At 43.2% G+C, this 71,650-nt stretch overlaps 1 protein-coding gene across 1 annotated transcript; it reads left to right on the forward strand.

Annotated features, from left to right (window-relative positions):
- The first annotated feature begins 22,039 nt into the window (after positions 1–22,039).
- Positions 22,040–49,862, forward strand: Uaca (uveal autoantigen with coiled-coil domains and ankyrin repeats). The gene is made up of 19 exons (XM_090321666.1): positions 22,040–22,102; positions 24,402–24,535; positions 27,099–27,187; positions 28,755–28,819; positions 29,565–29,622; positions 30,164–30,234; positions 30,336–30,442; positions 31,448–31,629; positions 32,939–32,976; positions 36,257–36,316; positions 37,098–37,205; positions 38,002–38,034; positions 38,538–38,636; positions 40,218–40,254; positions 41,362–41,414; positions 43,226–45,964; positions 47,223–47,375; positions 47,679–47,744; positions 49,668–49,862. Exons 1-19 carry the CDS (start codon positions 22,067–22,069, stop codon positions 49,737–49,739), a joined length of 4,200 nt encoding a protein of 1,399 aa, XP_090177792.1. The 5' UTR covers positions 22,040–22,066; the 3' UTR covers positions 49,740–49,862.
- Positions 49,863–71,650: the final 21,788 nt, after the last annotated feature.

Below are 71,650 nucleotides of genomic sequence, written 5' to 3' on the forward strand. Positions count from 1 at the left end.
AGATTTTTCTGTTGTGATAGGATCTTGTAAGCTTTCCCCTCCCCCCCACCCCCCAGACTGGCCTTAAACTTTCATCCTCTTGATCTCATCCTCCTGAGTTAGGTGTGAGCCACTGATCCTGGAAAAAAGTGTCTGTGTGCGTTCTCTTTCTTTCTCTTCCATTCTCCCAGATCTCCTGACTTGAATTTTATAGCACTCATTTAATTATTGTTGAAATGATGACAGTTTGTTCTAACTTGAGAGAAAAAATTTAAGTGTTTCTATCCTATTTCTTAATATATCTATTTAAGCTTTTTTTTTTCTTCTGCTGCTGCTGATTGTGGGGCTTGAACTCAGGCCTGGATAGAGTCCCTGAGCTTTTTCACTCGAGGCTAGTGTTCTACCACTTTGAGTCAGTCCTAGCTCTACTTCTGGTTTTTTGATGATTTTAATTGGAGATAAGAGTCTCAGGGACTTTTTCCTGTTAAGGCTGGCTTTAAACCCTGATCTTCAGATCTCAGCCTCCTAATTAGCTAGGATTACAGGTGTGACCTACTGATGCCCGGTTTATTTAAGCTTATTATCTGAAGATTCATGAGCAATAGGTATGTTAGGTATGTAATGTTTTATGACATAGTTTATGAGATTTTAGCATAATTGTAAATTATTCTGTGCAGCTGTGCAGGAAAAATAAATTAAAATATTTTCAATAGCATCACTTTTATAAATACATCAATGAGTTTAGAGTTCATTCAGTGGAGATGTGTTTATAAACACATATAAGCAAACTAAACTTACATTTACAAACTGTGGGTAGAATACTTTGAGGGTTAACCCTTTACTGGTCAGATCATGAGATAGCTGTATCCATTTATAACTAGGTTATCTTTCTTGTTAATTTATTTTTTAATTACTGAGATAGAGCTTCAGATTTCTAAAGGAGAAATTAAATGACAATAGACTTTATACCAGATCTATGTTAAACATATGGTCAGTTATATATAATTATGTGGGCAAGGAGAGTAGGCTTGTTTGTTTCTACCTAGTTCAGGTTAGAAAATTTTGGTAATGAAATTCAGGTACTACACTTCCAGAACTACAGGTATTATTAGTGGGCATTTTGGAAGGGGGGAATGTCTGCATTAAATCCTATCTGTTACCAGAATTTGTTGTAAAAGTTCCTGGTTGTAAAAGTAACACCTGACCTGCAGTGTTCTATAGGTCTCCTCTGAGCTCCTCTTTATGTGGGGCAGTAACTTTCATAAATGAGTAATGAAATGGTGATGAAAGCATTTTGCTAACATCTAGAAACTCTTCAGAAACATGGCTAAAATAATTTAAGTTGCCTATGCAGCAGTTGGGAAAAGCTTGCCCTTAGTTCCCATCCAGGCCAATAGAGTGAAATGTTTGGAAAGCATCAAGGGATTAGGCACAACTCAGACATGATGTTATTATTATCATCATGACTTTTAGGTAATGTAATTAACATCACAAATTGTTATGTTCATTCTAAAGTCACTATACTTAATTAAATACTGTTTACTTGTTTTCATTAGAGTCCAACCTTTAATTAAAAATGCTTCCTTAATTAAAATTACCTGATTAGAACTTTATTTAGCTAACTTCCTCATGATATCCCCATAATATATTTAGTCTATTTTCTCTGCTCCTTTAGACATTTAAAATCAAGAAGCCCTCTTTTCATACTTGGTGGTTTTGACCCTAACCCAGTGTAAGGTTTCCAGGTCATCCTGGGTATTTGTATTGTAATACAAAAGCAGAGTTGCTTTCTTGGGCCTGTTGATTGATGCATAATGAATCCTCAAAACTCAAGGATGAGTAGCCAAGAGTTTCATGTCTTTCAAGAAGGGTGAAATGATTGTCCTGTCTATTCGTTGTACACTATACACATGTTCAGATCTAGCTGAGGAACTGGACTTTGCTAACATTCACTTTACTAAGTTCGAGAAACATGTATGGAATATATGAGTTAGCCTCAACAATGAATTGATCATTGTGTCCTCTTGGATAACTCCCAGGTTGGGAGAGGAAAAAGTTCCAAGACCAGCCTGGAATCTCGTGATGTGCCAGAATACAGCGGAGCTGTGGAATAGCAAGACTTGAGGCCTATGAGCAAGCCCCCCCCTTGGCCAGTGAAGGATACATTGGGAGGATAACATCTGCCATAACATCTTTAAGTCTATGAGTTCATTGTGATGATTAAGAAATACAAGCAGTTAATCAGCTCTGAAGGATAATAGGGAACTGATGCCGTCTGCCTGTCTGTCTGTCTGTCTGTCTGTCTGTCTGTCTGTCTGTCTGTCTGTCTTTGGTTCCAGTCTTGGGACTTGAACTCAAGGCCTGGGTGCTGAGCTGTTTTTGCTCAAGGCTAGTATTTTCTTGCCTGAAGTACAGTACCATTTCTGGTTAACTGGAGATAAGAGTTTCACGGACTTTCCTACCTCTGCTGGTTCTGAACTTCAGTCCTCAGATCTCAGCCTCCTGAGTTGTGAGGATTACAGAAGTGAGCCCCCCCCCCCCATACACCTAGCAGGACCGATCACTTTCACGGGAATAGTTCAGTGGCTTTCAGTGCACTTACAATGTAGTTTAAATGTCATCTATGCCTGCTTTCAACCCTTTTCTTACTCTAGAAGGACCTCTGTACCCATTAAGCAGCTGATTTCCAACTACCCTTCCCCTCCTAGCAGCCACCAGTCCACAGCCCGGCCTCCTAAGCCACTGCTTAACAGATGCAGGCACAGCACCCCAAGAGAGATAACATTCCTCTCCACAGCCTAGGGAAGAGAAAGGTCAGGGAAGGGCCTGTGGGGTTGTCAGCCCAGCCTGGGAGGATCTGACAAGACTGGCCGGGGGGAATGGGTGGGAAATAGGGAGGAGAGGAAGTTGGCACCTGTAAAAATAAACGTGTTGGACTTTGTTCTGTGGCCCCAGAGGTGGGGACTCTTGTGATCAAATGTGTGTTTCATGGGTCACACAGCAGATGTAAGGGGCAGGCTTGGAGCAGGTGGGTCAGTGACAAAGCAGCTGTATGATAAGCTAGAGCCTGTCAGAACTTGGATTGACAGTGCTCATGGGTTGGAGAGAAGCATTGGAACTGCAGAATGTGACTTACCAAAGTCACCCACACACAAGTGGTCATAGCCCCTGTCTGTCACCAGCCCGGGCGGTTCTCACGAGCCCCTGGTGTGAGGCACTGTGTAATCTCTCATTGGCAATTAGGTTCTTAAGCTTCAGAGAACACACTGTCTACTACACCTTCCTTGCTGTGTGTCAGCTGTGTAGTTTGTTTTGTAAACACCTATTTATGATTAATTTACTATACCTCCATGTTCTGACGATGTTTGAAAGTAATACCATGACACCATGCGAATTTACCATGCTAATAAACGATCCCTGTTAAGCACAGATTTCTTTCAGATTTGTTTTCAGTGTTTTGTGAAAAATGAACACACACATAAAGAGAAATTTGATGATCTAGGATCCACCTGCTCCCTGCTTACATTGACATTTTGCCGTTTTTGCTCCCTGCATGCATGTTTACATAGACAAAACCAGAGCCAGCACATGTGACTTCAGCTGCATTTGGAGGAAAGGTGTAGATCTCGGCTTCATTGCTAAATGCTGCGGCATACACCACTTAAGAAGGGCATCCTTCCATGCAGTAATGCTATTAAAAGGCAAGGAAACTCACAGATGACAAGAAGTGAGAGCTAGGAGAGAGTTTTCCACTTGGCAGGCCCATTTATCTTGCACTGGATCTTTCAAGTTGTAGTACTATTAATGCATTATCTTGATGACTTGCCACATCCGTGGAGTACTCTTGTGGTCTGAGTGATTTTGAATTGATTCATTTACCAAACCACAAATACCGAGACACTTGTTGAGAGAGGAAGTAAGTGTCAGCCACCGAGTGAAGGAGCCTCGGGAAGGGTGGGACAGGTGGGTGAAGTGGAGTGCATGGCTGCAGGCTACCTGTGAGTGCTTGCACTCGGGGCTGGCTCTGTGAGCCCAAGCTTTGGAGCTGCCTCCTATTGTTTTTTTTTTTTCTTCTTCTTTTTCTTTTATTTCTGACATCATGCTCCACCCCTGCTGCCAAGGCTGTCCCTGCTGAAGGTGCTTATAGAACAGTCTAGAGCCTTACAAACAACAGCCTGCCAGGAGACGGTTACCACTTTTGCTCCAGTGACCACACTCAGATGCTCAGTTACCTTTGTTGTTGTTGTTTTTGCTTGTCAGTCCTGGGGACTGAACTCAGGGAGCTGAAAATTACAAACATAGGCTAGGCTGACACTGGATCCAGCATATAGCAGTCTACAAGGGAGCAGGAAAGACAAGAAAAAAGAGGTGAGGGTAAAGTGGTAAGAGCAAGGAATAAATAAAATCTTAAATGTCAGTGGAACTGAATTTTGCCAAAGTTTGTATTCTCACAATTTTTAGAGTCAGCAAATATTTGTCTTTATTGTATTCTAGACACTGTATTATTTAGAAAAAGTAAAACATTTAGTGTATGTCTGAATATGTGTTTATTTTTCTTTGAGTTCTCTTTAAAATAAACCACCTGGACTTAATTATACACTTAATTACACTTAATTATACATGCTGGGTTTTTGGGTTTTTTTTGGTTGTTGTTGTTTGGGGGGGTACAGTCATGGGCCTTAAACTCAGAGCTTGGGCACTGTCCTTGAGCCAAAGTTCTACTTCTGACTTTTTGGTGGTTAAATGGAGATATAAGTCTTACATTCTTTTCCTGCCCGGGCTGGCTTTGAACTGCGATCCTCAGATCTCAGCCTCCTGAGTAGCTAGGATTACAGGCATGAGCCATCAGCTCCCAGCAACAGTGCTGTTTTTGAATAGTTACATAGATCATTGCAATATTCAGAGAGGCTTATACAAATGTGTAATTGGAACACTAATGTGTCCTACATTTTACTTACTAAATATTCTAGTTTGGAATAGTTAATAGCTGTGTATTTTCTTATATTGGTTCTTTTTCTAAAAAATAAGAATAAGTGTTTTTCCTTCATATAAGTTCTGTGTTATTTGGCTTATCCCAGTAATAATAAGAAATTTGATGCTGTGTTAAAAGCATCTATTTTGTGACAGCTTTTTGTCAGTAACTTCAGGTGAGATTTCTATAGTCTATTAGAATTGGGATGGTAAATTGTCTTAAAAATCCTAGTTTTTAGACACTGCTACTAAAGTCCTAGCTTTTAGACACACAGCTATAAGAAAACAGTTATTTTCCTGACTTTAACTCAGTATGTCTTAATTATTTCTCTTGAGCAAGGTACTTTATATTAATGTGTTTCAAGTATTCCTCTTGTAAGATGTGGCTAATACTGCTTGCCCTTCTATCCTGTCAGAAATGTTGAGATTCACAGAGAATGAAAGTGTTTTGGAGGCTGTAGAACAATTCATCCAGACATTTAAGCTGTGGTTAGCTGCCAGTGAAACCATTCTATTCATTTCTGTTAGATTTATCTGAAATTGTTCTGGTCCAGTTCTGAAAACAGAAAACTCTGCTCGTATCACACTCTTTAAGATGAAGAGTTTAGTCTAACTGCTTATGTAGAATGCAAAGATCAAATAGTTCCAGTTGCTTTTCATATATATTGATTTTATGACAAATAAGAACACAAGTTTAGGTTTTGTATGATGTAGTTTTGAATTGGGATGAGATGGTCTTTACAAATTTAGCAGAATGTACATTTCACCTACCAGATTTCCATCACAGTGTAGAGCAGGGAATCAGAACCACAGACACAGAGTGTTTTGTAGGCTGTGGGAAATGTCACGCTCGTGTATCTGTTGAGAGCTGAAGTCTTCTGTGCTCACGATGGAGCAGCATCTCATCCACACTGGCAGGCAGAGTTGGCTGTGTGCTTCTGTTGGCTGGTGCCAGCGGGAGAAAGCCGGCCTCTTTTTCTGGGAACAAGCCAAGGCCACTGTATACACATATTTGTATGTTTTGCTATTGTATAAGTTGTACTTTGAAAATACAAACTTTGGCAGAATTCAGTTCCACGGACAATTGGTCTTAATACTTTTACCTCCATCTCCTTTTTCTTGTCTTTCCAGCTCCCCTGTAGACTGCTGTGTGCTGGATCCAGTGTCACCCTAGCCTATGTTTATATTTTTCAGTCCCCTGGCAGCAGAGATTGATCAATAGTCCGTTTCTCTAAGAGATGAAGTTCCTGAAAGCCATAAATAGTATTTATGATCTACTATACCTACGTATGTGTCTTCTTTCAGCAAATATTTACTTAACACCTACTATATACTAGGTACTTTCCTTTTTCCTTCTTCCTCTCCCAGGTATCTTCCCCTCCCTCTTTCTTTTGGGTGAGGAACGTCTTGAGTGGAAGTCAGTCAGCTGAATACTGTACTTTAAGAAGTGTGCTGACCAGATCCTAGAGTTGTGACCTTAGCTGTCGTTTTTCTGTAATGATCCTTGAGTGGAGTGGGCCTGTATGTTACCTCATTTTCATCTGGTCCCTTTACCCACTCTGATCTTTTAAGTCTAGAACTGGACTGGAGTTTATACTGTGGACATTATTACAAGTTCAGGGGTTCTGTGCTTCTGTCCTTTCTGGACATTAGGGTTTGCAGTAGCCTTATTTCCACTTTTGTGCTTCATTCTCCAAAACTTTTTGTTGACAATTGGGAGGAATAGTTGGTTGCAGAGCTAGAATCTAATTTTTTAGAAACTAGATTAGTATATTAAACGAGGCTAAACTAAGTATTAATGCTTTTTTTCATTCAGCTAACTTTCAAATTTCCGTAATTTCTTCCTTTCTACTTTTTGGGAGGAGGGGTGGTCAGTGGTGAACTCTGGGCCTGGGTGCTGTCCCTGTGCTCAAGGCTAGTGCTCTACTACTGAGCCACAGCGCCACTTCCGGTTTTCTGATTTATAATTGGAGATAGGAGTCTCATGGACTTTTCGTGCCCAAGCTGCCACTGTGATCCTCTGATCTCAGCCTCCTGAGTAGCTAGGATGATAGGCATGAGCCACCTGCATCCGGCTTTCCTTTCCATTTCTAAAATAACTTTATATTTTATTTCATCAATATGTTCAAGCGTTGGATTTTTAGACTTGGATTAGAAAGGACCTTAAAATTAAGTAGTTAGGTGACCTCTAAGCTTTTTGAAGCTCGGTTGTGATCTTGAAGAATGGTGGGTCACGTCCAGAAATGATCCACTGTGGTTTTGAACCCTAACCCCCAGGCTTTTGGATATGATGACAGAACATACCTATGATATATGCAACCACATGTGGCAGGTGTTGCAGATGTAGGAAGATTCCTAATCTTACTGTCACCAACGAGCTGGATGGAGTCTTTACTACTGGACCTAGTTAGAAGATGAAAGTAGGTAAGGAGCAGTTAAAGTATTGACAGTCCTGGACCCTTGGGTGCCGAGGGCTCAAGGGCTAGACTAATAGACACGGAGGCTTCTAACCTCAGGCCTTGTGATCTAGAGGCTTAGGGCTTTAAGACTTAGATGCCAACAGCACAGTACTAAACAGTTAGTGAAATCCTGAGCTCTAAGTATAGATAGTGGCAGCTTGTGTTGCAGCTCTCAAGCCTTGAGTGTTAGAACCATGGGTGTTCAAGGCCTGGAAGTTCCCAGAACTCTTCCAGCAACTAGGGCCTGCTATCTTTCTCCTGCCACCTTTAGTCTGCCTTTTACAGTTTGCAAAGTCTAGACTCCTACCTTTGCAGTCTTCTTTCACCATCTCTACACTCCCCCCCTTCTTCCTCATCTCCTCTGCCACTGTTCCCAGCTGATCTTTGGCTGCTGCAGCTGCTGCCCTCTTGTAGCACCTCTTGTGGTGGTATAGAGGCAGGGTAGATCAGGGAAAATGAAACACAAGAAACAGCAGCCAGGAATTTAGAGACAAAGCACTGTACTAATGAGTAGAAATACATATATACTACTTTCATTGCTTTAGGCCTATACTCCCTCATAAGCTGAAATGTTAGTAAAAAGAAAACATAAAAGGCAACATACTCCTTCTGCCCCTACCGACATGTCAAATAATTAGTGTGCTCTCTGGGAACTGAGCAAGAATACCTTAAAGAAAGACACATCCCAGAAACACAAACACTTGGCAATCTCCTCCTGAAGCATCATGGGTGACCTGTCTGCCAACAGTACCAGTTCAGGCCACCTTACTGGTGATCAGAATCACAAATAGGCACACAAAAAAGTCATTCTGGAGAGGCCTCACCCCTGTCCCAGATCCCTCAAGAATTAGGTAAATCTGGTATGTCCTTAGTAGACTTTCAATTCACTATGAAGCTCTTTAAAATGCAGTCTTCTTCTCAAGCTGGAAGCAGACCTCCCTGTCAGGAGATACGAAGGAACAGAAGAGACTTCACTGGCTTGGACATGGCTGGGGCCTTGTGCAAGGATGCTGGGCCTTAAGTGGCTGAGAGTCTCTTTCATCATTGCTAGAAAGTCTGCAGAAGACATGGCTCCCAGGCCTTCTGATTGGTGGCAGAATGCAGGTTCTACACTTCTCCAGGCAGGAGCCTAAGTTTGGCTGGCACCTTAGTTTTGGCTCTGAGAGATGTGAAAATACAATTAGTCCCACGTGGAGCTTTGACATACACGACTGTCAACTTAATATGGTTCATAAGTCTCTAAGTTTTTAGTGATTTGTTATACAGCAGTGGAAAACTAATATACAAGGTCGTTTTACAGGCATATAAATAAGCTAAAAAGAAACAGAAATATTGTAAGTGCAAAAAATCAAAATGGAAAATACAGTCAAAATCTGAGAATAGTCTGAAAATTGACATGGGAGAAGACCATGGAGAACCATAGTTAGGAAGGTGTGGTAGAATTATAAAACAAGATTTTTCACTTTATGAAGTTATGTTTTTTGGCAGTGTCCTTGGGCTTTCTTAAGGCTAGCACTCTACCACTTGAGCCACAGCACCACTTCTGGCTTTTTCTATGTATGTAGCACTGAGGAATTGAACCCGGGTTTTTGTGCATGCCAGGCAAGCACTCTACCACTAGGCCAAACTCCCGTCCCAAGGTTACTTTTTATAGTTAAAATATGTTTATATAAACATAATACATATTTTTGCGTAAAACCATAAACTTAATTTTATTTAGGAATCTGTTCCCAAGAACTTAGAGATTCATAGACCTAATAGTGTTAAATGTGAAAAACTCTGTGTTCTTTAATTTTGCTTAATTACTGACTATATAAATAATGTGTCAAAAACCTATAGATAATAAAAACTTAATACCCTACGACATTGGCTTGTTCACTGGTTTACTGGTAAAATAGCTTTTCTTGCCGTGTGTGAATTAGGAATGTACCAGCCTGCACATTTTTTGAGGAGACTGTGAAGGGCTGAAGTTGCAGCTGGAATGTAGATTTCTTGTTGCTTACAGATGGTCTCAAAGAAGAAGATGTGGGAGATGTGTGCTTGCTATGTCCTGCTGACCTTAGTGAAAGAACTGGATTGCAAGGGTCCTGCTGAGCGGTACCCAGCAGGGACTTCTATACACACTTGAAATAGAGCAGGAAGTGTCCTCATGGCTGAGATGTAATTTCAGGCCTCCTGTTGAACTGTTTATACCATGGGAAAGGGCGAGTCAGGAAAGAGGAAGGAACCACACTTAAGGTCCATTAGAAACACTTAGGGTGTGGTGGTGTGCTTGTATGTACTCCTAAGAAAACAGTGTCTCATCCAATTCCACTGTCTCATGTGTTCTTGTCTTCAGTCTGTGGGATAAACTTCCTATGGCTGCTTCTGACTGCTGGGAATTACAGAGGACCACGATTAGGGAAGGAATGCTTGTCCAAAGCCAAGATGAAAGCCGCTAGTCATTTTTGCATGAAACTGATTTATTAAAACCGACTTTCCTAACTATGTGTTATATACCATTTGTGTTTGGGGTAATAACATTGATTTAGTAAATGACAATAATAGGACATAATTAAAATGGTAATATTTGCACTGAAAGCATAAACACACTGGTTTATGAATTATAAATTGCTTTTAAGCATGAGGCCCACTTTAACGAAGGACAAGGATCTGAAATGCCTTTTTCCACCTTTAAGATGTCACTACTTTGTCAGCTTGTGGATGCCCCTGTCTCATCAGGTATTCCCTCTTCACTGCACACGAGCGCATGGCCCTGTGGTCCTTGGAAGGACACAGCAAATTCTGGGTACCCATGAGTGTTGAGGCTCAGGGACCATTCTTGAGGCACAGGACTCAGGTGCCAGCTTATCAAATGCAGGTAAGTCCTGCTCTACTGGGCAGTGAGGTGTAAATTGATGGGCTTAGATTTTGGTCCCTAGAGGTTTTTTGAGATCCTCTTTTCTCCTCACTCTAACTCACCCTAGTTTTCCATCTTTTTGGCAGGTATTCACTTTCCTTTTCCCGAAAGGAGAAACTATTTTGTTTTTTGTCCCAAGGCTCCAGACTGAAGGTGTTTAAGTTGGTTCTTATTTCACTTGGCCAGTGCTATCACAGAATTATACATGGAATTTAAATTGTACTTGGTATACAGATATGTGCAGTATTTCTTAGGCTTTTTTTTTTTTTTTTGCGGGGCTGGGGGGATGGTGGTCATGGGGCTTAAACTCAGGGCCTGGGCACTGTCTCCGAACTTTCACACAAGACTTGCACTGTACTACTCTGAGCCATAGCACCACTTCCAGTTTTCAGGTGGTTAATTGGAGAAAAGAATTTAACAGACTTTCCTGCCTGGCTTGGCTTTGAACCAATCCAGGTCTTAGCTTCCTGAGTAGCCAGGATTATAGGCATGAGCTACCAGCACCTGGCTTCCTTAGGCAATGAGAGTGATTTGATTAAAGTATAATGTTTCAGGAGCCCAAGTTTTGTGAAACTAGTTTAGGTGAATAAATCTAAGCCCCTGCTAGCCAGACTGGTTTGCTGGTTATGGGTTATGCCAGTCAATAGCCATCCAGTCACCACCACACATGGAAAGACCAGCCAGCCCCTAGCCAGTTCACCAGTTGATCTCCAGGGAGATTTTTGGAGCCTACCCAACACAGTGGAAATGACCTGTAAACCCCCGAGTAGTCAAATAAAGGGTAGCTATTTCCATTTGGTTTTGCAGCAGTAATTGATGCATTATGACATATGAATGAATGTGGCTGCATTTGTCAACAGCCTATGAGATGAGGTTTTATTGGTTGTCTCTATGGTTTTTAGAGGCAGGATACCCATTAAAATTGAGGGGCGTGGAAAGGGGATGGTGGAGGAGATGGGGATCATGCCTGTAAATTCCTGGGGCCTAGACCATAAGGACGTGGAGTTACATTTGGGCTTTGATCCAAAAGGGCATGCATTGGTATGATTGCCTCCTAATGGTTACATTTAGGGTACACATTTGTGGTGAGACTATTAACTAAATAGAGGCAAAACGATCTGATGTACAGGTTTTATATTGTTTTGTTTTTAAACACATTCTAATACTGTGGAGAAAAAATTGTAGGAGAGACAAGGGTAGAAGAAGAAGAAGCTGCAAGATGAGTTAATGCATTGCCGTAAAACTCCAAGATGTAGAAAACAGAAAACACAGATACTAGGACAGTTCTCCTCACCATTGGGTAACACATTAATTTTGTTCCAGGCTATTTAGAATTTTCATTTGCATATTTGTACATTATGCACAGGAAAAAGGGTAAGATTTTTTTTAAAAAATGGCCTTTAAAAACAATATACTTATCTAGGCACTGGTGGTTCACACTTTTAATCCTACTCAAGAGGCTGAGATCTGAAGATCAGGGTTCAGCATGCCTGGGCAACAAAGTCTATGAAACTCACTGCCAGCTAGCCAGCAATAAGCTAGAAGTAGAGCTGTGGCTGAAACAGTAGAGCCCACTAGCCTTGAGCAAAAGAGCTTAGGGACAACATCCAGGCCCTGAGTTCAAGCCCAGAAAGTGTAAAGAAAACAAGTCTAGAATCTCACATCTCATAACTGTTACCCTGATTATTTCCTTGTATTTTTTCCAAGTGTTTCATTGCTTAATATTGTGACCTGATGACCTTTTCATTGTGCTAAGCACTCTGTTTTGTTCCTAGTTTAGAAGAAAATGAAAATAAAGCCAAGTGAAATGAAAATAATTAAAGAAACTGCTTAGTGTGGATATTTCTTGGTAAGATTTGAATTGGAGAGATTTGGGTTTACTTTGAAAAGAACATCAAAGAATATCTACTAAGCTGATGAAAAAAATCAGTGCCATTTGTAGTTTTTATAGTTTCCTCTTTCTACTTGTAAAAGTCTGAAGTAAGTTTTGTTAGGGGAGATCCAGTATCCTGGGAAGGCCTTTTGTCACCCAGATGAAGTCACCTTAGTCTTGTTTAAGGTGAAACTCAACCTTGATTAGGTTTAGAGGTACACAGTTACAGCGAAAGTTCACTGGTGTATTAAATGTCATCTTATTAATGTATGAGAACTAAATAGCTGCATAGAGGCGGGTGCCTTCATCTGGGCTCTGCAACCAGAATCAGAACAATGGCAAAGAAAAAAAAAAAGTTTGTTCCTATACAGTCCTCCTGGTCTCACTACCCAGGTCTTCTCCATCTTCAAGAATCATATGCATGGCTGGTGCCTGACTTCCTGAAAGCCCTCCTTAATGCCTCTCTGGTCAGTCAGGCTACTCATGGGTTCTTCATTGTGACCCCACTGTGTCTTATTGCTTGAAATGTACTGAGATGGTTCACAGGCTCCCCACCCGCGTGGGGTTTGGAGAACCAGAATAAGGAGAGCCAGGGAGAGCTGTCCTTCCGGTGGGAGCTGAAAGGAAGTGGGCAGCTGCCTCGTTCTCCTACCATCTTTGGCATGTGTTCCCTGGGGCCGTGGAATGGCCTTTTCCTCCTCTCATTACTTATCTTCAGGAACTAGGCGGCCCTATCCAGAGGAGAGAGTGCTGACACCTGCACGTTCTCAGTGGACAGGCTCACACTACCACACAGGGACAGGAGCTATATTTCAGAACAGTTACCGTATCGGGGGAGAAATAACTTGTAGATTTTCCTACACATCCTGATGTAGCTTGTGAGGAAGTACCAATTAGTGCTTTGAAGTCACAGGATTTGTAAAAAAAAAAAAAAATTCTATCAAATGGATATCAAAAACTCTGTCAAATAAGGATATTAAAGTAAGCCTTGTAGGATGCTTTTTCTAGTTGGGGTTTTCTGGATTCCTCTTTTTCTTCCCCCTTACTGGCTTGTGTAATAGTGATAAAAAGTTATTTGAGGCCAAACATTACTGTATATTTGGAAATACAGAGCTTAATATGGAGCTCAATCTATAAAAAAAAGTCACACCCTGAAGCAATTGTAGATATGCCTAGGTTTAAAATACTGTAATCTCTATGTCTTTGATGTTGGCTTTGAGGCAGACATTAACTAGTAAATGTTTGATCCTCATGCCCTACCTGCTTGGTCCCTTTTCTCCAGAGATTTCCTTGAGGAGCAGAACTGCCTAGTGCAATGATAAATATGCAGCTTTCAGACAGACTCTGAATATTGGCTGTAAAGGCAAACCACACTCGCTAAAACTTCTTTAATTTAAATTTGAGGTGAAATTTGCTGTTCTACGATTTGGTTCCTGTGTTCTTAAAAACAGGAAAGGTGTGACATTGATCAAAATGCATTGTACCTATAAACTGACATGTTAAATTGAATCCCCCTGTACAACTGCTTGAGAATAATTTTAAAAGGACTAAATTATTTATGAAAAATGTTCTTTAAGGACAGAGCTTCTTGTATAAGTTTTATATTTTAAGCATATTTTTGTTTGAGCATAATTTTTTGAAGTCAGCCTTTATGAACATTAGTTAACAGAGAAGAAATATAGAGCATAATATTCAAAATGTTATTGAGGTTTACATGACCACTTTTATTGACAGAGTTGGGTTTAGGAAGGATTCTTTAATTTCAGTATTTGTTAATTTCAGTCTGCTGAGTTACTCACTGGATAGTTAAGTTCCTCCTGTAGGCACACAAGTGGCTGATTTCTTGGGCTGGCATGGTTAGCTGAGCATGTCCTGTCGTACAGAACTTATAGGCAGAAAAGCTGGGAAGACAAGATTCGAGTGCTAGCAGCACTTAACTGTAAAGTGACAGCTCAGTGCAATGAGCTGTTCCAAGGAGCTGCACAATTCGGAAAGCCTAAGTCTGGAGGAAGTTTCTCCAAACCAGGGGAATTGAGATGTGACCTGAGCTAGAGGGAAGGAGCATTCAGGAAGGGACACTGTTCCCAGGTGCCCTGGGAGGGAACTTGGTTCTTTTGAACAACTTCTCTATAAAAAGACTTTAGAAGACCAGAGGGAGGTTACATGTACTTCAGAGGTCACTAGTGCCAAGATCGTACAGGATCTGAGAGATCTTGTTAAGGATTTTGAGAGCCATAAAAAGTTATTGCTGCAGTGTGAACAGAATAAGTTTTTGCATTTAAGATGCTGATCTACTTGCGTTTGCTGGTCACGAGATAGTTCTGGATGCTGTCAGTGCTCTGGTAGTGATCTTCAGCTGCCATTCATTTTGCATTGTTTTGATGTCAGTAACTTTTGAACATGGCTGGAATACAGATATATTAGCTAGAGTTGGGATAACAGTTGAGGTAGTTGATACGAGCTGGTTTTACATGGCACTCAAATAAGTAGATAACTGACCAAAGTCAATTAGCAAAGCCAGAAACCCAGTCCAGGTATTTATAATGACAAAATTGTTTTCGGTAATGGGAATTCACTCAAACAATTGTCCATTGTACACTTTCTGGACCAACGAGGCATTCAGATAATTATTCAAAACAAGTTTTTAATAACGACACATGACTACTTGTTGAATCATTTCCATTTTTCAAAGAATTTTGGAGATGAAAAAGTTTCTCATAGTTGCCACCAGAGGGAGGCAGAAAGGTTGATATTTTGTTAGCTCTGAAATCCTCCAAGTTAAGAATATCTAACAGAATTCTAACAATTATATTCAGAAAATTGTTTAACTGAAATGTGGTTAGTGTGCTTTCTTTCTTTTTCGTTTGCTGAAAGCATAAGATGTCTAAGTATTGAGAAGTCTGGGAAGCTAGGTAACAAAATACAAAGTTAATATCATCATTTAATTGTAATTTTTACTTGGTTTTTGTTTCCTCTTTCTTCCATCTCATCTTTGTCCTGTTTTTGAATACATATGAGTATTTTCTTATTTTGTACTCTGACCATTATGTAATAGCACTTATCTGTAATTGTCTGAATGGTCATGATGTATTTAAAACATCTAGTATGCTAATTCATTGTTAGTTTGCCTGGGAAATTATTATTATTTTTTGGCCAGTCCTAGCACTTGAACACAGGGCCTTGGCACTGTCCTTGGACACTTTTGTGTGTGTGTGTGTGTGTGTGTGTGTGTGTGTGCGTGTGTGTGTGTCAGTGTGTCAGTGTCAGCTGTGGGGCTTGAACTTTGGGCTTGGGCACCATCCCTGAGCTCTTCAGCTCAAGGCTACTACCATCCTACCCTGGGCCTGGTCGTTGTCCTTGAGCAACTCAGCTCAAGGCCACTTCTGGTTATCTAGTGGTTAATTGGAGATAAGAGTCTCATGGTCTTTAGTGCCACGGCTGGCTTTGAACCTAGATCCTCAGATGTCAGCCTCCTGAGTACTTAGGATTACAGGTATAAGCTTCACACCCAGATTCCTTGGACACTTTTTGCTCAAGGCTAGCACTCTGCCAGAGCCACAGCAACACTTCTGGTCTTTTCTGTTTATGCGGTACTGAGGAATTGAACCTAGGGCTTTGTGTATGTTAGGCAAGTACTCTACCACTAGGCTACACTCCTGGCCCCTCCCTGGGAAATTTTTTGTCATATTGAAAAGTTGAAAACTTTAGGCCTGACTAAATCCTTAGAATTTTGAATTGCTGCATCGTAGGAAGATTGAATAGAGAGGAATGGTTCTTGTTTTAGCTTCTTGGTTGTTACAATGGTAAGCACGTTTTAGAATACAAAAGAGAAAAAGCTTGAATAATGCATTTAATAGGATGTAGGTTTAGACCTGAATTATGGTATAAACTCTCTCTTACAACTGTCATATTAAAGGTATATTTCTGTGTCCAACTAATGTATTGAGAAATATAAATAATTCTTAGTTTGGTTGCTTTTATATACACGGAAAGCTGAATTGGATTCCATACCTGAGAATCATACCTCTTTATTTAGTAGAAAGAGTCTGAACTCTGCATCATGGTTCTAGGTTTAAATTTAGGGCTTGAAACTACAGCTCTTTGCCGTGGCACTTTCACTAGGTCCTGGCTCTGTTATGTCTGCGGCACCAACACAGTTGAGGACCATTGGCTGTTGGTTGGGCTGCAGGCTCTTTTGCTCTGAGAAGTTACTTACGGTTTGTTGGTTCTCCAAAAGGGCTAGAGCAGAAGCCACAGGGTCTCTTGAGTCCTTAGCAGTCCCAGAAGGTTCCTGCTGCTGCCAGTTGGTGTGTGAAGGAAACTAAGCTATGAGTGAGCAGGGCTGCAAGGATGAGGGTATCAGTGCCACCCCTGGGTGAAGGGATAGCTTTGCTTGAGTGAAAGGAACCATTACTGCCACACTTTGCTACAATGAATATGTTCTTTTTTAAATTTTAATTTTTATTGTCATAAAGATGATGTCTAGTTACAGAGGTTTAATTACAGTTACATAAGTCAGGTAATGAGTACTTTTTTGGGGGGTCGGTTATGGGGCTTGAATTCAGGGCCTGGGTACTGTCTCTGGCTATTTTTTTTTAAACAAAAGATGCTCTTTCCCATACTTTACCCATTCTAAATTTTAAAAAAAATCTTGACTAGTATGGTACTGTTTTCAGTTTAATTCTTGTCAGGTCCTTTGAGTGCTCGCAGACATGTTTTTATTTAGTAAATATGTCTTTGCCTAGAAAAAAAAAGAAAGCAAAGGGAGAAGAATAAAACTATCTAATGGGTGCATTGAGGCCAGGTTATAGCAGAGGCCCTTTTACAAGCATATCTGTGTTACTTTTTTGTGCCTCCTAAAATTAGCCTGTTTTGAAATATCAACCAGATATCACAAAGGTGGCGAGGTGCAGGTAACTCACATCTGCAATCCTAGCTACCCAGGATGGGTAGCTGGAACAAAGTCTGTGAGGCTCTTATTTCCAATTAACAACTAAAAAAGCTGAAGTGGAGCTGTGTGGTTCAGGTGATAGAGGGTTAACCTTGAGCTAAAAAAGCTCAGGGACAGCTCCCAGGCCCTGAGTTCAAGCCCTAGGTCAGGCACACACACACACACAACAACAACAAAATTACCATAGGTATTATAGCTACTCTGGTTATAAGTATGATGGGGAAGGCAATGCAAGACTCTCTGTTTTTGCATTTCTATTAAAAAATGTATTCACTGGGGCCGGGAGTTTGGCCTAATGGTTAAAGTGCTTGCCTAGCATGCATGAAGACCTGGGTTCGATTCCTCGGTACCACATATAGAAAAAAGCCGGAAATGGTGCTGAGGCTCAAGTGGTAGAGCTCTAGCCTTGAGAAAGTCCAAGGACAGTGCTCAGGCCCTGAGCTCAAGCCCAGGACTGGCAAAAAAAAAAAAATGTATTCATGGCATTTTAAGAATTCTCTTATTTCTCAAATAAGGAACAAGGCGTATATTTCTACATTGTCAGTTGTTTAGCATTTTTAAAGGGATATTGAAAAAGTCTTACTTAACTAGCCAGAGAGCTTTGTTCTTTCATGACATGCATTATACATCGTTTTATTTAATCTCTACATGTATATTTGCTTTGGAATTTAGTGTGCCTTCTTTTGAGGAAGGTAAAAGGAGTGATATTAAAAGCAAATGATAGCTGGAGAGCCTTCTTCCAGTCTGTATTTTTGGTGAACTCTTGAGTGCCTAGACGGTTCTAATAAAGGCATGCATACCTGCTCTGGGGAGGGAGACAGTCTGGTATTTAAGTGGCCGCCTGGAATAGAATCAGACTGGGTGGTTGAGGATCTTGGCCAAGCACTGCTTTCAGCTACTTGAGATCCCCAGGATCTTTGAGACCCTATTGTGGGGCAGTATCTTTCTTGTCTTGGCATTTAGAGAAGGCCAGAGAGGCTGGCGAAGCCTGTTATTGTGGTGATCAGAAAAGCGATTGCTAGGCCCTAACTTTCCCTTTCCTGGGCCTGTTCTATGGATTGTGTGGTAAACTGGAGATAAGAGTCTCTCAGACTTTTTTCCCCTGGGCTGGCTTTGGGTCTCAATCCCAAGTTCACCTCCTAGATGATGATGATGATGATGATGATGATGATGATGATGATGATGATGATGATGGTGATGATGATGGTGATGATGTGGATGATGATGTGGATGATGATGTGGATGATGTGTATGGTGTGTGTTGGTCCTGGGGCATGAACTTAGGACCTGGGCTTTGTCCTTGAGCTTTTTTGTTCAAGGTTAGTGCTCTACCACTTGAGCTAGAGTTCTACTTCTGACTTTTTGGTGGTTAATTGGAGATCAGAGTCTCATGGACTTTACTGCCTGGGCTGGCTTAGAACTGTAATCCTCAGATCTCAGCTTCCTGAGTTGTCAGGATTACAGGCACTTAGTGGAGTTGATTATTTTTAAAGCACATATCAGACATCTTGCCATTTGATATAACCATGTTTTCAGGGTGTACTGTATAATATCCTTGATAATACCATTATTGTTATAGTTACAATATCATTATCACACTTGGAACCCCAGTTTATGTAATTATTTACAATCATCAGCCACTTAGTCAGTAATATTTCCTAAATAGTTTGTCTGACCAAGGCCCATAGGTACAGTCCTTGTGATTGGGTGATGGTTTTGAACTGATTTTCAGTCTATAGGTCTAATCTGCCTTTCTTTTCCTGCTGTAATTGAAGAACAGCAATTTCCCCTCTGCTGGGTCTTCCTGGATGTGTCTTGTGATCCGTCCTATGATGAAGTGTGCGTTGTTCTTCTCTCCTTTATTTCTTGTGCAGCGTTCTTGAGCTCTAGACACATTCCTTTTCTGTGCTTGAGAATAGGTTTATGTGGAGACAATTTTCATGATAATGTGTGCATGACAAAAGATACTACGTTTCCTAATATAAAGAAGCCCCTTTTATTTCTGATGTGTGAGGCATGAGAGCATTTTTTTTTTTTTAATTGGAGTCTGAGCAACACTGGGCTTTCAATTCGGGACCTCTCAGTCTTCTACTTGAGCCAGACCTCCAGCTCTTTTTGCTCAGATTGGGCCTCATGATTTTCTCCTAGAGGGGGCCTCAGACTGTAATCCTCCTGTCTGTGCTTCTGGTGTAGATAGTATTACATGCACGACTGTCATGCCCAGCTTGCTGATTGAGAGAGGGTCTCATAAACTTTTTGCCTGGGCTGGCCTCAAATTGAGATGCTCTTGATTTCTGCAATCTCTGCCTCCTTAATCCCTAGCTGGGACTGTAAGTGTGCTCACACCTATGTCATTTTTAAACTTCTACTTGGACTCTTTCATAGGTGATGGTAAGCAGAACTGTGACTGGTAAGCCAGCTGCCCCGGATAACCGCTTACATTGACAGAGTGGGGTTTTCACAATGGCTAGATTCTACCTTTGTACTTTTACTTCTTTTATTGGCTGTGATACAAACAGAAACTTGACTTCAGCTCTTTGGCTATCCCATCTCATAGTTGACATAGGAAAAGCAGAATAAATGCATGGAGTTTATTTCTTTGTTAATTTTAAATAAATTTTCTCTCTTTTAAAAAAAATCTTGGTGCTACTGGGTCATGTCTATAATTCTAGGTACTCAGGAGGTCAAAATCTGGCAATCAGGGTTTAAAGCCAGACTATGCAGGAGAGTCTACAAGACTCCATCTCTACTTAACCAGCAAAAAGCTGCTTGAAGGTGTGACTCAAATGGTAGGGTGCCATTTATGAGCAAAAAAAAAAAATCTGAACTGGAGCACTAGGCTGTGAGTTCAAGCCCAAGTAGAGTGACAATGCGTGCGTACACACACACACACACACACACACACACACACACACACACACACACACACACACATGAAATAGCCTTCTTGTTTAGTCTCCAGGAGCAGGCGTGCTCCTGACCAGCCCCTCTGTCTCCCTCTCTGGAACACCGATCCCTGCAGACTGGTACTGAGCCCTCCCCGTGCACTGCTCTGGTTTTGCACACACGGGCTAGGGACTGCCATGTGGAAGGTGGAAGCAAGCGCTCCCCAGGGACTGAGCCCAGGCCCATCCTGCAATGTGGCCCACTCATCAGCCACCATTTTGTGGGCATCCTCAGGGTTTCATGAGATTTGTGGGGCAGTGGAAGAAGCCAAAGCTTAGCCAACAGGAGGGCGTAGGGTCTAGAAGGATGAGAGGACTCTGAGGAAGGGGCATTTGAGAACAGGAATGAAGTCAGGGCAGTGCCACAGGGACAGAGGACAGGACAGGGCAGGCAGGAGAGCATGGCAGGCCCTTCCATGGCTCTGTCACCCACTGGTTGCCCTCATTTTATTTCCTTGCCCTGGTGGTCCTGTTTCTGGAAAGAACATGCCTGCTTTGTTAGCTGCAGGCCAAGCCTCTTAGTTCCACTAATCTCCTCTGAAGAGGGGTCAACAGAGTGGTGATGGGGTCAGGGCAGCGAACCAACCCACTGTGACTCTCACACTTTAGAAAAGTCATAGTTGAAGCAGCACTTGATGTGTTTTATAATTTATCAAACGGGCCAGATGTTTTACATGTAAATATCAGGAAGCAAAGTTCTCATTGAAGCTCCTGTAACAGAACCTGGAATAAGCCGCCAGCAGGCCCCTTGGCAGAGCAGTGCCCTCCTTCCTAGAAATGCTTTTCCTGACCATGTCTCTTTGAAGGAAAGACAAACTGTTCTCATGCTATTGTGGTTAAGTAGCATATGGCAAAAACCAAAGAAAATAAAAGCACCCTGAGCTTGGGGTGCCCTGTGTTGGTTGATGCATGTGTAGTGATGGGACAGGAATGTTGGCCGCCCCTCTGCCCAGTCCTCAGACTTCAATTCGTCGTCCAGTTCATGGTTAATATGTGTCTGCCTCTTGTGGTACCTGATTAGTAGGTCTTTTTTTTTTTCTTTTGCACTGAATCCTGATAATTTGACTTTTACTGGTAAAATATTTATTTGTTATAGCAGACAGGGTGCTAAACTTGGAAACTGAGAGTACAAGTTAAATTTGAAATTTGTGGAGCGCATTCACGTTGCCTTCTCTGTAGTGCCTTGGCAGTGCCTGGCTCTTCTCATCTGCCGTGCCAGGAGACAGCCTGGCGCAGGCGTAAGCTGAAACCTGCTTGTGTGTGCAGAGGAGGCTCGTAGGACACTGAAACAGACAATTTGGAAGTGTGCGTGACCGCATGCATTTCCTTAAATGACAGCATGACACATTCACTTTAAATAGAGCTTTATATTCTGCGTGTCAGGGCTATTATAACTTTGTGATAGATGGTTATAAGACTGAAAGCGGGTTTAAAAATTGTTTGTCTCTGAGCGGCGTTGTTATATCACGCAAGCTGTTTTGATATAATGAGCATGCTGTACAATCCATTTGAGTCACTTCCCCAGGAGAGGAGGGGGTGTGCATTACTCAGAGGAGAAGCACGTCCTCTCAGTGGCCCTCAGCTGTCAAGTCCTATGGAATCTAAAGAGGCGGGCCTGCACTGTTTACTGGCCAGTAGGCTGTGGCCAGCTTTATCTGCAGGCAGCAGAGCATGCCCCAGGTTTTCCAGGGGAGGGGATCTCTGCAAAGGGCCACTTTGAGAAGCAGCGTTTAAAGAAGAAGGAACAGGAGGAGCCATACTACCTGACGTGAGCTGCTCTTGATCAAGGGCTGTGCAGTGAGGAAGATCACTGTCAAGTGTGATGAAGGCGGAGAAGGATCCCGGGGAGGAAGAAAACAGAGCTAGAGATCCCAGCTAAGAGCTAAGTGGAGCGGCTGGTCAGGAGCTTGTCCTCCCGCTTGCTTTGTGAGCGGCAGGGATTTGTAACTTAATGCCGAGTGCTTCCCACATAGCTCAGCCGTGTCTAGGATGAACTGCTGGGGGTCCTGTGCCCCTAAGAACAGAGTAGGTATTGCCGGGCCATTGCCACAGGGCTTCCGCAACACTCTGCTTTGCTAATTTTGGCATCTTTGCAGTATTGTATTCTTTCCTGGTTTGGCTGTGCAATTAATGATAGAAAACAAACGTCTTGGTTTTCCAGGTTTAAAAAAAACCCAGGATAGAATTTTAGTCACTGGGCAGTATTTCTGTTAACTGACACTGAACCAGACCTGAAAATGGTGTTTACTGAAGTAGAGGCCATCACAGTCTAATAGACTGAATCACACTTAATTAACTTTTATAAAGGCCTTCCTTGAGGCTTTTACCTCCTGTTAGTGATTTAAATAGTTTCTTTCTTCACCAGCAAGATTACATGGAAAGAAAGACTGTTTTAATTAGTCGTAAGGATAAACTCATCAGTGTAGAGTAAGTGTGTGCCTGTGACTCAGTGGGCTAGGCATTTGGGGCTACACCCACTCCCACTCCTCAAACCCAGCACAGAGCAGTTTGTTCCAAAGCTAAACAAAGGTGACTCCTGAATGGAGCTTAGATACGGGGCCTGCAGAGCAATGTTCTCTGTGCTTGGTGTGAAGTAAGGATGAAGAGGGGCTGACTAAGAAATCTGAGACCACCCAGATTGAAAGTCCAGTTCTGGGGCAGAGTCCACTGAGGTGCTACATTATAGGAGAAAGTTAAAAGTTCTGATTTCCAGATTTCCCTATTTTCTGTTTGAAGTATTTAATGAGATACATTGCTTATGAGTGAGAAAATTAGTGATCTTATTTTGTTTTGGGGAGAAGATGTAGATATAATCTTGTTGATCAAACACCGAGAGGATTTTCAAGTGATTCATCAGAGGTTTGTTATATCTGCAGTCCTAGGATTTGCTTTGTAAGTTATGTGAAAAATACATAGACCTTTTTTTAAAACCTAGAAATAGTATTGGATTTAGCTCAGAATTTAGCAGTGAGTTGATATGATATTTAAAAAAGATAGAATGTTACATGTTTTAAAAACATGTATTTTATTTCTGGTTTCTAACATTTCTGTCTACTGAGACAGACTTTGGCTTCAGACTGCCTTAAATATATGCAAACAACCCTAAAGATAACCTTGATATCATTAGTATAGGTAGGTAGGTAGGTAGATAGATAGATAGATAGATAGATAGATAGATAGATAGATATGTCCTAGTAAACAAAAACCAAAACCTACCTTTTATGTTCCTTTTAAAGAATTGTCACTGAGTTTTGTTACAAAATGGCTTGGTGAGAATTTTAGGTGCTCCAGAAACTGAGATCTGAGGATCCAGAGTTCAAAGCCAGCTTAGGCAGGCAAACCTAAGAGACCCTTATTTCCAGAAGTCAGCAAAAGTTGCTGTTGGAAGTGTTGCTCAAGTGATAGAGTTCCAGCTGTGAGCAGAAAAACCCAGGGAGAGTGTGAGGTTCTAAATTCAAGCCCCAGTACCAGCGCAAAAATAGAAGTCTGGGGAGTATGGTACTGGAGTTTGAACCCAAGGCCTTTAACGTGTTTGGCTGGCAGGTGCTCTGCCACATGAGCCATGCGCTCGGCCTTTTAATTGCTTCATTTATTTTTTGGATCTGTCCAGCCTTTTGAGTGATCCTCCTATCTGTGCCTCCCCTGTAGCTGGGATTGCAGGTATGAGCCATGGCACCTGCAAATCTTTTTTCAATTTTTTTTTTGAATAATAGTATGTTGAATGTAAAGAAGAAGAAAATGAGTCCTCTTTAATTCTTTTATTTTAGTATGTTAATAAGTAAATACATTAGAGGATTCTTAATATTTGTCTGCATAGTTTATCAAGATATTATAATAATTGTTCCACTGAGTATGTATATGATTGGCCTCCATGGATTTATTCTAATAGTGCCTCTTAAATATTTAGGGGAAGAGTATGTGTACTTAAAATGCAGACAGAGGGGCACTGCATCTAGGGGTCCTAAGAGATGTATACTCAGAATGCAATCTGAGTACATGAGGGTAGAGACTGGCAATGTTCATTGATTGGGAACCATAGAAACCAGGCCTGGGCGTGGCCACTGAGATCATTGAATGTCCTAGAGCCTTGGCTTTTCTCTGTGTCTGGGGTTGTTCGTGCCTGGCACAGAGAGGGGATCCAGTCATTATAAACTGCATTATTAACTATAATGCAGGCCACGTGTAGATGTCCAGTGTTTAGGAAAGGTTTGGAGCTGTTGTGCTGGCAAGGCTAGCTAGCGGGCTGCAGTTGAAGAATGAAATGTTCTGCGGCACAATGCGTGTCTAACATTGCACCCCATGCTGCTTCTTTCCCTTTCTGCAGCAAGCAACAGATTGGAATAAATATGACGACCGGCTGATGAAAGCTGCGGAGAGGGGGGATGTGGAGAAAGTGTCCTCGATCCTTGCTAAAAAAGGAATCAATCCTGGCAAAGTAGATGTGGAAGGCCGGTCTGCGTAAGTATTTCCTACATGCCGTGAGTCCCAAGGCAGTTTGGGTATGTCAGGTTTATGAATGGTGCTTATTTACCTCCTTATTTTAAAAGTTTTTGTCTGAACTCACAGTAGTACAATTTTAAACAAACTAGTAATTGTTGATTTTTGAGATTTCCTAAGCTGGGCTCAGTTCATTAAGCCTGTTCTTCTGGTTATTTGAGAAGCAGAGATATGAGGGTGGATCACACAATTTGAGGCCAGCCTGAGTAGAAAGACATGTATCAGACCCTATCTTATCTCACCTGTAGAGGCCAGGGTTTAGAGCCTGATCCCAGCTAGCAGGAGGAAGCACAATGGCTGGACATGGTGGCACCTGCCTGTCATCCCCGTGATACCTCTCTAGCTAGCCCAGGCCTAGTGAGATACTGCCTAGAAAATACCCATTTTAAAAAAGTACCAGACATGTGGTCAAGTGGTAGAGTTACCTACATGCTAAGTGCAAGCCCCCGTGTTTGTACCACTACAAACAAACTGTTCCCAACCTTGAGAGAGGACACCAGAACACTGTCCCCATGGTGAACAGCATTTTCCTTACCGTATTGATCTCCACAAAAGAAGCAAGATGTTTCCAGACATCAAAGAGCTTGTTCTAACCTCATGAGAGGTGAACCCAAGCCTCTTCACAAATCCCCCTGGCTGCCAACTTGGGATTCCCTTGGAGACTTAGTGTGCCTTTGTGTCCCCAAGGAGGACATCTCAGTTGTTTGTGGCTTCTGAACCCCATGCTTCTTCCCCCCCTTGTCCCAGTCCCCATCACCTCCCTCTCTTTGGGTCAGGAAGCAGAGGGTTAAAGGGCAGATCTAGATTCTGTTAAGATGCTCCAGTGGAAGTCTTAGCTGGGCACCCTTCCAAGGTTAGAGGTGAAAAGTTCCATTTCCTGAAATTCCTCAGCCTTTGCTTGTATGAATCTATTCAGAATATTATAACTGGAAGCCAGGCACTAAATATAGAAATGAGTCCTAGGACATGAACAATGTTTAATGTAGGTCAATGAGAGTACTGTAAAGAGAGCAAAACATGACTACAAATGAAGTCATTTTTAAGAGTGATAAAGTCTGAAAAGTATTAAGTAGTTTTCTGTTTTATCAAGTAGTACTTTGACAGGTACAAAGTACCTCCTCTTGGTTTTCCCTGTATTCACAGTACAAATAGTAAAGCATTGACATCTAGAAGTGACCTTGTTCCTTCAGTTTCTTCTTTCCAAAACTCTTTAAGCTGTTAAAACATGAAGGGACTGATCCTTAGGAAGAAACTCTAGTGTGCTCATTCATGCGTTTGATATCTTGAATGAAGGTTGCTTCATGATTGGTGTTTTGCTTCATATTTTGGTGGTTTTCAGTCTAAGCTTCAGTTAAGTGACATTATATATAACAATTTAGAGTTAATACAAATATAAAACTTGGGTGTTATCTGGAGTAGTGTTAGTCTTTGAGGTTTTTTTTTTTTTTCACCAGAGGACAGAGAACAGCTCCTAGAGATTCGCGGGACAAAGCATTTCTCTTTTAGATTTGCACACACAAACTAGATTCTTACTTTATTAAAAGCATTTCGTCCTTAGGACAAGCTACAAACGTATCTTCTGTATTAGCTATAATGACAGAAAATGTATTTCTGTTTTGTCTTTTTTTTTTTTGTAACAAGTGCTTCTTCAGAGTGGCTTTAGAAAGAAAATATTTTAAGCCTAGCCTTTGTGACGACAAGGATCTGTTTCCTCAGTTTACCTCTCTGCTAGTGCAGCCCTTGCGCTCCCCACCCCAGGCGGCTTATGCACTGATGTGGAGCTGCAGGCTCCACTGCCCATTTCCTTGGGGCTGTGAAAGTTCTGCTTATCCTCCTAGCTGCCAACTGAGGAGGTTGCAGATGTTTCTGGGGAGGTTTCGGCTTTGGATTTGAATCTTTTCTCTGTGGGCCTCTGTCTTTACTTGCATCCTGGCTTAGTCACGGTTTACTTGTATGTTCTTGCAGTCTTTCTGCTTATTCCCTGAGGAAGCTGTTTTCTTTTCATTATGGTAGTCAAAATCCATGTCTTTGGTTTTTAAATGCTTTCTTTTAGTCATACTAGAACTCAAGACCTCACACATTTCTTGGCTCACTCACTTTGTTACTCTACCACATGAGCAATGCCTCCAGTCCTGATTTTGCTGGTTATTTTGGAGATGGAAGACTCATGCTTTTCTGCTCAGGTTGGCTTCAAACCTCAATCCTCTAGATCTCAGCCTCCCTGATTAACAAGGATTAGAGGCATAGGCCACCAGTACCTGGCCCATGTCCTGTTTTTTAAAAGAGAAATCTTTGCAAGAATTGATTTCTTAAGTACAGAAATAGGATTTCTGTGAGGTGGCTTCTTATATTTCCTTTGCAACTCATTGGACACACTTTCTGGAGCATATTTGCAGCTTCCAGCACACTGGGACAAATGAGGAATTGTAGATGTGCTGTGATCTCTGAGCTCTTGTACTGACACCCAGCACTCAGGTGGGTTCTAGTAGTGGCCTGGAGTATTGATTGTTTTCTTTGTGGTCAGCTTCCACGTGGTGGCCTCCAAGGGGAACCTTGAGTGTTTGAACGCCATCCTCATTCATGGAGTGGACCTCACAGCCAGCGACCCTGCAGGTATGCTAACCAAACTGAATAACAGCTGGCAGCAAAACAGGAAGATGTTCCAAACCTCATCTGGCCATCATTCTGTGGGGGAGGTATCAGGGATTGAACTCAGAGCCTTGCAGGTACTAGGCCAGCATCCATCCAGACACTGCTAACTTTCTAAGCTAGACCTAGATGGTATAACAGGAGAAGGCCTAAATTTTCTGTTTCCAAAGAGTTGAGACAGAGTTCACTTCCAAAGTATCACTGTGGGGACAGGTCTGGAATAGGAAACAGGAGAAAACATTACCGAGCACTTAGAAACTTGTAATCTAGTGCTGGTCTTAGTAGTCTTGTCAGTCCTAAAGTCTCAGTTTGAAGAACTTGTGGTCCTTTTGGTTTGTTTTGAGTGCTGTTCTGAGTTCTCTCTCCTGATGGCCCTCAAAATACTGTGAATGATCAGAATAGTGGGGTGTTTGTGTCACATTGTGTAAGCCTCCCACACCTATCATGTAGGAACTTCTCTTATCCTCACTTTAGCTCAGGGAGGCAAGAGTGCTGAGCCTGAGTCCCCCACATTAGGCTTGCAGACCAATCTCAGTCAGGCTGTATTCTGTTTATAGCATTTTACCTCAGTAGAAACTCCTTCAGTGTTTTTGTTCAGGTATATCTCAAAAAATTCATTTACTTACCCCTAGTGGTACTTAAGTGTATCCTTTGAAGTTTTACAGCATCGCCTTGTGTATCAAAGGTAGGAAGGAGTACTTGAACCCAGCTCTTACTTTCTCTCAGTAGCAGAGCAAAACCTGCTTACTCCTCAGGTCAGCCCTTCTCAGTTTTCTGGGACTGTACCTGTACTGTGACCAGTAGCCATGCTTTGTAATTCAGCTTTACACAGAGTTGTCCTAGAGTAGAGACTTTTCTCCAATCCCAATACTTCCCTACCTGGGGAACGGCAGCCACAGGCCCTAGAAGCCATGACAGACAGACATGAATACCTCTAGGTTGCCCTTAGCCTACTTGCTTGTACTGTTAGTTTTGTAAAGATCCAGGTAGTCTTTGAAAGCAAAAAAGGAACCCTACCTCCACTTTCTATATTGTTACATCTGGACAAGTACATATATTACTGCTAACCCACAGTGACCTTCTCAAGTCCAGCATAGAGAGAGATCTTCTGCATATGAAGATCCATCACGTCTCAAATAACAGACCACACTCAATTTATTGTTCCCCTTTGAATAAAGGAAGAAACAAATATTTCCCTTCACCCCCCCCCCCCCCCGCCCTTGCCAGGATTTTGCTATCAGCTTTGTCAGTGCACTGGAGACATGATAGTGCCTAGGGCAATGGTACTACTCTTGGGAGACTTATACCATTATTTTATTTCCATGTTTTCAATATCTCTTATTAAAATAGCAGGCTAAGTGACAAATCTTAGACACTGAAAGCTTGGTTGCAAAGTAAGCTTCCTATGATTTAAAAAACTTTAAAAATTGTTATTATAAAGGTGACATACAGAGAGGTCATATGTGCTTTTTAAAATTGTTTCTAAGAAAATTCATAGATTCCCATACATGTCCCATGATTTCTTTTCTAGGGAGAAATGCTCTTCACCTGGCTGCTAAGTATGGACATGCACTGTGCCTACAGAAACTTCTACAGGTAGCATATTTGTACTGCAAATACATATGTACATAAATAAAATGTGTTCTGTCATTTTGGAATTTGAGATCAAAGCAAATAGTGGGGCAACTCTGACTGTTGGGTTACATGGTTTTTTCCATCATTCATGAAGGAATGTGAATGATAGAGAACAAAAATTCCAGGAAAGTATATAACTCAGCATATTAAAAATAAATAACAAAGACTTGACCTTCTTGTTGACCTTAGCTGGAGATCGGAATTTTTTGTTGTCTAGAGAATGGCATGAGATAAAGTAATGCAACTTGTGATGTATCTGTTTCTGTACAAATATAGATAATAACCATGATGCAGCACTAACATCAGTAGTGAAGCTTAGAACTGACAAATCATAGCATCCTATGAACTATTTGGCTGAGTTACCCTTTTGTAGGTCCACTCAGCCACATAGAGGAACTGACTCGTGTCTTTGTTCAGCAGCTCCTTTTAACTCCTGCTGAAAACAAAAATCCCAAACAATAATGTACTTTCAATACTCCATGCTATTGTCACAGCCATATGTTTCCTGTTTGGTGAAATGCTGTTAGATTTACAGTTAGATGACATTATTATATTTGTTTCGTGTCAAAATATTTAGTAGGTTGTTGAAAGTCTTTACTTTCTTTGATAAGTGGAATATTCGCAGATTAAATAACAGCTGTTGATCTGAGTGTGGATACTGGATTTTAAAGTAAACTCCCAGATCACCAGGTTTCTGTCTCCACAGTACAATTGTCCCACGGAGCTCGTTGACCTACAGGGCAGAACTGCACTTCATGATGCAGGTAAGCCCAGTTCCTGCCTGGGTGGGGGGGCCTTGGGTGTCTGCTCTGTCACATTTATCCCAACATGGTTCTGTTTGTCTTTTTGTGCTGGTACTGCTTGAACCCAAGGCTTCACTCTTTTGCTTGGCTTTCTTGCTCACGGCTGGCGCTCTACCACTTGAGGTATGCCTCCAGTCTGGCATTTTGCCGGTTAAATGGAGATGGAGTCTCCCAGAATTTTCTGAATTATTCTTTAGGTATCATAAAAAAATAAGGTACACCCACAGCAGCTTGATATTTGAGTACTTTTTCGTTATTTCTGAGCAGTTTTGGAATGTAGTCTGTCTTTTCTTGCCTGTCTCTTCTAAATGTGAAATTCCTTTAGTTTTCTAGTATGTCAAGGAAAGCATCCTACCTACTCTCTCAACATATAGGGAATATTTGTATAGATTAGAGTGATATGTAGTAAAAATGTTGTTCATTAACTTTTCTTTAGAATTAGTTCTCTTTCTTCATGCATTTTCGGTGCTTTTATTTATTTGTTGTCCTTTCTCTCCCAAAGCAATGGCAGACTGTCCTTCCAGCATACAGTTGCTCTGTGACCATGGTGCCTCTGTGAACGCCAAAGACATAGTGAGTCGATGCTTGTGATTTCACTTCTGCCCTGGCCCAGCAGCTTTCATATGGTGTCTGACTGGTTGTCTTGATGCTGGCCTCTTTTTCTTGTTGCTTAGGATGGGCGGACACCACTTGTTCTGGCCACTCAGATGTGTAGGCCGATGATATGTCAACTGCTGATAGATAAAGGGGCTGATATTAATTCCAGGGATAAACAAAACAGGTAATTCTCTCCTTGATCTGGCTGGTGGTGATGGGCCCTGATTACAGTGTCTTGATTGCATTCCCCACAGCTCTTCATCCTTGGCTCTTCTTCTTCTACGTTAGTGTATGTTTCCCATTATGTAGTCTGTAGGGAGGAGTAGGAAGGAGGGAGGCAGAGTGAACTCTGAACAAAAGCTCTGACTGTGTTAGAGGCTAAAGGAAAGAAGACTCTGGGTTATTAGGGGCTTTAAAAATATCTTAGATTGTGGCTTGCTGGCGTGTGTCAGTTAATTTCCTAGGTGTTTTCAACTCACTCTGCTAGGTCCTAGTATTGTCTTCTGGGATTTTATAGACAATTATGAATAAAGTCATATTTTAATTTGATTTCATTCTTCTAAACGTTGCATCCTGTTGTTTGTAACTTATGGGAAGTAGAAAAACAAAGTAGTCTTTGCATTTTATAGTTCCCATTGTTTTTACTGTTCAAACATCTCAGAGAAGGAAATTCTTAAGGAACTAAATCATTAATGTGACTAGCAAAGTTGGGTTTTTTTTTTTGCTTTTTTAATATTAGCATTTTTTATTCAGTATAATCTGGTTCCAAACATGACTAAGAAAATTTGATTTTAAAGATTAATTTTACCTGACAGATAAGGAATTATTACTCCTGGAATATTTTGTGGTTATTAGAAAAACAATTTAAAAGGCCTACCTAGTCCAGAATAAATACCATATTTATTTTTTAAAAAAAGATTAAATTTTATAAGCAGAGAGAGATGATCTCAATATCAATGAATATGCCACATATTTTTATAGACCTTATACTTTTCAAAGGACAGTTTTTCCTCCCATTGGAGCTTGACAAAAATCTCAAAAAGGCGAATGAAAGTATAAAGTGAAATCTGTATCTACAGCAACTGTAACTTCTTAAAGTGTTTAAGTGGCCCCTGGCAGAGTTATGCTAACTACTCTGGGCCATTCTCATGGGTTTTCCTCAAGATCTCATCTTCTGTTTGCCTTTCAGAACTGCTCTCATGCTGGGTTGCGAGTATGGCTGCAGAGACGCGGTTGAAGTCTTACTTAGGAATGGTGCTGATGTAAGCTTGCTGGATGCCCTTGGTCACGACAGTTCTTACTACGCACGAATTGGTGACAACCTGGACATCCTCACCTTGCTGAGGACCGCATCAGAGAATGCCAACAAAGGTGCAGCCCTTTCTGTGACCAGGGAATCCAGTTTACTTGGTCAGTCATGATACTAAGCCCTGGTCCTCCTCCCTCTGTCACAACTGACTTAATTATGTCATTATCACTTGTTACCAGGCATTATTGTCACATATAGTTGAGTTTATCTAGTGAACCTTGGTCTGTAGACCAAATTTAAGAACTAAAACATAAGAGGCAATTCAAATGTCTTTATAAAAGATTTTTTTTTTTTTGTGGGTGATGGGGCTTGAACTCTGGGCCTGGGTACTGTCCCTGAGCTCTTCAGCTCAAGGCTACTGCCCTACCGCTGGAGCCAAAGCCCTACTTCCCCATTTTCTAGTGATTAATTGAAGATAGGAATCTCACCATCTTTTGCGCCTAGGCTGGCTTTGAACCATGATCCTCAGATCTCAGCCTCCTGAGTAGTTAGGATTACAGGCGTGAGCCACTGCACCCAGCTTACAAAAGATTTTTGATTAACCTATAAAAATTACATTGATTTTCTTTCTTTTGATAAGGAAAAGCAAAACTCCTCACTTTTATACTTACAGAGTTTTAAAGAAACAATCACCGTTTCTACACACATATAAAACAATCAGCTATTATGTACTGAATGCTTGTGGTAGATATTTTTCTGTTTATGAAAGAAAACTTGAAAAGTATATAAAAGCAGAGTGCATAAGTAGCTACTTAATCTCCCCATGCATCCTCCTGTGTATATTTTGGGGCCTGCATCACCTTGCAGTCTTTCTTCCCACTCATGTGGAGGCTACCTGCGATTCCAAGTAATTAATAACTTTTTGATGGCATATTTGAGTTTGGCTTTCCCAATCTCAGATCCTTTCCTGTAGTATCTTTTTTTTCTTGATGCACATGATCCCATTTCTTTAAATTTAGTTTGATCAAGAATCTTTCTACAGAGGGTGTTTAAGCTCTTGGAGTTTTCCCCTGGTTTGTTTGTATATATAAATATTTGCAATATTTTTTTATCCCCTTTAGATTAGTTCCTAGGAACTGAGTCACTGAGTGTTGGGATATACACTGGTTTAAGTTTTTTTATTTTAATATTTATTAACAAATTGCTTTTCAGTTTGCCTTAATACCATCATGGTGGGGAAGGGAGACTTGCTAATTTGGTAGGTGAAAAAACAAAACAAAACATGACCTTCTCATAAGTTCTGGTAAGATTTCTAGGAAAGTTTAGAATGTCCTTCCTAACTTCTGACTCAGTCATATGTATCTGGCAAGGGATCACACCGGCCCAATTTACCCTGTCATTCCACTGGTTGACTTTCTCTTTAATCTTTAGGGCGAGACCTTTGGAGGAAAGGACCCCCTTTGCAACAGGTAGAGCTTAATTTTAATTTTAACAATTATGTGTAGTGTGTGTCTTAAATCATGTGCTTGGGAAGGCTGGTTAGAGACGCACCTTGAAGAACCCAGGGGCTGGGGCCCTGATGCCCTGATACCCTGAGGAGACACCTTCACCTCGCTCAGACTGCAGTCTTGGTTGCCCCCTGGTGTGTGAAGTTCTAAGTGATGAGTTTTGGGCTGACAGGTGTTGCCTGCCCTCCTCTCCTTTGGAACAGAGCCATGTTTGTACTGTTCTAGGAGATTATGCCAGCACGCTAAGAAATGAAGATAACTGGGGTTTTGGTGAGAGGGGGATGGATAATTGTGGTTGGTGTTCTTGGTGCGTGGTTTGGGTTTTGTTTTTTTCTGAGACAGGGTCTCACTGTGTAGCCCAGGCTGGCCACAACCTCTAGATCCTCCTGCCTCAGACCCCGAGTGCTGGGATTACAGGCAGGCAGCACCATGCAAAAAACAGTTCAGGGCTGGGAGTTTAGCCTAGTGGCAGAGTGTTTGCCTAGCATGCACGAGGACCCGGGTTTGATTCCTTGGTACCACATACATAGAAAAAAGCCGGAAGTGGTGCTATGGCTCATGTGGTAGAGCTCTAGCCTTGAGAAAGCCCAAGGACAGTGCTCAGGCTCTGAGTTCATGGCCCAGGACTGGCAAAAAAAACAAACCCAAAAAACAAACAAAAAACAAAAACAAAAAAAAAGAGTTCAAAACTAATTATAGGGGCCGGGAGTTTGGCCTAGTGGTAGAGTGCTTGCCTAGCATGCACGAAGACCCGGGTTCAATTCCTCGGTGCCACATACATAGAAAAAAGTCAGAAGTGGTGCTGAGGCTCAAGTGGTAGAGCTGTAGCCTTGAGAAAGTCCAAGGACAGTGCTCAGGCCCTGAGCTCAAGCCCAGGACTGGCAAACAAACAAACAAAAAACCAACTAATTATAACGTTACAATTTTAATACCACTCTTAATTTTTTCTTTTGGTCTTCTGTGTGGATTTAATTGAGGACTTGACTTTAAAAAATAGCATAGTACCCGAAACAGTTCATGCTTGGTACTAATTTTATTAACAAGCAGTTTAACCCTGGTTTTGTGTCCCAGCTGGAGTAAATGTGTTCCGTTCTGCTCTCCTCTCTCGAGCTGAAGTGGTTGTACGACACTCTGGCTCCAGGGTAGCGTAGGCAGCTTTCCTCCCGTGCTGGCTCTGTGCTCTCCTCCAGTACCTCTAGTCCTTGAAGAGAAAGCCCTCAGGTACCTCCGGTGTCTTACCATCACCCTGTGTCATCTCATCATTCACTGATTCACATGCTGCATTCAAGCCTTTCTTCTGTGCATCAGAGTGCCCCTGTCACCCATGCATGGCTCATGTCTGTTGTCTTTTCTCACTTTTCCTTCCATCTGGAGTAACTGTCTAACCTCTCCCTGTTCCTCTGATAGCCAGCCTAGGGTAATAAAAGGAAGAGGAGGAGGAGGAGCAAGGGAAGGAGGAGAAAGAGAGGGGAGACTAAGAGAAGGCAAAGGGAGAGGAGGAAAAAGAGAAGGGGGGTAGGAGTAGAAGGAGGAGGAGGAGGAAAGGAGTCAAATACAGTGTCCACTGCTCAGTCTGTGCCTGCCACCTCATGTGGAATCCAGGAAAACTGTACTCTGAAGTGTCCATGTTGAGTAGAAGGCACTGTTGGACAGAAGCAGTGCAGAGCTCCCTGTGTAGGGGTGTCTGAGTGAAAATAAGGAGTTAGTATGTTTTTCCACAGGCTCTGAAGTGCTGCCTTTCCATTTTGTATTGAATATTCTTAGTGTCCCTGCTGTCCATGGGATTTTTTTCTGGTCCTAAGGAACACATAGTCCTACGATCAGAGGTCTGTAGTATAGTTGCAGACCCGCCTCTAGGGTCTGCAGGGAACACTGTGTGGTCCCAGGCCTTGAAACACCCAGGCTGGGTAGCAGAAGAATTAGTGCTGCTCTGAGTGGCACAACCCCTCATCTCCAAGAAGTTAAAGCAGGTTGAGGGAAAAAGCTGCCGAGGGTAGGGCTGGGTCGGGTCTTGCAGACTACATGCCCTTGCCTGCTGGGCTGCAGAAGGAAGTCAGTGTGGCCAGAGTGCTGTGCGCTCAGTGAAAGAGGCGGGAGAGGCCAGTCAGGTAGCAGGTGCTATGTGAAGGACTTTGCATCTACACCTGGCCACCCCACCATTGCTGGCCAGAAGCAGATATTGGGCCCCCTGTGTACGTGCCCTGCCTGTGGAGCCAGGGTGCCAGGATGCCAGGGAGGGTCTTTAGATGAGGAAATTGGTCTTCATGACTTAGCATGTCTGAGGAGCTGGGGTGAAGAGTGGAGGCGGTGTGGAGGAATTGTGGGGTGGGGTGATGACGCGAACTGTGCTGAGATGACAGGCTCTGCTGGTGAACAGGACTCTGGCAGAAAAGTAGTTGGGATCAAATTTGGACCAGACCTTTAATGTTTTATTAAGAGTCCTATAATGATGAATCATTATAACAGAAGCCTTCAAAGAATCTGATATAGACTAGCTTTTTAATAATACTCTAATTCTCCTCCAGACGCATTAGAATGATGGCTTAAAGCTTGGTTCAACAAAACTGGACAAAACTTAGAAATAATACTTTGGAGTATGAAAATAGAAAAAAAATACTTTGGAGTATGAAAATAGTCAGACAATCCTCAGAGAGAGACCTATAATTTTCTAAATTAATTATTCTGCAGATGTCAAGATTAGTTTTGGAGAAAAAGGGAGAGTACGGGTTGGTCTGTTTATTTGTGTTGTTTTTGTTATAGTAAGTCTCAAGCTGCAGAAAAGTGGCATAGCACACAATGTTTACTGGCCTAGGCCATTTGGAGAACTTTTCTGTCCTTGGGTCCCAGGGCTGCCTGGCTTTTCCAGAAGCCACACCTGAGATTATGAGTCAGCAGGGCTATGGGGGAAATCGATTGGTAGGGACCCCTGCTACCCACTTAATGCCACGTGCTGTTTCTAATTACATTCTTATGTAATTGGCACAGCTTTTTATGTGTCTAGTACAAATGTCCCTTTTTAAAATGTCATAGTTTTAATCCAAACACATTCTTAAAATTTTAAAATCCTCTTAGTGTTTAAAAATATGCTACACTTGCCTTAGGAAAGCATGTCTCATTGAAACACTTTGCATTTTAAGTGGACATGCCGCCCCCCAGTGGTATGTGCAAGCACTACTGGGTGTCTGCTATACTTTCTGGTGTTGTGCATGCTAACCTGACTTTTCTTAATGTTCCTTCTAAGTGGAATTTGAAAGAAGAGGTCAACATGAAGTCGAGTCAAAGAGAGCGTCCCAACGTGCAGGTACAAAGGAGAGCCATGTTGGTGCTTCCTTTAAGAACAGATGGTGGTTGTGGGTGGGGAGAAGAGAGGCACTAGGGGGAGAAGGGGGGAGCCAGTGGAGAGGAGGGAAAGCCATTTGTGGTCTATGACTATGTCTTTCCCTGTTTCTTCTGCAAGAATTGACTTTGGGTGTAGAGGAAACTAGGGCTTGAACTCAGAGCCTGGGGCTTGCCAAGATGTTCCGCCACTTGAGTCAAAGCCCTAGCTCTAAGGATCGGCTTGTTATGAATGTTTAAATCTGTGTTATACTAATGATTAAACTTTATAACATTGGAAGTATGATGTAAAAAGTGTTGTTTTAACATTTATTAGAATAAAGCAAGTACTTTGAAAGTGTTATATAACTTGGTTCAAATGTATCCTTATGAGATAAACCATATTCATATTAGAAAATTAATTATGGTGATAAATGTTAAATTTCATCACTGTATTTAAAGCTGTTTTATATACATCTATATGTGTAGATGGTAGTGAACTGCTTTTAAAATTGTCTTCTGTAATTGTTTTTTTTTCTCTGCCAGTCCTGGGGTATGAACTCAGGGCCTGAGCACTGTCCTTGGTCTTTCTCAAGGCTAGAGCTCTACTACTTGAACCACAACACCACTTCTGGTTTTTTCTATGTATGTGGTACCTAGGAATCAAACCTGGGTCTTCATGCATGCTAGGCAAGCACTCTACCACTAGGCCAAACTCCTGGCCCCTGTAATTGTTTTTTAAGACTAGGATTTCTTTCTTATTTAAGGATCTGGAAATTGAAAATGAAGATTTGAAAGAGAGGTTGAGGAAAATTCAGCAAGAACAAAGAATATTGTTGGATAAAGTCAATGGCTTACAGTTACAGCTGAATGAGGTGAGTGATTTATCTGATCTTTAAAAAAAAACCTAATTGTTTACTGTTATAGTCATTATCAGTAATGAATTATCATCCTTTACTTGTTGATTCAAATCAAGGTAAAACAGGTCTGAGCATGATGATACACACCTATAATCCCAGCTACTTGGGAGGTGGTTTGAGGTTAATGGTTCAAGGCCAGCACCAGCACAAAGTCAGCAAGAGTTCATCTCTACGGATATAGTGGGAACATTCCTGTGGTTCAAGTACTTGGGAGGTAGAGGTAGTGAAGTTAATGTTCAAGGTCAGCCAGTCTTGGCATAAAACACTAGACCCTATCTGAAAAATAAAGTGAAAAAGAGCTTGGGCCATGGCTCAAGTGGTAAGTGCCTGCCTAGTGTGCACAAGGCCCTGAGTTCACATACCAGTACTGACCCCATCTCTCCCCACCCCCAAGTAAAGCAAACAAAACAAGCCAAACCGACTTTGACTTTCATCTGTGACACTGAATGCGAGAACATGAGGGTTTGGAAAGAACAAAGAACCACCTGAGGGTTTTGAGGCCCTAGGCTTGGTGAGGAAGGGAAAGATGGAAGATGTGGGGAGGGAGAGCCAGTCCTTGGGTTCTTTTGTCTTGAAAATGCTGTGGAGTAGTGAGAAGGCCCCATCCTTGCGGCAGCACACAGGCGTTTCCCACATCCTCATCCCCACTCTAAAGGTAGCCCAGTCCTTTCGCAAGATGTTGGGTAAGCTCATACCTTTTAAGGAAAACTTTCAAGAGCTAAAGTGCTTTTCTCCTTCTTCTTAAATCTAGGAAGTAATGGTTGCTGATGACCTGGAAAGTGAGGTGGGATGATACTTTTGTTTTTAAACCATAATAATGTTTTTTATAAATTGAGAATGGTTTTGTAGAAGAGGTTTAGGTTCTGAATTGACATGGAGAGGCTTTTATTTCCAGTTATTGCTTAAAGAAAGAAACCTAGGGGTGACTGTCCAGTTGTGTTCAGTGTAGTGTTCCATGAATCTTGATATAAAAAGATGAAAAATCCTAAACATTGTAAAGGAAATGTCCAAAAATAATTTCTTTAAAATAAGAAAAGTTTGAAATTTTTTATCATATTGTATACACTGTATATGTGTGTTTATGTTTATAAATCACATATTGTATTAGTATTTTATTTAAACTGGCAACTCTACCAGTGCTTAAATTAGGCCCAATTAGAGATGTCATTAACTCTAGTCCTCAAAGTAATGTCAGTTCACCTTTTCTAAAACATACTTTCAACCTAGTTCAAGCATAGGATAATTTTACATAATCCTGCATTCATTTATTTTTTTTTTCCATTTCAGAGAGAGAAGCTGAAGTCTCTTCTGGCAGCTAAAGAAAAGCAACATGAAGAAAGCTTAAGAACTATTGAGACTCTGAAAAACAGATTTAAATATATTGAGGTACAAAAGACTTACATATTGTCCTGTGACTCATAATGGGTAGAAGAGAGCTTCGCATTGACTTGAACTGGAGTCTTGAGTCTGTTCTCTGTGGCCTAGTCCCAGGCAGTTTATTTGAGGTCTTTGAGTTGGTTGCTGCACCGACAAGGTCTGAGGAGTTGCCCCTTCACCCTCCTGCTGAATCATTCCAGGGTTCAGATGAGGCTGCTCCTTAGTCATCCGCCTTTGCTTTCCTTTGTGTCCATTCTTTCCTTCTCAGGGCTTCTGTTTCACCTACCACTGCAGGCTGTGAAGGTCATAAGAGCAGAGTATCAGATGGATGAGTTGTGGGCTCTCCTGGGTTGGCTCTCCATGGATTAGTCAGGGAATCACAGAGAGAGGTCATGTAATATGGCTCAGGGCATATATTCATCTTTGATGCATCAGTTAGCTGTTTTTCTAAGTTCAAGTTTTAGCTTTTAGCTGAAATACAATGTCCATTAAAAAGCATGGCATGGGCTGGGAGTTTGGCCTCGTGGTAGAGTGCTTGCCTAGCATGCATGAAGACCTGGGTTTGATTCCTCGGTACCACATACATAGAAAAAAGCCAGAAGTAGTATTGAGGCTCAAGTGATAGAGCTCTAGCCTTGAAAAAAATCCAACGACAGTGCTTAGGCCCTGAGCTCAAGCCCAGGACTGGCAAAAAAAAAAATAAAAAAATAAAAAAGTATAGCTGTCAAAACTACTTCAGTTGATCAGTTTTGACAATTTTAATGCACCCAGGTCAGGAAACCAAACATTAACACACTCTGTACTGGCTTCTTGTCCCTGCCCAAAGGAGACCTGCTGTCCTGACTGTCTGCACAGAGTTGTTCTACAAAGCCATATCGCATATTTTATAGATATCACTTGTCACTGGGGGCTGCTGAAGGAGTCTTTTCTGCACTGATTCTTTATGGTTGTTTGGGCCTTTGCCTCAGTTTTGGTTCTGCTGTCTATTTTCTTTTGCCCTTACAAGTAATCAGTGCTTTATAAACTCAGTCTATTGGCAGGGAGGTGAGCCATACTCCAGCAGTGGTGAGGTGCAGTGTGGCTCTGCCTTTTTATGTGAGGCAGCAGCAAGTGCTAGGGGTTCAGAGTTGTTTGCTTTAGAGCAATGAACTCTTTCCTTAAAACTCTCAGCTGTTTTCATGAGAGTGCTCAGTGAAGCAGTTTATTCCCAGCTGATCTCTCCTTGTTGTCAGTGCTCTGTTTTAGGAGCTAAAACAATATTCTGGAGAAACAATGTCACAAATATGGTTTTAATGATAACTATTTAGAGTTAGTATAGATAAAATGTTTGATAAGGGCCAGGAGTTTGGCCTAGTGGTAGAGTGCTTCCTTGCACTAGCATGCACAAAGCCCAGAGTTTAATTCCTCAGTACCACATACACAGAAAAAGCAGAAGTAGTGCTGTGGCTCAAGTGGTAGAGGACTAGACTTGAGAAAGCTCAAGGACACTGCCCAGGCCCTATGTTCAAGTCCAGAATTAGAAAAAAAAAAAAAAGTTTGACAAATTGCAGTAGTATCTACCTAAAATGTAATTCTTGTTTCCAATTTCAGAGTGATCATTTAGGCTCAGGAAGTCATTTCAGCAACCGTAAGTATGAAACTATAGCTACCAGTATGGTTCCCAGTCCTGAGTGCAAAAAAAAAGTATGCACCTCTCTACCTGTCCAACTGTGCCCCCCAGTTATGAGCTGCATTTCCGCAGGACATAGGGAAAGGCACACCCTAAAACAGTAGCCTTGAATTTCTTCAGTCACTTTGATATTTGAGTAATATACTCTACAAGAATCAAATTTGTCTTGTTCATTGGTAGACATGTCTTGTGATATTTGGGGCTTTTTTTATGGAAAGAATTTTTGGACTGGCAAAAATCATTGTATTACCAAAACATTTTAGAATGATAGGTGCCATAAACAACTCAATTGATAATTATGTTAGGACTCTGTGTAATGAATCTTCAGTGTTGTTTGTTCTCCAGTTTCATACAATTCCTCTAGAAAACCTAGTTTTGCCTTTCTGATAAGTATTACATTACCCACTAGCTATCACACTATTATTTACCCTGTAAATTAAAAAGATATACTTTTAATTTTGAATGTATATTTTATAATAGTCAAGTAACCCTGTTAGCCTATCAGACATTCTTCTAAAAACAGACAATAGCTGAGCATCAGTTGATTACAGCTGATGCCTGTAATCCTAGTTACTCAGGAGGCTCAGAGTAGGGAGACATAGTTTGAGCCCAGCTTGGGCCAAAAAGTTGACAAGACTCCCATCTCAGCACAGTGGTATATGCCAGTCATCCTAGCTCTGTGGGAAGATAATTCTCTGAAGTGGCACTGTGGCTCAGGTGATAGAACACTGGCCTTGAGCACAGAGAGGCTCAGGGACAGAGTCCAGGCCCTGAGTTCAAGTCCTAGGACCAATGAAGAAAGGGTTAGAGGCATGATTCAGGTAACAGAGCAACTGCCTAAACAGTATTTTATTATTTTGTTCAGTAGGCTTCAGGTATTTTCCTTGTATTTATAGAACCAATAGGAAAAATATCAATATTTTTGAACAAGGATAATTTCACATTGTACCTCCTGGTTCTCGTTTGATCGTATAATAAATAAATGGCAGAGGAAATGATACCAACTTTATACTTGGCTTTGGTGTGGATAGTTTGTTAAGATGTCATTTCTTTGGACTTACTCAGGAAAAGAAGACATGCTTCTTAAACAAGGCCAGATGTACATGACGGACCCACAGGTAATTCTGTTTTATTTTTAAAAATGTTTAAAAAATGTGCCAGTGGTTCATGTCTATAATCATAGCTACTCAGGAGGATCAAATCCAAGGATTACAGTTTGAAGCTATCCTAGGCAGGAAAATCTGTGAGACTCTTCAGTTAATTACCAAAAAGCCAGCAGTGGAGCCTTATCTGAAGTGATAGAACACCAGCCTCAAGCATAAAAGCTAAGGGACACACTAAAACCCTGAGTTCAAGCCACAGGGCCAGCACGCACGCACGCACGCACACATGCCTTATCTTGAGTAAGGTTTTCATCATCATACTGGGTCTCGAGTATGGTTTTCATCTTCATAATTAGTTGTTCTTGCTTTCTTGAGTTTAATGAAAGCAGATCTGGCTACTTGTGGTGCCCCCTAGAATGACAGTGGTCTAGGATGGAGATTAGAATTTCTATTTCCCCATCTTTCCCGGTCTTCACCACAGCCCAGTTAACACCTCATGTTTGCCGTATAAAGGAGAAGACATAGGATCTTTTCAAAGCAATCTGTATTAGCTTTGAAGTATATTTTCTTTTATAATTAAATATATATTCTATGTCTTGGAGATTCATCTCAGAGACACCAAAACTAAGCTTCTAAGAGGTAACATGTTAGCTGGTTGTCTTACCTGTTTATCTCTTTCTCATCTTTATTTTCCAATTGATGCAGGCTTGCATTTCTGGCACCTTCAGCAGCCTGCAGAACTGATATCTACTTGGGCTTTAGAGACTGTTTTTGTCTGGCCTCCTCCCCAGGCAGAATGAGCAGACCTAGGGCTCAATTCTGAGTGTCGACGTGGACAGAGTGGTCTTCAAGTGACCAGTATTTAAGAAGATTGGAGACATGCTCTGTTGTAATGAGCATGGAAGATGTGGTGTAATTTGGCAAATTACAGTCTATAATATCGAATGAGTTAAGAGACAATTCAGAAGCAGCAAGGCTAGGAAATGGCTCCATGGCATCTGTTTGCTTCCTCCCTGTGCAGAGGAGGGCAGCCTTTGTCCAGCTGACAGTTGTAATGTGAGCCCTGCTCTCCAGTAGCAGGGGCTCACCGTGGGCTGCTATCGTTGACAAATTACATGCGTAAGATACATCTACTGGCTGTGCAGGGGCCATAGAGCAGTTACGGGCTGTCTCTTTCAGGATTGTATGTTACTTTCTGAATGATTTCACTCCAGAATTACTCTGCTTCTTTTTGTGAGCACTGATTAATAGAGCAAAGTAACCATCAAATTTTATGCTTAAATTCTCAGTTGTCTTCCTGAGAGAACACCACCTCTTCTGTGAGTTGACTGGCATTCCCCTGACTCCTCTCATGGTAGCTCCCTTTATTTGGGGGATATTTTCTAAATTTCTAGAGCACTGTGCTGGAGTTGATGGTAAGGCTACTCAGAAACTGTTATTATTTTTTTTAGAAGTCTAGCAGTAAGTAATTCTGTGAAATTATTTGCCTATTTGAAATCGCAGTATAGTTATTCAGGGCTCTGATGGCTTACTTTAGACTCTGGAGTTCTAGATACAAGTAACAAAGTATAGATGTAGTGAATAGAGCTTGGTAGGGTTGAACTCAGTAGAACCCAGAAGCCAGAGCTACCTTTCTTTGTTCTGTCAGAAGTAGGCTTAAGAGAACATGAAGTGAATAGAACCCTCACAAGGTGAGGGAGATTCATGTCAGAACTGTTTTGTGCTGACTCCTCCCTCCTTCTCTCCCTCCATACAGGGTGGAAACGTGTACATTTCTGTAATTTATTACTGTTAGTACCTCCATTGATGCCATCTTCCCTTTTCAGGGTACTCCTCCAGGCACGGCAGCCCAGGTGCAGAGCAGGTCTGTGTTACGACCACTGGAACTGGCTCCCCCTAGTCAGACTTCCTATTCTGAAAGTGAGATTCTAAAGAGAGAGTTGGAAGCCATGCGGACCTTCTGTGATTCAGCGAAACAAGACCGACTTAAGCTCCAAAACGAACTGGCCCACAAGGTGGCTGAGTGCAAAGCCTTGGCCCTGGAGTGTGAAAGGGTCAAAGAGGACTCCGATGAGCAGATCAAGCAGCTGGAAGATGCCCTGAAGGACGTACAGAAGAGGATGTATGAGTCTGAGGGGAAAGTGAAGCAAATGCAGACCCACTTTCTGGCCCTCAAGGAGCATCTGACCAGTGAAGCCGCCTCGGGGAACCCCCGGGCCCTGGAGGAACTGAAGGACCAGTTGAAAGATATGAAGCTCAAGTATGAAGGGGCCTCCGTGGAGGTGGGCAAACTCCGGAACCAGATGAGACAAAGTGAGAGGCTGGTGGAAGAGCTGAGGCGGGAGGAAGGCCGGCTGAGGGAGGAAACGGCGTGGTTGCAGAAGGAGCGAAGCACGTACAGGGTGGAGCGAGAAGAGGCAGGGAGGAAGGTGGCTGAGGTGGAGGGCCAGGTGAAGCACCTGCAGGCACAGGTGGCCCTTGCCGTTCCTACAGAAACATTCGAAAGCATGAAGAGCGCATTATCAAGTGAGGTGAATGACAAAGCCAAAAAACTAGTGGAGGCTGAACGAGAACGTGAGAAGTCACTTGGTGAAGTCAGACAGTTGAAGAGAGAGCTGGAGAGTATGAAGGGCCAGCTGGCCGAGCATGTCCGGCCAGAAGAGCACGAGCAGCTCAAACGCCAGTGGGAACAGAAGTCTGGGGAGTTGGGGAAAAAGGTCACTGAATTGACACTGAAAAACCAGGCCCTCCAGAGGGAGCTGGAGAGGGCGGGTGTGGATAGTCAGCTCCTCAGCCGGCAAGTTCATGACCTGACAGTGGAGATGAAGAATCATTATGTTCCCCTGAAAGTCAGCGAAGAAATGAAAAAGTCTCATGATGTGAACATTGATGATTTGAATAAAAAGCTTTCAGATGCCACACAGAAGTATACAGAAAAGAAGTTGGAAACAGAGAAACTGCAGATGGAAAATGACAGGTTAAGTAAGCATGTTACCCGCCTGGAAACTGTGTTCATATCCCCTGAGAGACATGAAAAGGAGCTCGGGGCTCTGAAATCCAACCTTGTTGAACTTAAAAATCAGCTCTCTGAACTTAACAGAAAGTATGGCGAAGACCAAGAAAAAATTCGCACACTCCTGTCTGAAAACACTGGTTTGAAAAAGTCTCTGAACCTCCAGTATGTGCCAGTCAAAACCCATGAAGAGGTCAAAAGCACATTAAACAGCACACTGGAGAAAACTAAGAGAGAATTATCAGATGTGAAGAAAAGATTTGAAGATATAAATCAGGAATTTGTAAAAGTCAGAGATGAGAATGAAACCCTTAAAAGGAACCTGGAAAACACTCAGAATCAAATGAAAGCCGAGTACATCAGCCTGGATGAACATGAGGCCAAGCTGAGGGCCATGGATCAGAGGCTGAAGGAGGCACGAGAAGCCAACGCTGCTGTCCTGGCTGACTACAAGCAAGGCCAGGAGGAGATCCTGACACTGCACGTGGAAATCAAGGCCCAGAAGAAGGAGCTGGACACAATACAAGAATGTATTAGGCTGAAGTACACGCCTATTATCAGCTTTGAAGAGTGTGAGCGGAAATTCAAAGCAACAGAGAAAGAACTGAAAGAGCAGTTAGCGGAGCAGACACACAAGTGCCATGTCAGAGAAGAAGAGGCCAAGAAAAGTGAGCAGGAAAACAGCAGGCTCAAGAAGGAGATGGTCACTCTTCAGAAGGAGTTAAAGGACACGCATGCTCTGCTGGGGAATGCCCGGGAAGCAGAAAGAACATTAGGCAGAAAAACAGAAGAGCTAAACAAACAGTTGAAAGATCTGTCACAAAAATACACCCAAGTGAAGAATGAGAAAGAGAAGCTACTAGATGAAAAGGCCAAACAGACAGCCGAGATCCTTGCCACACAGAGTCTAATGCAGAAGCAGCATGTCCCAGTGGAAGAGGTGGAAGCCCTGAAAAAGTCTCTCAACAGCACCATTGAGGACTTAAAGGAAGAGCTGAAGAGCAAGCAGCGGTGCTGTGAGAAGGAGCAGCAGGCTGTGAGCCGGCTGCAGCAGCAGTTAGACAATCAGAGGAACTCTTCTGTGCCCCTGGCAGAACACTTGCAGGTTAAGGAAGCCTTTGAGAAGGAGGTTGGGATCATGAAAGCGAGCTTGAGAGAAAAGGAAGAGGAAAGCCAAAATAAAACAGAAGAGGTCTCCAAGCTCCAGACTGAGGTTCAGAGTACCAAACAGGCATTAAAGAAACTAGAGACAAGAGAAGTGGTGGATTTATCTAAATATAAGGCAACAAAAGGTGATCTGGAGGCCCAGGTCTCCAACCTGAATGAAAAACTGGCCAACCTAAACCGGAAATATGAAGAAGTGTGTGAGGAGGTTTTGCATGCCCAAAAGAAGAAATTATTAGTGAGAGAGGAGAAGGAGTCGCTACACTGCAGCCTTGAGCAGGAGATTGAGGACCAGAAAGAGCGGTGTGATAAGTCCCTAACTACCATCTCAGAGTTACAGAGGAGAATCCACGAGTCTGCGCAGCAGATCGAAGCCAAAGACAATAAGGTAAGGGTAAAGTTTGCACACTAAGATTGGAAAGCTCAGATCAGGACTGCCAGAATAGGAGACTTTGTCCCACAGTCAGGCTTACAAAAGCCTGGCCAAGAGTCACCTTTCCAGTTTGACTGTCACTTGCAAAAAATCCTGAATTTAAGTACACAAAAACAGTTTTCCTTCAGCTGGTCCAGAAGGGAGACCTGAGACTCACTTACCTGATGGTTTATGGTGTCTGGAGAGCCAGGGGAAGGGAGGAATAAAGCCCTGTGCGGGCTGCATTAAATCAAGCCACTGGGGAGTGTCCAGTCTTGTCCTGGCACACAGTGGTACCCGTACAGGAGCCCTGAGACCTTGGGCCTTCTCCTCTTAATCTTTCTGCACAGTGATCCCTTTACCTTTCCCTCCTTTCTGTGTCAGCTCCTGTGGGTTCTGAAGACCCTCGTTCTCCTTCCTGAGTTCTACACTTAAGTGGTTCCTTTTCCAAAAGGCCCCCTTTGTTTTGGCTTTACCATCCATATGAAGCATTGACGTTACCAAGTTCAGATTACCTGGTTGATTGGGGTTTATGACATTCTCATGGCACAGTTTACAGAATACTCAATTGTGGTTTTTGACACATAGAATTTGGAGGTGAAGACTCACTGCAGCTCTCCCCATTCGTGAGTAATTAGAGATGCCTTTGTCCTCCTCAGTAGACAAGTCCAGGCCCAGCCCTCCTCTCTGGACAGGTTCAACACTAACCTCTGGCACATCTTCCTGTAAGAGTAAGATCTAGAATTTAAAGCTTTTCAGCTTATGTGGAAGGTAGGAGTATGGTTGTATAGAATGAGAGTGGCAAGTTACTAATTTCTTCTTCTGCACACTGCCATTTATTGATCATACAACTGAAAGGAACTAGACTCATAAATCCATTCCAGATGCACCTGAGCCAGGCTCCTTTACTTGCCCTTCTAAACGTTTCCCACAGTTTCTGTACTTCACAGGTCCTTACCTACTGCTTAAAAGTAAGGAGAATCAATTCTGCTCAACTCTGAGACTGTACATGGCATTTATTTTAACTTGATAATACCTTTGTAGGAAATTTATTGTGGAGAATTTAACTCAAGATATTATTCTACTTACACATTGTCTATACTGTTTTCTATAATCTTGGCAGTCTTCTGATTTGTAAAGGTAAGTTTATAGCTCAAATAAAGAATGGTTTCTTTGTATAGATGCTTATTAGCAATGAATACTGTGCCCTTTTTTTTTCTGTCACTTTCAAAAGATAACCGAGCTGCTCAATGATGTGGAGAGACTAAAGCAAGCACTCAATGGCCTCTCTCAGCTCACATACACCAGTGGCAGCCCCAGCAAGCGGCAGAGCCAGCTGGTCGACACCCTGCAGCACCAAGTAAAGGCTTTGCAGCAGCAGCTGGCTGTGAGTGACAGGCGGGGTGGGCCTCACACTCTTGAGTGACGGGGACTAATTTGTGCAGCATAGGTAAACTGGGGCAGCAATGTCATGTGACTTGGGATACCTGACATGGCTTCACCAGGAATATCCCCATGCATTTGTTACAAAAGTTTATTCCATTTCAGATTAGGGAATTCTGATTCACTCTTAAGAAGAGTGTTGTTGCTTAACAACAATGCTGTGTTCTGTAGCTTCAGACTCAGTGTCTTGGGATCAGAAAAAGGTGAATGATGCTATTCTGATCTGTCCGTCTCTCCACATTCCTAGGATGCTGACAGACAGCACCAAGAAGTGATCGCAATCTACAGGACGCACCTTCTGAGTGCTGCCCAGGTAAAGAGCAGTTGCTCCTTTGGAAAGGCTACTGTTTGAGAGAAAACAAAATGCGGTTTTATTTTTTCAGTAAATTTATGTGACAGTAATTGACAGTAACTGTACCCCATATGCTTATTTAAAAATAATTGTGTTTCTTTTCATCGTGGCTTGCATATTTACCAGAAAAATTACAAAGCTTATATGGAAACACATCTTAAATGTAGTGTTGTCACCATCTGCTTGTCACTCATTCTTTAGACAGTTTGGCAACACACAATGGTGGTGCCTGTTAACAGTGCTGTAGCTGGAGGTAGCACCCTGACAGTCACATGTGGCCATCAGCAAAGGCAGGAAGGGGGAGGTGCAAGGGCATCATATGTTTCCTGATTGCCTGCGAGGTTTTCTTGCAATGCAGAGAATACCAGAAAGGCATGCAAATGACAAGCAGGGAGTGCGAAGAATTAGAATAACTAAAAAGGTAACTGATATTATTGATTTTGAGCTTCAGACCTAAGATTGTTAGTTCTCTTCTTGAGGGGTATGCTGAGAAAACCATTTTTAAGAAGTCATATTAAGAAAATGTTTACATCAATAGGATTCGGTGTTAATGTTCTGTAGAAACTGTATGAACAGCATCCCCAGAGCTCTAGGAATGAGCTCTTGAGGCAGATGTGCTAAAGAGATAAACGTTAGAATGACAAGTGAGAGACAATAAGACTTATTTGGATTTGAAATGTATCAGGCCATTCTGTTCAGAAAGAAAAGAGAATCAAGCAAGGTAGCTTACCCCCCTGTAATCTTAGTTATTCAGGTGGCTGAGATCAGGAGAATCACAGTGTGAAGTTAATTGGGCAAAAAGTCTGAGAGACTCCACTACCAGTACTTGGATGCTGTAGTCTGCGTCTGTCATCCCAGCTGTGTGGGAATCTGAAATGGGGTAGACAAAAAAGCCTAGGAGGTTCCATCTCAAAGGAAGAAGCTGGGTGTGGTGGCACATGATTTTCACCCCACCTACAGCAGGAATCAGAAAATGTGGCAAAAAGTAAAACCCTATCTCAGTCACTGGTAAAAAAAAAAAAATGTAAAAGGTGGGGGAGGCTGGAGGTGTGGCTCAGCAGAGAGCACCTACCTGGCAAATATCCCCCTCCAAGAAAGAGAGAAACAGAAGAAGGGAACAAAGAAGGCTATTAAGGGAAAGCTTTAAAGTAAAAGACCTAGGTAAAATAATAAAACAATTTATGACACCCAGTTCTCACACTGAAAGTCCCGCCCTTTCTGTAGGTGATAAAGAATTGGCTATGAGCCAGGTGGCAGATGGGGTTGTCCACAGCTGCCTGCAAGCAGAGAGAAGAGAAGTTGGGACAGAAAGGTTTAGTGACAGAAAGATGGGGCCTCCGGCAATAGAAGGAAAGGACAGGAAGCTTGGTGTTGGTCAAGACCAGGGAGGGTGACTTTTGTCATGGGGAGGCCTTGCCGCCCGGTACAGTGATCTCTTTGGAAATTCAATGCCATCTTCTCCCGAGTCCTAAGGAAACAACCAAAGCAGTTGGCATCCGAGCATGCCTGCCTTTGGCTCCTCAGAGTGGCTAATGCTTGAAATCGAAGCATCCTGCTCTCATAACAGATTTTTAAAGCAAACTTTGAGGTCAATGGAAATGCTGTGAGGAACAGGGAGGATGGCGGGGAGAGGGAAGCAGAGAGAGGAGTGGGGGAGAGAAAAAGAGGTGGAAGCGGAGAGAGCATGCAAGCTTTGCCCACATTTCTGGTTATGGATGTCAGGAGCCTCGTGTGCAGTGACCTTCCTGTCACCGTGGTTGATCCGAGTGGTTTAGCCTGAGTGAAGCACGGGTCTCTGGACCCCGGGGTAAAGCCGTTGTCTGTGGAATTCTTGTTTCCATGATGGTGACACAAGGCTGTTCTCTGCTGTCTTCTTCCCCCTAGGGTCACATGGACGAGGACGTCCAGGCGGCCCTACTGCAGATCATCCAGATGCGGCAGGGCCTTGTGTGCTAGCACCAGCACTGACCACCCTTGGCCTTCCCGCCTGGCTGCCTGGCCTTCGTTGTGCCCTCTGTGCCTCTCCGGGTCTTGTTCTGCTAGTACAATGAAAATAAAGTACATTGTGTTCTGTCCCTAGGTTTTTGTTTTTAATTAGAGATGTATGTTACCGAGTTTTTCTATGTTATATCCTGTGTATGTTCGTTTTATAGTTAAGCAAACAACTTTACACTTCACCCTGCATCAACTACATGTTTTTAAATGTTTGACTTTCTAATCAAACATGAGCCATCTAAGTAGATCCATAAAAAGAGGAGTTAGGCTGAAATCTTCAGAAAAAGATTAATTGGTTGGTTGCCACTTTTCAGAGGATTAAATACTTTTCAGGTCTTAATTGGTCCTCATCCCTAGTATAGTTTGAGGACCTGGCTGGCCAAGTCATATCTTTATTAAGGCACTTCCTTCAGAAGCATGGATTTTATTTCTTATTATGCTAATAACTTTTATGTCTTTTAAAAAGTTTACTGTTATTATAAAGGTGATGTACATAGGGGTTATAGTTATATAAGTCAGATAAAGAGTACATTTCTTTTTGTTACCCCTTCCCTCCCTCTTTTATGTCTTTTGAAATAAATTTATTTTCATATAAATGTCATTTGAAGTACTAAATTACATTTCAACTAAGAACAGGCAGGGGCAAGATACTTTAGGAATTTATAAGAAGTGATTGCCTCATAATCTCTATAACAATGTCTTAATTTTCTAACAGTGTCTAAATTTCTACTTTTCTTGCCATGGTATTTAAAATGAGAATAATGATAAATGGTATGCTAGGTTTTTGAAAACGTCAAAAACTACACTTTTTTTTTTTTTTTGCCATGACTTTGACATTTGCTACTCTGGTATATTGGAACTCATGCATGAACACTCCACACCGCACATTCCATGTTTGTTTATACAAAAGTTGTACTAGTGAGATTAATAATGTGAAATGCAAGTTTCCCACAAAATTTGCATCAGAGAATTTAGGGTTTTATAGCCCCAAATGCAATAATACAGTGAACTGCAAAAATATAGTTGGCAAAATAGTAAAGTCAGACATGGTTATAGTAACTATTTCTACTAACCATATCTCAGGAATTGAAGTTTACGAGTCTTATTGCTTTAAAATTTTTTCATTCAGACTAAAAATGACTAATCTGACTACAAGCAAATCACTGAACAATAGGGTCATTTTAGTTGAGTTAAGTTCTAAATGATCACCTTTGAGTTTCCTGAACTTAGTTTTTAAAAATCAATCCCATCTTTGTACAAGGGGGGAGGGACCATCAAATGACTGCTTATGCCAAATAGAAACAACAGTGACATCAAGTTGGGTTGACTTCTGAGTTCTCTGGGTCAATGGGGTACAGCTGTGAGGTCTGTGTCGTCATTGTACTTACTGTTGTCTGTCATCCTGAGTTCTGCTGCCTGGGCTCTGGGTCGCCCATTGAAGTTCCACAGTGGAACCAAATTCCCAACTGATCTTAGGTTCCCTGGTGTATTTTCCTTAACGGTGGAAAGGGAACCCTATGCATATTTTGTCTTCAGCCTTCAATAAAATGTTTTCTGTCGACTATTGTTTTGAACATCCTTATAAACCATTTGGCTGTCCCACTGCCTTGATATGGAAGGCAGATGCTGTGTCCCTGACACCAGCCATGAAAGCTTTTCAGTTATTAAATAAGCAGAACGTAGAAAACAGATGATAAGTGGCCCCTGCCTTTCCGTGTTTAAAGACTGAGATCTGAAGAAGAGTAGTTGATGCAGATGTTGGAAGCGAGCTGTCCTTGGTCCTCCAACTATGCCTACCTCTCCAGGAAAGCTCATTCCTTTTGTTCCTGCAAGTGGTCCCAAGAAACAACTATTAAAGTCCACTATGCATACAGTGAATACTATAAGTTTAATAGCATGTGATGTCTGTAACCGCCATCTGTCTCTGTATTCTAAAATTCCAGATGATTTTAGCTTAGTCTTTGTTACTGCTTGGAGTCCTAAATGTCCCCCAGAAGCCCAGGGGTCACTAAGGAGGCAGAGCCTGATTACATTGGCTGTATTGTGCCCTTGTGCCCTTGCAGGGGACTTTGACACCACGGCCCCTTCCTCTCTCCCTGCTTCCTGGCCACCATGAGATGAACAGCTTCCTTCCTCCATATGCTGCCTCTCACAGATCAAAAGGCTGCACATAGCCATAGATGGAAAGCTCTGAACTCTCCTTCTAAGCTGGTTGTTTCAAGTAGTCTGTCCTAGTGACAGCAAGCTGGTTTGCAGTCTTTCTTATCACTTATGTTTTCATGTATACCTTTTCTCTGGCCCCTAATCAAGTTTTAAATGATTGTTTCTTGTCATTTTAACTGCATTGGCCCATTCTTTTTTAATGTCTTGCAGCTTTAGAGTCTGAGCAGTTCCTGAGGTGACCATGCTTGCCTCTGCCATGGCTCTTCCATGCCTCCCTCCCCTGCCCAACAGGCTCCTGTGCTTATGCTCAGTTTCTTCAAAGCAGGAGAGGGAGGAGTTTCTGGGTTTGGATGCTCACTGTGATTATGTCTATCAGAGCTAGGGTTTAGATCCCAGTTGTTTTCAGCTTCTTTTCATGCTGTCAGTATGGTGCCTGCCTGCCTGACTTCATCACTGGATTCTGCAGCCTGCAGAGATCTTTCTTTCTTCTGCACATGGCGGCATCTCTTCAACAGACAGACTAGAATAGCATTGTCTATGCTGTCAACATGTACCACAGCCACACAGTCTCACAGAGGAAAAAAAAAAAATCTCCTACATTTTAGTGCTGGCCCCCACATGGAAGTGAAATTTTCACAACCCTACTGACGTGTAAAGGCAGTTTGCACCATAACATACATTGTGTGTCAAGGTGAAGAAACGAGTGAGGGCCCCGGCTACGCCAGATCTGAAACATGCTGCCGAAAAGTTCAGTTCTTTCTCATGTCTTGGCCTTGAACCATTTGTAGCAGAGGGATGGAGACCAGCCCTCCTGGGAAAATCTCAGCCTGCTTCTAGCAATGCTTTCTAGTGGTGACTGCATGTGATGGCCTTTGGCTCAAGCACATCATGAATGTGTGGATTTGGTGACAATGGAAGAGGAAGCTGCGGCAGAGATGTCACCCCAGAAGATGAGAGAATTCCCCAGGCAGTGGAGTGCTTATGCTTAGCATAGCTGGCCATGTGACACCTTTTCTGCATCAGAAGACTTTTTATCATTTATGCCTGCATGAACAAACACAGATGATGAATGAAGTCAACCAAGAAGGGAAGAAAACAGGAATGTCAAGTAAATAAAGGGCTTGTGCAGACTGCTTCTCTAGTGATACATACATTCTTGCATATATACATATATATTTCTGCCACCTATGTGTAAACATGTTAATATATACATACATGTTCACCATTCACTGAAATAATGGGAGACATCAATAAAGAGGCTCTTTGTCATTGCAATTTGCCATCAAATTGTACTTCATGGGCCAGATTTCTGTTTTCTATTTTGTGCATTTTGTGTATTTTATATTTTGTAGCGTGTGTGTGTGTGTGTGTGCGCGCACGCACGTGCATGCATGATAATAATCCTGAGAATATTGTGAATTCCGGAAGGAGTTTAGAGAGGTTATTGCCTTCTTAATAATTTAGAGCCTCTATTGCCCTGCCAAGTCAGAAGATTAACATTTAATAGAAAAAAAATTATATATCTATAATTCAGTCACAGCTATTAGATCAGATGGATTTTACATTAAGTGGAAAAGATGTTGAGCATTTAAGGACCATTAAACTACAGGACTCTTTTATTAGGTTTTAAGGCCTGCGAGCCAGGGCCCTGCTGCGAAGAGTATTTATTTTACATATACAGAATGCATTAGGGATGGGGAAAGGGCACGCGTTTTAAAAGAAAATAGGCCATGAAAAAGTGTGATTTTCCACATAGTGATCAGCTGCCATACAGACGTGGTCTTATTTTATAATAATTAGTTTTATGCATCATTAAGCAACTTTCTTAGAGACTGGGAGAAGAGGGTGAAGTCTACTTTAAAACACTACCTGCAAGAAATCTGAGTTGCCACGGTTCTTCTGTGGGGATTGTGCTCAGAGACATGACCCTTTTGGGTCATTTCCAGGATTCTTACATTATTTTATGTTGTCAGGAGTCTCTGAGGTCCTTAAGGACCCTTCACAAAGACCCTGAGAAGAGAAAGTCTTATAAATGGTTGCTTTGTCTACTTAGCCTCCATGGCCAACCAGAGACTGAAATTTGACCCTTGGGGAGGAAATCTGTCCCTCGTTGTTGTAGTAATATACTGTACCCAAAATACCTCACACAAATTGTTGTACCTTAACCATGACAGCTGTATCTCCTTTAATATATATATATATATATATATATATATATATATATATATATATATATATATATATATAGAGAGAGAGAGAGAGAGAGAGAGAGAGAGAGAGAGAGAGAATCATTAGGTAGAGTAAACAGAGGTACCATTTAACAAAGCAGCTTCTGAATACATTGTTTGGTCAGTGTTACCCCCTTCAATGTTCAAACTCCCTTTCCACCCACCCTTAATTTTGTGGTATATACAGTGAATTCTTGACTGCATCTCTTCCCTTTCCTCCTTCATTTGTCCATCCTTTTCCCTTTGGCTTCACCTCCCCCGTCCCCCCCCACCTTGGATGTGGATGTACCCAATCCTTGTGTTTTGTTGGGCTTTGACATAGTCTTTGTAAAAGACTGTACTATTTGAGATCTCCATAGTGTGCTCTCTCTCTCCCCCTCCCCCTCCCTCCCTCCCTCCCTCCCTCCCTCCCCCCCTCTCTCCCTCTCTCTCTCTCTCTCTCTCTCTCTCTCTCTCTCTCTCTCTCTCTCTCTCTCGCTCTCTCGCTCTCTCGCTCTCTCGCTCTCTCGCTCTCTCGCTCGCTATTCCAGGCTTTTTAAAATTGCTTCTGACTGGAGTGGAGCCTTATGTGCTGCTTCAGGATTTAAAAATGAAGCTGATTCGTATTCAGACTCTTCTTGCAAAAAATCTGTTAACACCAAAATTAAAATGAAGGCTACTTAAAATGTTCTTTCCTTCTTTGTTGGTGCCGCAAACATCATCTCGCAGGAGTTGTGAGTTATCATTTCTGTACACTCAGAAGTCTTTTTTTGGGGGGCGGGGGAGGTCATGGGGCTTGAACTCAGAGCTTGGACACTGTCCCTGAGCTGTTTTGTTTTGCTTAAGGTTAGCGCTCTACCACTTGAGCCATAGCACCACTACTAGCCTCTTGCTAGTTAAGTGGAGATAAGAGTCTCCTGAACTTTCCTGCCCAGTCTGGCTTAGAACCTCAATCCTAAAATCTCAGCCTCCTGAGTAGCTGGGCTAACAGGTGTGAACCACCAGTGTCTGGTCAAAAGTCTTTCTTTACCAAATGGAGAGAGTCAGGATAAGAACTAAGGATTTAAGTATTTTGGCTACCATCAAATAGAGGTAAGCTGCTTTCTTAGGCTTATGGCTTTCTTTTTCTTGTTGATATTTTTTTAAAGCAAATCATTATGATTAGCCTTAATTTCTAAGTAGTATAACTCATTTAAAACCACTTTTATGCTCTATAGGACTGTAGGCATTCACACACAGTGAGACCAAGGTGGGATACTCTAGGGAAGGGAACACAAAGGCACAATGCCTATGTTTATCTGATCATATAAAATAAATCTTATCGAAATGAACTCCAGGAAATAGAAATACTTTTAGGTATGCACACCAATGGACACTGCTTAAAAACTCCCCCAGCTACTCCACATCTATGCAAGCATCTGTCAGAGTCAAGTGTGTTTAAGAGGATTTGCAATCTGTCTAAAATACTATTTGTCAGTAGTTTCAGGGTATAAGCATAGAATATCTTATTTTAATATACCTAGCAGAACCCAAAATACCTTACCCAAATAAAATAGCCGGTAGGAGGTATGTTTTTGTTTTGTTGATGTGTATGTGTTTTCTTTTTCAAACCATGCTGCCACCTGGCATGGCTTGTGTGGTTCTGAGCCTCAGAAAGAATTCCTTAATAAGCACACACACCTTCCTTCCAGACTCTTCTGGGCAGTCTTGCTCTCTCGTGTTCTCTCTGTGTAAGAGCTGTTACCAGGACAACAGAGAATTTGAGGAAGATTTAATTGTAATTTGATGTCTAACCAGATAGCTCATGCCATCAGTTTAGAGTCTCGGTCCCCAAGCAAATGTCAGGGTACATAGTTACTGCTTTCTGCTCTACCTCACTGCAAAAAAAGGGGGGGAGGGGAAGATTGAATGTGGTTTACTGTGGTGAGCTCCTCGACCAGCGAGGAAGAACGACCACCACTCGAGGATTCTTCTCAAATCATACTTTAATGGAGAGCCTTTTGGTTGAAGGGAGAGCAGGAAGCGAAAAGGGGCTGGGCAGGGAAATGCAGCTGCTTATATACATTCAAGGAACAAGGGGCTCTCTACCATTGGCTACTCTGTTGCTAAGGCCGTTTTGAGACTCGGGATTGGTCACGCCCTATTTCGTCATGCGCAGACTGAAGAGCAACTTGATACTTAGTAACGAGTAAAGGCCTCGCACTCACATACCAAATAAGTTACAAGGAGCGAGGCAGGAAACAGGTGCCATCCGGCTCCCCACATCTCCCCCTTTCTTGTTTTGTTGCAGCAAGTCAACATACCTGTTGTGAAGAGAGTAGAGGTGCTGTCCTCCAAAGTAAAACTTGAGGTCCCATTCTAGAGGAGTGACCCAGGCGGCCAACCCTGGATCCCTCCCCTCCAGGCCCTCTATCCCCTTTGTGGAGATGGGCTAGGGGCGCAGACCCATATGCTGACGCACATGCTCTCCCTAACCTGTTAGGGTCAGGAGTGGTACTTTGTCCAACATTTCACAACTCTTGGCTGCCTGTACTCCTATTCCTCGTGCAATAGACTAAGGTCTCGAGGGTGCAAAGGCAGTACAGGACACCTTTTAGTTGGTTTTTAAAGCTGCAAGCCAAATTTTGGGGAGAGTGTCCTTGCTACAAGGCAGTGAGTGCATGAGCAATTAGTACTCTATCCCTTCTATTGCGAGATCTCATGCAACAGAGCAACCAGAGGCAAAAATACAGAGCCCACAACAGGCTGCAACAAACACTCCCAGCCCAGCCCACTCCTTTACAAACGACAGGGAATTTTTTTACCCAGTCCAAAACTTGTTCTGCTGTTATTGTGATCCTGGTCCTATCAACTAACATAATTTCTGATCTTAATTGAGTGGTTAGATTTTCAAACTAATCAGTCCATTGTCCTAGAAGCATTAGTCACGGGCATTGGTAATGGAAAGGTCTTCATCAGCGCCCACAAAATCCTCTCCTGGGCCATCACTGGATCTGCTAGTATTGCCACCAACATGAGAATAATCTTCATCGTCAGGGCCTTTCTCGGGTTCTCCTTCCACCTTTCGCGTCAATCGCAATGGGACCCAAAGCGGTGTTTCCTGCTCCTGTGGAAAAACACAAACAGCTCCCCTGGATCTCCTTACTACGGGATCCGGTTCGCACCAATTATTTGTAATAACATCCTTCCATTTAACCATCTCAGTTATAATTTTAGGGTTTTGGGCAGCATGTCTATCTGCTGCTGACTTATCATCACTATTTAAAATTAAAAAATTTACTTTGGTGAGGCTGCCAGTGACCTGGCCTTTGTTTGGGATTGCCCTCCAGGACTTGTAAAAAACCTCATTTATTTGCTTATAAACATCCCAGGGGAAATTTGTCTGATCAGCAGCCCATTGTCCTTGCCCTAGGAGCATGTCCACAGTCCACTCGGGCCGCCCTTCTTGTACATTTACTCTATATTGAGCCTGAGCTCTGTCCATAACTATAGACCTGAACTCAAGGAACTGTCCATAATCGAGGCATGTCCGCGCGACCTCATACCAATCATTAGGTGTCATAGCATTAACAGTTAGTCTTCTAAGCAAGGCAGTGGTATAATTGGCCGCAACTCCATAATTACGTACTGCCTCCATCAAATCCTTTAACTGTTTATAGGAGACTGGTTCAAAGGTCCTTTCCTGGGTAACTAGGCTCTCAAAAACTGGGAACGCAGCCACCAGGCGGGACCACGTGCTTCCTTTTATGAAATGACTTTTTCCCGCCGCCACAGGATAAGGCGGGGGCGCAGAGGGCATGGCTCTCTCTTGCTCATTTCCTTTAGACACTCCGGCCAGAAGAGGTCGTTGAACTCCATACCTATCCTCCTTATACCTAGCAGCCGCCTCCTCCAAGCCTTTTCCCTCTTTCGGGTCCTGTTCCTCATCTGAATTGTTAGTCACTTCCTCATCTGAGTTGCTTAACTCCTCATTTGAATCGTTTAGCTCCTCATCTCTAGACTCCCTTATTTGTAAATGTTGAAACCTGCCCGGGTCCGGGTAAGACTGCCCTGGGGGCGGCTCCATTGTTCTTATGCCTTGGTCCTCCTTATCTCCCTCCTGCCCGGTATCTTGAAAGGGTGCGTCCACCCTCTGTTCTTTGACATAAAATCTCCCTTTTTTATTTTCTTTCCCTTTTCTCTTTGGCCTACCTTTTTCCTCCCCATTTGATTCTGCCTCGGAGAGACTATCCTGGTGCTTCCTCAATGTCCTACTGGCTCTCTTAATCTGTGAGCTGCCGCAACGCAGACAAATGCAATAAAAACACACCAGCAGCACACACAAAGGAAGGACAACAGCAAGCACCCAGAATTGTACCCAAAGAAACAGCATGCCTGGGGATCTCAGCTGATCAGGCTGATTCTTACCGACGTCTCCTCTCCGTATGTTGAGTTCTGAATCCTCCTCGGCCTTTTCGCTTGTCGCCCTGTCTTCCCAAGGTCCCGGGTTTCGGCACCAGTTGTGGTGAGCTCCTCGACCAGCGAGGAAGAACGACCACCACTCGAGGATTCTTCTCAAATCATACTTTAATGGAGAGCCTTTTGGTTGAAGGGAGAGCAGGAAGCGAAAAGGGGCTGGGCAGGGAAATGCAGCTGCTTATATACATTCAAGGAACAAGGGGCTCTCTACCATTGGCTACTCTGTTGCTAAGGCCGTTTTGAGACTCGGGATTGGTCACGCCCTATTTCGTCATGCGCAGACTGAAGAGCAACTTGATACTTAGTAACGAGTAAAGGCCTCGCACTCACATACCAAATAAGTTACAAGGAGCGAGGCAGGAAACAGGTGCCATCCGGCTCCCCACAGTTTACATTATTTTTTTCTTTAATAGGAGAGGGGAAATGGGGAGATGATATCAATGGTAGAGTAAAAGAAGAGGAGGATGACTGAGGGGCTTTTGGATCCAGAAAATACTTTATGAAGCCCCAAGCTGCCCTCCTTCCTTTTCTGGAGCTGACCTGTTTGACAGAACATTCTAGAACAGTGCACACCAGTGAGCTGCCGTCTCTGTTAGGAAAACACAACTGTTTCTCATTTTTGATGCTGGGCAGCTCATCCAAGACATGCAGGCTTGGCTTCTTCAGCTGGGGTGCTGTGCCCTAAGGCCCATGCCTGCTGGTTCTACACCTTCCTAAATGCTTCCTTTGCCCTTGATGGTGGCAGTGGTGGACTTGCATCTGGAGTCATTTAAAAATTTTTAATAATTTAACCTAATACTAGAGATGATCGCTGTGCCAAAGTTTGGGGCCATTTTCCTCTTTGTTCAGTATCTAGGCTTCTGGTCCTTGTTATATGAGTCTGGGGTTAAGAGTTCTTAAAGTAAATTTGCCATTGTGCACAAGAATGGAAGGATGAAAGAGATTGCTTTAGCCCCTGTGCCTGATTTAATAACCACCTAGAACCAGCTCTTAACGCTCCATACATTGCAACTTTCCCCAACTTTGTGTTTTCTCTCACTCAAAAGTTTAAAAAAAAAAGTATATTCAAATTCATGTATTCCTGGCATTGATGCTCTATCTTAAACTGTCTTCCCTAATAATACATGCCCCTTTTTTTACCTTGTACTTCACATCACAATTCACATTTAAATGATGACTTTATTTGGAATTTGTTTCACACTGTGGTATGAAGTAAAGGTTCGGTTTAATTATTGTCTAATTATTTCGTTGTTCTCTGGATTACCTTTCTCTGCCACCGGGCTTGGTTGAGATGTAGGTCTGCTTGCATGCACACACAATTCCAACCCTCTGTGGCTGTTGTGATGGAGACTGTGGAGATCTTATGCTCTGACAGGGAGGACAATCAAACAGCCGTGATGTAGAAGCTGCTCTGTTGCCTTGGGGATAGTGACAGGAAGATGAACCATCGAAAGGCAAGATTAAAGGCAGTGCATTCAAACAGCTCACCAAGGAAGTAAGCAAATCCATGCTCAGAGCAGACTCATTCAGGATTCCACAGTCTGCGTGGCTCATTTTCTCGCTTCTGAAGCACCTTACTGGCAGGTGCCTGAGCCCTGGGTCATAGCCACTGTCGGGGTGAAACTACTACATTCCCTCAGCATCTGTTTATAGAGTATGAATGAAATTGCAGCTACAGGAGTGTTCGTCTGATTTAAGACTTATTTGTTATTTTTTTAAAAAATTAGAGTTAGGTACTAGTGGCCTACACCTGTAATCCTAGCTTTTCAGGAAGCTGAGATGTGAAGATCACAGTTCCAAGCCTGGGCAGGAAAGCCTGTGAGGCTCTTATCTCCAATTAACCACCAAAAAGCTGAAAGTGGAGCGGTGGCTTAATTGGTATCATGCCAGCCTCAAACAAAAGAAACTCAGGAACCACGATTTTCACCTTTGCTGCTTTGTGTCATCGGTTAAAATCCAGGATAAGCACATCTGATTGACTCATCCCAGCACACCTAATTGTAAGAGAGGGCAGGAAAGCAGGAATTTAGTATTTCCACTTCTATCCAGGTACATGGGCTTTGATTCCCATTAAGAGGAAAAATTTTAAACACACAAATGACTCTCATACAGGCATCCAAATGATTTGAGAACGATTTCTTAAATCGTATATTACTTACTTCCATTCTGAAGCAAGGCCAATATTTGAAATCCCACCCTCACCACTGTGGGTAAGGACTTCTGGTCTGTGCTGACCAGCCTCTGCCCTGCAGGCCTCCTGGACACCCTGAAAGAGCCCTTCTCTCCTCCCCATCCTGGGCTGCACTGTCCCTCACCGCCCCCCCCCCCAGTCCCTGGCTGTCCTCACCTGGACCACCCTGCTTCTCTCCACTCTTCAGTACCTGTTCTAAAGTTGCCTTTGCAGGGGAAGCCTGGAGGTCTGATGTTCCAGATGTGATTAAATCAGACTTGCCATGGAGCTCAGATGCAGATAGGAGCCCGGGAGGTTTGGATGTCCTTTCTCAATTCTGCCGCTGGAGCGCTTCAGGCAGTGGCAGCCATCTCCGTGGGCAGAGGGTGGCAGGAGAGAGCCGTGGTGCCAGCAAAGCCAATACATACAAGATTGTTGTGAAGCCCACCTCACCACAGCATACACACGCCCGACCCCTTGCTTGAACCCCAGCCTGGAAGACTTGGAGATGCTCCATGCTACCAGGCCTGTCTTCAGCTGTCCCTCCCTGAGGACTCTATGCCAGGCAGGCACGCTGGATTACTTGGGAACCCCCAAACGCATCAGGCACATTGAATGCTGCATCTACCTCTCACCTCTCCTGTGTTGTCATGGCCAAACTTCTTCCATCTGCAGGAAAATACTGAGTCTTACTCATCTGTGTGTTCCCAGAGCCCAGAGCAGGGCTCTTCCTCATTCACTCACTCATTCATTCATTCATTCATTTATTCCACAGTCATCTACATAAACTGAGCTTTCTCAGACTTAACACTGCTGACATGTTGTGCTCAATCTTTCTTTGTTGGGGAGGTCTACCCTGAGCGCGGGGGTGGGGTCACAGCACCTCTGGACTCTGCCCCCCCCCCCGTCATAATAGCCCAAATGATCTCCCTTGGTTAGTATGTCATGGGAAGGGAAGAGTACACAGCTGCCCCTGGTTTTGAACCGCTGGCTTAGAGCCATCTCTGTGCCAAGGAGCATGTCTTTTTGCGCTGACTGGGGACAAAGCCCTGAAACCCACTCCTAGTGACTTCTTGGTTGGGTTCAAGAGCTTGCCTGCCTCAGGCCCCAATCCAGACCTGCTGGCTGGCAAACCCAGGAAGCCAGGACACCCACCAGAACTGTGTTGCTGGGACTGTGTTCAGATTACATCCCACCTCTTCCCGATCTTCACTTTTTCCATTTCCGGTTGTCTTCTGGCTTAGGAGGCCAGGAGTGGATGGGATAGAGTCTGTGGCTTTTTCTCATGAGCAGCCAGCACATTCTGCCCCAGGCACTGGCTTGTCCCTTCTCCATTCTCTGTCTTGTTTGGAACATACTTTAACAAACCCCTCTCTAGTGTGTTAGTATTTGCAAGTTGCAGTGCATTCTGGGGTTTGGTTTCTCCATCAGGCCTCTTCCAAGCTGGCGGCAGGAGATTTGTTGTCTGTCTTGCTTATGTCTGCTCCTTGTGTCATCCTGGGGACACACAGTGTTTCTGTGGTTGCCTCTGAAGGATGGATTGTTTTCGTGTTCTCAGCGCGTCAAGAGGTCTCCCAGCATTCCAAGGCTATCTTCCTTTTCTAGATAGTTTCCACTCTCTCTCTCTTCACACTGACTTCCTAATGTTAAATGTTGCTTCTACAATTTACTTTCTTGGCTCTCACCTCGTCTCAGACATAGACCTCAAGAGGAGGATTAGTGGGTTACACAGCATTGGGGGAAGCCACAACGACGACGACCACGACGACGACCACGACCACTACCACGACGATGACGACGCTTCACAGGGCATGGCTGACACCAGTCTTTGCAGTCATGCGCAGAACAAGAAGGGAGCCAGGGAGCTGCCTTGTCTAGTGGCCTTCACTTTCTTAGGATCCAAACCCACCACCATTTCTGGGGTAACATGGGGTCCATTGCTAGTAAGTACTTCCAGCTGCAGCAGCCTGACCACAAAGGACATCCATGCCCACAGCTCCCACGTTCAAGGTGAGAGTGGGGAGAGGGGACGCATCCTGCATGGCAGGCATACCCAGCCCATGGCAGAAGACATACTGTGCTCTTTGCCCAAACAGGGCAGGCTGTACCCATGCACGACCACCCCCAAGGACCATAGGTGTAAAGTCCTGATTACGGTGTTTGCTAGCACCACGCCTCTTCTGGCCCCTCTGGCCCATCTGGCTTCATGAGACCCCCAGACTAACACTCATGAAGCCGAGATGAGCTATTCCTGCTGTCACCCTGATTCTGATCCATGAAACTGTGGGTAATAAAGATGATGGGTGTCTGGAGGGAGATGCCAGCACTTCACCTCTTAACTTCTGTGTCTGCAGAGAGAACTAACTCACTGCCAGAGGTACGAATGAGAAGGCCCAGCCTTCTGTGAAACCCTCACAGCCCAGCGTTGCTCCCGGCAGAACCCCAGCCCTGTTTCCTCCTGCAGGAGCTGGCATGGAGCACTTCCAGCTACACGGACTCATTATTCATCTGACTATTCTCCTACCTCCCATAAATCACAGCCTTGCTGCAGTGTGTGCTAAATGACCCAGGCAGAGGCCGGCTGTGCCAGTCACTGGGGCCACCAGAACAGGAGGTGCTCATGAGCTGTGGGCCCAGACCTGGAGAAAAGGCTCTCCACGCCTACCTCAGGACACCTGCCTGCTTGTCCTAGGCGTCCTCATTTGCTTTTATGTGATTGTAGCTCACAAGCCTGGGATGAGTCAGAATTCAGGCCTGAGTTCAGCCATCGTATTCAGTGTATGTTACTGGGCCGCTTCCCTGGGTCTGTGTGAAATAACAAGTTGTTGTAATAAAGATGAGAAAACACCCGGGCTCTGGTGGCTCACACCTGTAATCCTAGCTACGGGTGAGGCTGAGATCTGAGGAGTGAGGTTTGAAGCCAACCTGAGAGGGAAAGTCTGTAAGACTCTTATCACCAATTAACCAGCAAAATAACTGGACGTAGAGATGTGGTTCAAGTGATAGAAAGCCAGCCCTGAGTGGAAGAAAGCCAAGGTACAGTTTCCTTTGGAGGAGGGAGAGGAGGAAGAAGTGTGAGGGAAGGAGGAGGAGGAGGAGGAGGAGGAGGAGGAGGAAGAGATAAAACACCAAATCATTCTATGCAAAATTCCTTCCACCAGAAGTACTTAGGGCATAGCTGTAAGTGTGCAATTTGTATTGCTGGATGATACGTATTTGGAAAAGTAAATGTCGTGACTTCGGAAATTGAGGGCTAGATAATTTGTATGACCTCTCCCCCTTAGCACAGTTTTTAAAATGGCAAATTATTTTTTAAAATTAATTTGCTTAAAGAGTCCAGATAATGCACTATGTTTGAGGCAGTGTGGGTGACAGAAAAATAGAGAGAGATGAATTCAGAATTTGTAGAAAATAGAATATCCTCTCTGAGTAAAACGGAATTAAATGAGAAATCAGTAACAATACTATCTAGGGGGGAAAGGGGAACCCCAACGTATTTAGGAGACCTAACAATACAGTTCTATATAACCTATGGATCAAAGAAATCCCAAGAAAATTAAGAAGTATTTCAGACTGCATGATAGTGAAAACATTTAAATTTGCCATGCTTGAGCTAGCCATTGTTTAGAAGAAAATACTTTAAGTGCCTCTACTAGAAAAGATGAAAGAGACAAAAATCAATGTCCAAAAGTCACCCTTTAATCGGATAGAAGATGGGCTGGAGGTGTGTGGCTCAATGGTAGGGCTTCTGCTTAGGAAGCGTGGGGCCCTGAGTTCAAATCCCAGTACCGCCCATAAATGAAAAGAAGTAGATAAATAATAACAAAAAAGCAAAGCCCAAAGTAAACCCCAAATAAGTAGAACTTAAAAATAATGACAAGGGCTGGGAGTTTGGCCTAGTAGTAGAGTGCTTGCCTAGCATGCATGAAGATCTGGGATCGATTCCTCAGTACCACATACATGGAAAAAAGCTGGAAGTGGTGCTGTGGCTCAAATGGTAGAGCTCTAGCCTTGAGAAAGCCCAAGGACAGTGCTCAGGCCCTGAGTTCAAGCCCTGACACTGGGCAAAAAAAAAAGAAGGTAAAAGCAAATATCAATATAGAAAAGATCAGATAGTACAAAAATTGAGTAAGGCCAAAAATTGTTTCTTGGGAAAGATGAACAAAATTGATAAATCCCTAGCTAGGCTGATTATGAGAATATAGAGAAGAAAAATGATGCAATATCCAGAATGCATGGATGTTATGGCTACAAATCCACAGGACCTCTGGGGATGTGTCCCTGTCCTGTTTCCTGGAGGCAGGGGGAGTGGTCACATGGTACTTACTGTAGATCAAATGACAAAATTCACCCCTTCCCTTCCCAAAGCTAATGTGACATGCAGGTTTCTCCCCAACTCCACCTGCACACCGGAAGCATCTCACTGAGCCAAACAAATGGCCTCTCCCACCCGGCCGTTGACCTGTGTCCACCCCCCAGGCCAAGGGAAAGGGACTGACAGCTCTCTTATCCCGACAGATGTCCACAGAGGACCTGTGGGAAAGAAAATCCAGATCTGGGCCTCCCTTGTGTAAGCCAAGCAGTGTTGACTCATCCCAAGTTCACGGACAGGCCTGTCTACGAGAAAATAGGGGCATAGAGTCCAGTCACATTAGCTGAGCCAGCCACAATGGTGCCCACCATTGGCTTTGAGTGGGGGGGGGCTCACATCAGAGCTTTGTGAAGTGCTGACAGCAGAGACTATTCAGACCAAATCCTCACAGACAAAAGCAAATTCTGGTCCTCTCTGCCTCTGATGTCTTGTCTACCTTCCTAAAAGTCAAGAGCTGACTTTGAACTTGCTTGTCACCAAGTTTTTCTGTGGAGAGCATCTGGGAGTCTTTGCGTGTTGAATTTCCCCAGGGACAAAACTTTGGCTTTGAGAATCATCCCGAGCAACCAGCTTCCTCTGAGATGAGCCTGCTCGGTCCCTTGGGGGCTGGGTGGCAACTTAATTTAACATACTAAAGATATTAATAGATTTATTTTGGAGCTCAAAATGTCAAATTTCCAAGAAAAGAAAGAAAAAAAGAAAGAAAGAAAGAAAGAAAGAAAGAAAACAAAAGAATGGAGTTTATGTAGCCACCAGGCCCTTGTAAAAGACACTTGCATTGACCAGAGACGGGGTCTGTGGCTTCCAAACCTTTTAAGGTTTTCAAAATTCCTGTCCTGAGAGAAGGCGGATGCGTCCACTGCTGACAGATCCTGGGTGAAGAAGAGCTCCAGATTCATGCTGACCTTCCCCTCAACGAAGAGGAGCAGAAATGCATCAGCAGCCTAACCAGCAAAGTTCCCCTGTGGGTGAGCTCTGTTCCCTCCCCCTTGCTTCCCCAGGCACCTCCCATTTCCTTCTCTGTCCACCTCAATGTACTTAGAAGTTCAGCTTGTTTCAACTTCAGCAGTGTCCAGGTAGGCAGGCAGGCAGGAAGAATATGTTAAATCAGATTGATTCCAAAGCTTTGCTTTCTCGACACTAATAAATGAGGTAGATGATAAAGGCATGGATGGGAACCCAGGAGGGGTGGAGTGTAGAGGGGGCAGGGGGGACTCTGCCTGCTGGACAGTGCTGGGCCAGGTGTGTGTGTGTGCATGTGTGTGTGTGTGTGTGTGTGTGTGTGTGTGCACACGTGTGCATGAGTGCATGTGTGTATGTGAGTGTGTGCGTTCTACCTTCTGTCATGTCTTGGGCAGCAGAGGAGAGACTGGATTCAGGAATGCTCGGTGTAATTGGTTCCAACAGGACTGGTCTACTTCCAGATGAAGAATTTGCTTCAGACAGAAGGAATGCTGACGAAAGCCCGGACGGTCCTACAAGGCAAGTCTACAGGCTGATGTCTGCCTGTGTCTGGCTTGGCTTTGCCCAGTGTGAGAGCCTGTGTGTTTATGGGCTGGCATCCTACCTCCTCTAAGAACAGTGACTCGTGGGCCTGTTTACTACAGGATGGGAGCAAGAGTGTGGACAATAATGTAAACGTAAGTGCATGTGCACACACACTTGAACTCAGGGTCTGGCACTCTTGCTTAGCTTTTTTTTTTTGGCTGGCACTCTACCACTTGAGCTACACCTCTTTGTCTGATGCTTTTTTTTTTCTGGTTAGTTGGAAATAAGAGTCTCATAGACTTTTCTGTCCAGGCTGGCTTCAAACCTCTATCCTCAAGCCTCAAATTTCAGCTAGAATTTCACTGAACAGCTAGAATTACAGGTATAATTTATGCCCAACAAAACACATAGACACTATTTTCTTTTTAGTTTTTATGCTGGTAGTGGAGTTTGAACTCAGGGCCTTTTTCTCTTGCTCAGTGTTTTTGTTTTTGTTTTTGCTCAAGAACTGGTGTTCTACAACCTGAGCCACTTCCAATAATGTTCCAAATTAAGACTAAATGTTTACAGCCTATTCTGTCTACTTATCTATCATCTATCTATCTATCTATCTATCTATCTATCTATCTATCTATCTATCATTTTTGTCTATCTAGTATCTGTCTTCTATGTCTCATCTGTGATTTCCTGTTTATCTAGGGTCTGCCAGTTAATAGGAAAACCCTAAGACAGGCTTTTTGACCGCTCTAGGGTCCAACCCTGAGCCATCCCCAGAGCTTATTGCAAATGTGCACCTGAGGCTCGTCTCCCAGGAACCCTAACTCAGTCACTACTATTTATTAAGCACTTACTTATTATGCACCGGGTATGGTATATAAATAATCTCACTTGATCTTTATGACACCCATTCCAACAGGAATAATTATTCTTCTCTTACAAGAGAGACTCTGGAAAGGTGAATAATTTCCTCCAAATCTCACCACTATTAGAAACAGAATTTTTTTTTAAATCAAGCTCCATCTAAATCCAAAGCTGACACCGTCTCCTTCGTTGCAGCTTCCCCTCGATCTCAGGCCTGCCTGTCCCTTGACCATACACCTGCCAGTTGTGTGCCCAGTGGTTTTCTTTCCTGGAGACTGGAGATGGGTGTCTTTAGGATCTTGACTTTTGCATCATCCTCTGGCTGGAACACCAGTGTTGGCACAAAGGGGGCTGCTCTTTGGCTGTGCTTGCTGGGAAGACGGCAGACTGGGTCATGTCCTCTTCCAACTCTCCAGCTTGTGCTCCTGCTAAGGGAGAGTCAGGAGCCTTGAACACCTCAGTTGGGGGATGCGGGAGCCCATGATTCCTCACTTCGGACAAAAAGCAGCAGCTGCACTGCCACCTTCTGTTGAGTTTCTTTCTCCCTCCAAGTTCACTCACTGACCCCCAACGACACAGAGGGACCTCCGAGGACGGGGTGGTGGGTTCCGTGCTGACTGTGCCAGTTCAGGATGGGACTCAGGATCTAACCAGGTCACCCTTGCCCAGCCCATTTCTTCCCCGCACAGACATGATGGCCTCCTGAGCTACTGTCCCGAGGACCAGCGCCAGTGCAATTGTTAACACTGTTGACTCTTCATGGCTAGGCCACATGCACCCTGGCATGGCATTCTAGAGTTGACTTTCCTTCTGGGGTTGGTGAAATAAAAAAAAAACCACAACAACCACCACAAAAAGATGGCACCGGTGGTCACACATGTGATCCCAGCTACTCAGGAGGCCGATATCTGAGGATCATCGTTTGAGGCCAGCTGGCGCAGAAAAGTCCACGAGACTCTTATCCCCAGTGAGCCACCAAAAAGCCAGAAGTAGAGCTGTGGCTCAAGTAGTAGGTCACTAGCCTTGAAGGGGAAAATAATACTCTCGAGGACAGTGTCCAGGCCGCGAGTTCAAGCCCCAGGACCAACAAGAAGAAGAAGAGGAGGCGGAGGAAGAGTTGGAGAAGGAAAGTGTGGTCCAATTCTTCAGGACCAACCTTCTGACTCAGCCTGAAGTCCAAACCCATTGCAAGTCCTCTGAGACTAGCACATCACCCCCGGGGTGGGCCAACCAGTCCCCAGAGACCCAGAAGGTCCAGTCTGGTTCAAGTCTCCTTGAACCAGCTGACGGCTTCCTTGCTGAGGCAGAAACCCTGAGCTCAGGGAAACTTCTGGAGCTACTCCTTGCAGCTGGCTCAGCTCCTGGGAAGCACCAGAAGCCACTGCCAGGCCCCTCTGCTTCCCTCCCGTCCTCTCTCTCATTTCCTCCTCCCTCTGCCTGCTCTTCTTCGGCCTCTGGCTGAGAGAAAAGAGCTCCTTGCTCCTCTGGAGATGAAATTTTCAGTGATTTGATGAAAGAAAGAGGCAAGTTGAAGAAATGAAAGAGGGGAGGGTTAGTCTCTCTTCTGGGGACAGAGGTTGCTTTTGTGGGGAGGGGAGCTGGTACGTAGGTTCACAGCTAATATTTTCTTAAAAGCTGGCTTTCTATTCCTCAACTTTAAGAAGAAATGTAGATTTGAAACAACAACAACTGAACTTGGGCTTCAGCACACCTACGAGGATTCTGTCCATTGTGAGTTTCAGAAGCTTATTGATGCCTCCATCTCCCGATACCTCTTTCCATCCTATGCCCGGGGCCAGCGCTGCCATGGGATTTTCAGCTTAGTTAAGAATGAACTGCAGATTCATTCCATTGCACACTCACCAAGGGCCTTCTCTTTTCATTGTGAATCTGAAGGAATGGTGGCAGGGAGGAGAGAAGACCCATGGCAGACGCCCGCTGATGGGCACGCTCTGGGCTCTGGTCTGACTGGGCTCTGGCCCAACTTTGATTCAACTGGACTCCAGATCCACCTTGCTGCTTCCCCTTCTGCCTGGCTGGCCAGCTGCCTCATACTGAGGCCACACACTGAACTTTCCAGGTCACTAGAGAGTTAAAAGGTGGCTGGAGGCAGAGCCTGGGAGAGCAGAGTACTCCTGTTTCTGGAGAAAGGAGCTGGAAGTGGCTTAGTGGTAGAACAATGCTCAGTCCTGGGTTACATGCCCAGAGACAGATCAACAGATGACTAGATCAATAGACAGACAGACAGACAGACAGAGAAGAGATAGGCAGATAGATGATTGACAGATGGACAGATAGATAATGATAGATAACAAGTTAGATAGATGGTAGATAGCTAGATAGGTGAGAATGGATGAATAGATAACTAGATTAAATAGTAGATCGATGATAGGCAGATTATTGACTGATAGATAAAAAGATGATAGACAATAACTGATAATATAGTAGGTGGATAAATAGATAACTAGATTAAAATACAATTGATAGGTAATAGAGTCACAGATTGGTAGAGCAAACAGAGATGATAGGCAGATAGATAATTATATTAGATAGTTAATGGATAATAGATTCTGGGCAGATAGATGATTGACAGATTGGCCCAGACAGAGGTTAGAGAGACAGACAGTAGATAGCTAAAGAGATAATAGATAAATAGATAATAGAAAGGCATATATATGTAGCTAGATGACATGGGGATAGTTAGATGACAATCAGACAGATAGACAAATAGATAGATACATAGACTGATGGATGGATGGATGGGTAGAATGGACTTAGCAGGGACTGTCCGAGACTGAAACCCTGCACACATACAGAAGGGAACTTAGGGAGTGTCTCGTGAGAAAGAGCGTTTGCTTACTTGTGTCAGATAAGTAGGTTCGAGGAGAAGGTCTTGGTGAAGACACGGCTTCCTAGCTACGTATCATTATTTTACATTACTTCTCCCCTCTGTTTTGCCCCTCTGACAAAATGTGGGAGAAAACAGCAGCTGGATGATGGAGGACAGATGCGTTTCCTTTGTGGTTGCTGAGGTTCCAGCCTGGTGGTGGTAGACCCCATTGCTTCATATTGGTCCCCTGGTTGTGGGGAAGGAAACACTTGGACTAGAGAATTTACTTTAAGGAAAAGTAGTTGCAGGAGATTTGGGGGGAATACTTGAGATCCAAACCATTAAGAAGAGGCAAGGGGGTGGAGCTCAGCAAGCCAGTGTCAGACTGCAGTCCCACGTGGGCTTCCAGAGGGGGTGGAGATGACAGACTCCTAAGAACAACGCTCACCATCACTCTGTAGTCTGAGGGGGGCCTGTGTCTGTGTCTTTACACTTCCTTATGATGCCTTTTGTGAGTGCTGACGGCAAGACAAGAGATGAGGGCCCGCCGTGACCTGGGGTTGTCTAGATGGGGAAGCTTGACCTTGACCTTGGAATCGGACATGGGGTTTGTGTCAGGGATGATGGCATTTGGTTGCAAGTGGTAGAATCACCTCTTGCTAAGGTAGAGGCACTCCACCAAGGTTTCTGTCCTCTTGCTGCACAATGGCTGCTTGGTACCCTCTAGGAAACTTGCCAGTGGGGGAAAGAGGGGAGCTTGGGGGAGGGGGTAGAAATGATCAGACGAACAAACCTGCCCTCTTTTGAAAAGCTTTCTTCCAAATTCTATCCAGTGACCCCTGTCTGCCTGCAGTGGGTCACATAGTCACTGGGAACCATAGAACAGCCCAGGAAGGAGACTATATTTCTGGGTTTATTGCTGCCCTGCACAAAAATTGGGGTTGTGTTATTAAGGAAGACTTGGAACATGGCTATTGGATAGGCAATTAGCCGTGTCTGCCACAAGGCTCATTTTAACTAGAGCTAAGTGGGCTGGGAGGTCCCAGGAGCCAGCTAGGTTATTTGGAGATGAATAAACCAGCCCTCAAGGAGCTCACGACTAGAGGGGGAGACAGACAACTAATTGGAACAGGAAGAACAAGGAATTACATTTTAATATAATGTGGTTGGAGAAAGCCACAGACAGAAGCATGGGGGGGGGGCCTTAAAGCCCCGAGGTTAGGCAGCCCGCTGGGGAGGAGGAGGGGCCCTGGCAGGAGCTGGCCAGTGACAGCTGGTCCTCGTGGGTTGGGGAAGTGTCCACAGCCAAGGAGAGTTAGTTAT

The sequence above is a fragment of the Megascapheus bottae genome, chromosome 30, assembly GCF_031878675.1.
Source record: "Megascapheus bottae isolate mThoBot1 chromosome 30, mThoBot2.hap1, whole genome shotgun sequence".
NCBI lineage: Eukaryota > Metazoa > Chordata > Mammalia > Rodentia > Geomyidae > Megascapheus > Megascapheus bottae.

Excerpts from the sequence above, each read along its gene's own strand:
- Uaca (XM_090321666.1), top strand. The coding sequence starts at position 22,067 with ATGAACTGCTGGGGGTCCTGTGCCCCTAAGAACAGA. Across the intron at positions 22,103-24,401 it reads CCTGTGCCCCTAAGAACAGA|CAAGCAACAGATTGGAATAA; the intron begins GTAGGTATTGCC and ends CCCTTTCTGCAG. Across the intron at positions 45,965-47,222 it reads TCGAAGCCAAAGACAATAAG|ATAACCGAGCTGCTCAATGA; the intron begins GTAAGGGTAAAG and ends CACTTTCAAAAG.